This window comes from Brienomyrus brachyistius, chromosome 14, assembly GCF_023856365.1.
Source record: "Brienomyrus brachyistius isolate T26 chromosome 14, BBRACH_0.4, whole genome shotgun sequence".
NCBI lineage: Eukaryota > Metazoa > Chordata > Actinopteri > Osteoglossiformes > Mormyridae > Brienomyrus > Brienomyrus brachyistius.
Genome location: NC_064546.1, coordinates 17,229,036 through 17,301,124, shown reverse-complemented (window position 1 = coordinate 17,301,124; position 72,089 = coordinate 17,229,036).

The following is a 72,089-nucleotide window of genomic DNA, read 5'->3' as shown; positions in this document are numbered from 1 at the left end:
TCCATCTATTATTCATCTTTTTTCCATTAAGAATGCTTTTTCTCTGTGCTTTTTTTTGTTTTGTTTTTTTCCACTTTCTCTAAGGCCTGCCATCCTCCCGTGTGACACGGCCCGGCTGGGCCGGTACGCTCGCGGTGCTCCCGGGCTGTAAAGATGAGTTGTTGCTGTGTGGCAGGGCCTTTGCTTCATGGTACCACATTTCCCCGGAGCTGAGATGGCTGCTGGCCCTGCATGTGGGGGGGCCAGAGCTGCGGCCCAGTGCTCCACAGCAGAACCACGCTAAACACAGGATTTGGGTCGGGGCTCCTACCTTCTGTTTGATCTTTTTTTTTTTGCTGGTATAAGTTGTCCAGGGTGATGGCGGAAGCCTGCCAAAACACCTCGACGGCCATTTTCAGCTCCCATGGGAGCATTTTCAATGTTTATGTACCTCAGTCTGCTGTTTTTTTTACAGCAATCTGCTCTAGTTATATTTGCTAAAAGTAGTTCATCGAGGGGGCGGGACTTCACATAAACACTTGTTATTTGGTTGGGGCATCTGTCAGTTAACTTTATGAGAGCAGCTGATTGGCAACTAAATCCTCCCTGACTGCATCCTTGGCTCCTGTCCCACAATGCACCTGCTGCCCTTATCTCTTCCCAGGAGGGACCCGGCACCCTGTTGCATCCCCATAAGCTGCCAAAAAAGGCTGTAGATTCCCTCCTCATACATGGCTGGCTCACATTCTCACTCAGTGAAGCCTAATTCGTGCTGCTCTGGTGTGGGGCAGTGGGTGTGGCTGAACTGGGAAGGCGTGACAAAAATCAATCAGACGATTCAGCGCCTCAATGACTGATGGATTTGGGATACCATGGTTACACATCATGGCAAAAATACCCGGTGTATTAGGGCACTGTAAACTCAGCGGAAATATAGATGTTTCCTATTTATGTCAGAAAAGGAGGATGAATGGCATTAAATCTTTTTGTGCCGAGCATCTGTAACGAGTTTTTGCTCACAGCATCATTATAATGTGATGTTTATTCCAAACGCAAGCTTTTATTTATTTTAAATTCATGATTAATATCTACTGTGCAGCCGCGAACAGAAATTTCTCAGGATTCACTAAAAGTAGATTTAACAAAAATGTATTAACAAATAGCATGGACTCACGGCCTGTGGTCTCTAATGGGCTTCTCCGGGTGCTGTTCAGTGTGAGTTTGCCGAGGGTTTCTGTAATTCCGAAGTGACAGGGTTGTCCATCGTCTCCGTCTGTGGAGGCCACACTTTGATCTGACACGAAAAGGGGGTCTCTCTGGCTGCTGGACTTTTCATGCTGTTGATGGAGACCCAGTGTTGTCATTTGGCAGCAGAACAATGGAGGGAGACGATGGACCTGGACCAGAATCTGTTAAGCCGTCGTACTCCTGCTTTCAACAGACCCATATCCAGTGGCACAAACGGGCATTGAGACCTCGGATGGACTGCAACAGCACAAAAGGGCATTCAATGGGGCATCGTGAGAAGGCGTGGCATTGCGGTAGGTACTGTCTCGGGCAGATCCTTTCCCACGTTCAGCTATTGGGGCTGAAACCCTAATCCACCTGCTTGCCAAAGCGGACCACCGAGCCAGAGGGAACGCCAGTCCGAGTTTCCCACGCTCTGCGGCCCAGTGCCTGTGTCAGTGCCCACGTTCGCTCTTACCAGGTGCCCGGCTGTGCCCTCATGCCCGGTCAGGTGGCATGCTTTCATTTTTTCACTCCTTTTCTCACTTTTTTTTTCTTTAATTCCTGCCCTCCCACTGAACCCCTTCCTGTTTGCGTTTTGGGGGGGGGGGGGGGGGCTGACTAAGATGTCAATGAGGATGTCTTGGCATATAATGGCAGATCAAAGCCTTGCATTACCATGACAATTAAGGGACAGTCTGAAATACTGCCGTTTTCTGATTGGCTAGTAAACAGGGTCATCTGCACTTAAGAATGGCCTAATGAGGGCAAAGTGGCTGTCAGGGGGCGTCCATGGGATAGTGGGGTGTGGAAGCGAAGCCCTGACAGGTGCGGTGCTGCTGCACGGGGTATCGGCCGGCACATGAAGCCTCAAGGCTTTTACTCGGATCGCTTGCAGAGTTCTTCTTTTTGGTGAAGTTTGGCCAGCGCCCAGGGACGGGTTTGGTGATATACCAGGATTTCCAAGTTCCATAACCACTTCCTCCACACCGTGTCAGTTTCTCCGGCAACGCTGCCAGCGCGTGACCTTTAGCGTGAGAAGCCGGGGGCAGGCGAGCGGATCGAGGCGCCTCAGATCCCACTCAGTACCGCGCCAGGGCCCCAGAACCAGTCACGTCTTCTGGGAAACTGCTCTGCGTGCTGGAAGGTTCATTAAGGACCTAAACAGATTTCATTACTAGAGGATTGCACTTCGTAACAAATGCACTGGCTTGGAAAAAAGGGTATTTAAGTTAATTATTTTTCTATGGGCAGAGTCAATAAGAAAGGCAGCATAGCGGCCTGAAGCACTCCGTCCTGCTATCTCTCTCAGCCGTGGGACTTTAATTACTGCCCAGAGTCCAGCACCAAATCAGCCTCACACTAACGCCCTATTGACTCCTTCTAGCGGGCTTCCAAGTCTGCCGGACGTGCTTCTGGCCTTCGCAAAGTCGGTAAGGCTCCTTTATGTCGGAGAGGGCAGGGCCACAACAGGTTTGATGCAGCAACCCAGCTGAACTGTCGCGTAACTGCTGCTCTACATGTACGTATTGAATTAGAAGGTCATTTGAGGCAAGTGTTACAAGTGGCACGCTGAGAATTGTGGGATATTCTTGGTATGCAGTGTTGTAGTGCTGGGTCAAAATGTAGACTCGCGGTAATGGTCCTCCTGCCCATGTTCACTTTGATCTGGGCCCACCGCGTAGCTGCTGCCTGACACGCCGTAGCTGGTCGCCCTCGTTCATAGTTCTCTACGGAGCCAGCCCCATTAGACTGGAGGCGATTACTAGATGGCCTCAGATCCCACCCAGAAGCAGCAGGGCTCATATCCGAGGCCAATATGAGCATTCAGGACCACACACAGGCATGCACAGACACACACACACACACACGCAACCGGCTTAGATTGTTATTCATTTACGGCGGCAGATCGAGCGGAAAGATTAATTTTTCCAAACACATGGTCTTAGAGAGGGATCTGATTACGTGCTTATTGACAGCTGGCTGGCTTGTCTTGCTGCTGATTTTCTGCATTTTGTTATTAATTTTCTGCTTTTTGACAAATTGCCAAGTGAAACATAAAGACCTTTCTTTGAGTCACCGATAGAGGTGTGTGCGCCATGCACTTCATTGGAGCTCTTTTGGTATTTATCTTGTTTTCCTTTACTGTTCCTTATGTCTTACATATTTAATATGCTGTTACTTTTTTCCTAGTGCTTTTCACTAATTCTTACCATAGTGGAGTTGACCATCTTGCGTTTCACTGCAGGTTATAGTTGGTATGCATACTTTGCGAATGACAAAACCCTTGAATTCTTGAGTCCTTGAACAAAGAAATCCACATTGCGATGTTAAGGCTGGTTCATACTTGGGACGGATGTGTCCGCGCGAACGTTTGTGGTCGCATTTAATGTCATCGGCCGCCTCCACAGACTAACGCCTGCTGCACTCCAAATTTGTGTCTGCGCAGCTGTGTATGCGCAGCTCTGGACGCACTGCGTATAAACGATTCGCTGGCATCCACTTTAAACACCAAGACGGATGCTTTTGAGGAGCGCTGGGGTAGTTTGATTCAGATGATTTACAAGGTAATAAAACTGCTACATGCATGTAAATGCGTTTGTATGTGAGTGCAGACTTGAAATGAACTGAAAACCTCACGCCACCAGCTGACCAGAGTTGGCTCTCTGAAGTTGTAAAACATAGAGAAACGGACCCAGAGCTCACTGCTGAGGTACATGTGCAGAGAATATCAGAATGATCATTTGTATTATTATTATCAATAAAAATATAAACACAACACATTGTGGGTGTATGTGGGAGTATGAAGCCACCCTTTAGACTGATACAAACGGCAGATATAAGGTTGTGTGCTGGGACAGTCGTTTATGAATCGAATGACGTTGTGATATGCGACTACAGTTTCCTCTCACAGTGTACAAACTAAGGGAGACGTTTCCTGTGCTCATTGCTCAAAGCTCACCAGGGTCATTTTGAAAAACCGTTAAGGGGCCATAAACACATTTTCAGAGATTAAAGGGCATCAGCTGAGAGCTGTTTGCCTTGTTCTTACCAATTACATGCCTAATAACTTTCAGCAAACCTCCGCACTTAAGTTATTGATGTGCTGGGTGGAGGCATCCTTATCGAGTCTCTCAAATCTAACGGTCATTGAATACCTCTTTGTAAAGGCTCCGAAGGATGTGCCAAGAGTCGAGGATGAGGTCATTGGCGTATTCGTCGGTAGATGTCGCAGGGATGCTTGCCTGCATGGGCTGGTGCACCCAATATCAATAAATTGACATTCACTTTGATCGATGTCTGTAACATGCTGGCCCGATTGTACTGCTTGCTGCAGCTGAGGCGGAGATTAGCCCGAGCCGTGGGATGAGCAGGTCTGGGCACGGTTGCCATCTCTTGGCGCTGTGCAGCACAGCATGCAGAAGGCCGCGTCTTGACCGTCACAGACGGTCTGCTCTGAGTGACATCGAGTAGACCTCACAGAAGGCCTGCGTTTCGGTTTATGACCTGTCAAATCACAGTACGGGCACCCGCCGTGCCAGCTTCTGTGAGGATTTCATTCCCTCCTGCAGGTTCTTGGTCACGGTCAGTGCGAAGTCAGAATCAGTGTGGCGTCAATTGCTGAGTGAGTTTCTGTGGGGCGTCCCCGGCCTGTGCCTCTAACACCCCCGTAAGTGTGAACCCCCATCACTGTAAGTGAAGCACAAACACAGACGTCTTCTGGCTGCATCTGTGCTGTCTTGGTGTGGATTGGAGTTTAAGCAGGCGTGCTGATCCGGGAAGTGGGCTTGCAGGAACTCGCAGAGCGTTTCATTTCAAGTGTGTGACTTCATAAGCTGTTTTCCAAATGGCCATGTTTTATAAAACATCTTACGAAGCCCTACAGCAAGGTGCAGGAATCTGAAAAGCCGGCATCCGTCACCCCAGTCACCCCAGCACCGGCATTCGTCGGACACATCTAATGCTCTGGTAATTCTGTGTGTCACCCGTTCATTAAGGTATGTTATGAGCAAATGCGTTAGTTAATCCTGTAAATATTGATTCAAGCGTGAGCTTGATTACAGAAGCGAGGTTGATGCTGTCGTGACGTAGACGTGCTTGTTTGGGCACCGTCGAACGGATGCAGCTCATTGACTCCAATTAAATATCCCTTGCAGTGTCTTGTAGAGTCTCCTAAGTCATTTATCTCCAGTTACACTCAAGATGTTGTGTTGTCATTAACTGGCATCCAGGCTGCCTGACCACGGTGCCCAGTTCAGACGTGTTTGGTTTACGCCACAGTCAACACAATGATAATAGATCATTTCCCTACGGGGATCAATAAAGTATCGATATACCCCCCTTACCTTGCTCTTTGTAGAGTAAGCTGTCCGCGAAGGGCGGCCACCCGTAGCGGCACCCCGGGAGCTGGGGGTTTGCTCAAGCACCAACATATGTGCTGAAGCTGGGTTTGAACCAACAACCTTCCGATTACAAGCACACAGGCTTAGCCCACTGAGCCACACGCTACAGGACCGCTGAAATGACAGCAATGCATCCTTACCACGTGAGAAAGGTTCAGTGACACTGCAGAATTTATCGGGCTGTGGTTGCTTAAAGATTTCCAATAGGTCAGTAAATGATGGAGAGAAGTGAGCTTTCTAATAGTCGTTAGGCACGTTGGACCAAATGGACTCTATTGTACCTGGTGATCAGGTCCAGTTGTGAGGCAGGGATATTTGTGTGAAAGCTGTTTAATTCGTTATTTCTAAGCATCCTTTGTATGGACAGCCTATTTTGTTATGTGTCGTTCTCAAATGCCGAAACGATCCATACTCACCGTTTATTTGTCCATTTTCTTTATTTATGTATGTATTAAATCATTTATACGTTAATAGAGTAGGGGCTCCAAAATTTTAACGACTACAGAAAGGAAAATAACGAGAATATCATCAACGTTATAGCTTGTTTGCTTGCTGCTAACTTATTCTTTTGCCAACTTTCCTTTATTATTGGTATTTCCAGATGCAGTTAAACTTGCCGTGCCTGCAGGGGGGGCCTGGAGGTTGGGGGGAGGAGGTGATGCTGGTGTTAGTTTACCGACCACCCGGAAGATCGATCGGCCAAAGCAATTTAATAAGTTTAAACATTTCTCATATTTCTTCTTAAAGATGTAAAAAAAGCGTGCAGTGTCAGGCATCTTCAGAAAGGTGTGGCTTGAAGCATACAGTTTGTTGTTGGAAATTATCCAGCCCCTCCCGCAGACCCCCAGCATTCTGCAGCCCATTGGAATACCAGCTGGTCTACGGTTGTGATTGGGAACCACTGAACTGGTTATATGGCATGCTGCTTGTTTCTCTGGAAAGGTCTCGTACGATCAAGGGGAGTACCCTTAATTCAGGCTGGGTTGCAGTTCCAGCTTGTGGGGGTGTTCGGGTGTTACCTGTCCTTGTATAGCTTGTCGAACCGCCAGACATGTGGGGTGAGATACCGGCATGCTGTCCACAGGCAGGCTGAGAGGCAGGGTTGCATTTTGAGTGCTTTGTATCAGCATCGCTTGGTCACTGTTTGTCAGGCAGTTGCATCTCAGCACCCATGCAATTTTCACCGACGTGGAGGTCGGATGTGCAGCATGTCAGCCGATGGGAGACTCATGCAATGTGAGACACGAAGGTGTCCCTGTGCAGACAGAAGTCTCCTGTGACTGTGTGGGAATAAGTCCTGTCCTCTTTCATACCTTGAAATCTGCAGCAGATTTTATATTGACATTTACTGGAATGACCTGAATAACCCAGAAATACTCTAAACAAGTGGATTGATGCTCTTCTCTTAAAGAGATTGGCCCTGGATTTGAGGAGGTACAACTGATAACCAGAGTAGTTTCTCATCCTGGCCCTTGGCGGACATCGGCCACATCACCCCGGGATCACCAATACCACCTTCCGGTTTGGCACGTGCACTGCAGACCTGTTAAATCAGCCAGGAATTTAACGGAGTGAGCTGAAGTTAAAGGGTTACGGACGAAAAGCAGGGTGCTGGAAGTGTGTATATCGTCACGGGGTCGGGGGGTGGTGACAGGGCTGCACTGCTGATGCACAGGTCACCAGGGAGGCTGGGTGCCAAGGAGGGGTGAAGAAAGGGTGAAAGAAGCAGGACTCAGGTTATTGTCATGCTGTTACCCCCCCCCCCCCCCCCGTCCCGATGAGGTTCACACCCTGTATCCAAAGGGCAAAAGGCGACTTCAGGATCAGCCATGTAGACCTTGTGGAACCACAGCAGTTTGTCAGAATGTGCCTCCTGGGGGGGGTGACAGGGATACACAAAAAAGTGAGTGCCCCCCCCCCCCCTTTTTTTTTTTAGCGTTCCTTTTTACTTATCTGCTTGGCTGGTTGAACCAAAGCGATCTGCCCAGTGGCCTTAACCATGTTTAGTGAGGAAGATGCAACATTGCTACACTGCCTTCTTCTGCAGTAGAACAGCAGGACTCACTGATATTCATGAGCAGCAGATCCGGGGGTCATTTCTGCCCTCTTCGCTTTGCGATGATGTTACATTTTTTACGGCCCTGGAGTGCAGCAGAACAGCTGTGCTCTATAAAGAGAGTGCATGTGGACTCCAGGTAAAAGCTGGCTGGGGCGGGGTGCGGGTGGGGGGGTTGGGACAGCTCAGAGGATGCTCAATGTGTTCTTCCTGCTGGTGGTGAGAAGAGGCCATTGTTTGTCACAGAGTTGACACCAGGACCCCTATCTGGGACCTCATTTGCATGGGATGAATGTCACCCCCCCCACCCCGAAGATGTTCTCTTCCATCCTGACATCTCCGTACCTTGCTCTTTGCTCTTTAATTCAGGACAGCATTCACCAGATGCATCTTGTGAGACTGCATCAACCCCTCCCAGACCGCAGTGTCCCCCGCAGCGTCCCTCGCCCCCCATGGGGGAGGAGCCTGCGACCTTTGCTTTGCTAATGGCTCCTCCATCATCCTCTCCTCTGCGGCCAGCAGCGGCGTGTTTATTGCTCTTTATTTTAAATGAAACCCACGGTGGCAGCCATCTATCATCTCCGCCGGTGACCTTTAACGCTGCAGATAACTCGCCGGTTTAAGGGAGCCATAAAGAGCCAGCCGGGATGCCCCTGACTGGCTTTCGGGGCACGGAAGCCCGCCGTGGAGCACCGTGTGTGAGGCTATCCCGCTTACGGTCCAGCCTCGTCACCTCGAGCAGCGGTATGAGTGAGATCAGGGTCCAGGGTGACGACATTGAACATTGCAATCCAGGCGGGTATTCTCTACGGGTCTGTGCAAGCAGGCACATGGGGGGGTGTGTGGGGGGGTGGCACTCAGCTGTTAAATACCATGGGGCTTGAGCTTGTCAGGTGGGCTCATTGTGTAGCCGAGTTTTTCTTGTCAACCGTGATGTTCTTCTTCATATATACCTTGCTTCCCAGTGGCCCCAGTGAAACTGTTAATCACGCAGTGGTCCGTCTCATTTCCCCGCAAACCTCCACAGTGTTACAGCAAGCGGGTTTGTCCCCTCACTGGCCAGCTTGGAGCTCCCTCTCACAGGATCAGGCATGGCCAGAAGAATTGACCATGGTGTATCCCATCGTCTGCATGCGCGTCACACCGGTGTCACTGCTTGTCATCCTCCTCTCTGCGCTTCTTCATTCACTGGTCTTGCACACCCCTGAGGGATCTAGCAAAATAATTCCTGCCTTTATCCATTTACTTTAAAAATGAGGCAGTCAGTGTTCAAGGGCAATTAGACCCCCCCCCCCCCTCGCTCCGCGCATCTTCCTGGAAACAAAGGCTTGCAGGGGTTTATCCGTGCCGTGAAAAAGGGGTGAGGAATCACTCTGACGTTTCAGCGCCTTGCTGCACCTGCAGGTCAGGCTGTGCATGCTTTTTTATCTGGTTTTGAATAAAAACGTGGGATGGTCACGATGATTTCGAGCAAAGTGCTTTTCAGTGGAGCATTTTATGCAAATTCTCTCCGGAGAGAAACGGTATTTCCTGCTCCAAACGCAGGATAATAGCACGGCGTAATGAGGAATAGTGTAATGGGGGATGGTGCTCTCCCTAATAATTACCAGAGTGATGGTAACAGAGAGCTGCCTGTCAGCCACATTCACCTTGGATAAACACATTGGGACTAAGCCTGGATGGGGTGGGGTCAAGCATGGGTGGGGTGGAGTTAGCCACAGATGGAGGGGACGGAGAAAGTCGCAGGTGGGGCTCGTTTCGTGTTGTCACACACATACACACACACACACGTACAGTCAGCTCAGACACTGGAACAATAAACAACAAATCACCCCCCTCAGCAGGCGAGAGCGGGCGCAGTGTGTAGGTCCCCCACCTCTGTGAGCGCCATCCCTGGGAATTGTGGGTTCAAATCCCATAATAATGTTGTAATGCTTCTATAACTCATTCCTTGTGGAAAAATGGGAATGCGATGTGACGATTTTCCTCGTTAAAATCAGTCGTCAGCGGTCTGATTTGACGGCACACTGGCCTGTTGCCCTGAACATACAGTAGGTGACATTTTCCTTCTGCAGGGTCTCAGCCCAGTACTGCGTGCTTAGCTTCCATCAGGCTGCTGTGGATACTGGCTGATTCATTTTCGTTGTGCCGCTATCCTCTTCCAGCCTCGAATCCAGGCTGTGCGGGTCAGTCACCACTGTCACTCACTAAGAATGAGACGTGTGATTGGTTGGGATGACAAGTGCCATTGATCTGAGATATTTTAGCCCTGCTGCTGTTAGAGCTGTTTGACTGACTCTGGTTCCTTCTCTAAGAGGTGGAGGTAGTGACTGGCTATTCCCCATCCCTGTTAATAGTTTCATGACTGACACCCAGTGCCCCGTTCATGAGTGCCTACCTGTGGCTGTCAGCATTTACTGCTAATTCCTCTGGCAGTAAAAGACGGCTGGTGATCGCGTGCCAAGGTAAGCGAGGTCCGCCGGCCAGGACTTGGGGCCGGAAAGCGTAAACCGGCGCCAGTGCCGATGGCGGCATGCCACGTAGAAAGTTCATTAGCGAATGGCGCCGTTATTGTCCCCAGGTGCAATCTTCCAGTAAATGGGTTAACAGGGTGAGCGTGAAGAGGGAGCCATTTCAGCGTGCCGGCGGTGGGCTTCCTGCGGCGGGGAAGGCACCCCCTCCTCCCGGCCGGTGCCCCCCACGACGCCGGAGGCGGCGGCGGTAAATCTGCACACCCAGGACACCTTCTTTGTGATTTACATTTAACTGGGAGCACCTTAATGGGGGCCTAATTGATTTAGCCGTACGTGCCTCTCCATTCGGCAGGCAGATTTGCCTGATTATGCAAATCCTTCTGCCGTTCCCCGGCAAGCAGAATAATTAAAAGGAAGGCAAGGATTCAAATCACACGTTCATTGAAAGGAATAGGCTACAAAACAATTTCCCGATATGATTTTTATTATGATTTTAAATGATCCGTTCTTGCAGCATTTCCCTAGTTAATTGCGGTGGTTTTGATTGGTGCAATGTGAGCGCGCTCAGTTTCTCTCTCTGTTATCGGGAGCCGTGCTGCAGCCCCACCCACAGCAGTGCTGAAATCTTTTTTGCTCTGCTATCAGTCGCTCTCATCCTCAGATTAAAACACCTGCGGACCGCAAACAGTCCCATGCGAGCTGGACAAAGCCGCATCTTTGTCTCTTGCTGTAGCCTTTCACTGCTCCTGTGGAGGGAACCGGCCATTTGCATCCACATGTGGTCTTTGTTAGCCTGAACCCCCCCCCCCCTCCCCCAGTTAGGTTTATCTCCCTTGACCATCGACATGCCAAGCCTTGTTCACATAATGGACCCTCAGGGGATTTAAACAAGGGGTCATCCGGCCCTCCTGGCCCCCGCTGGGTATTCTGGACGGGTGAACAATCACGGGGAGTCAGTAGATATGTAGATTAAAACGGGCCCAGCTAATGAGTCTGTGAGATGGAGGGGGGTGGGCAGAGCGGGAGGCAGAGGACGCATGCATCCATTATGTGTGGCTGACCCGGGGGGGGGCTGGGGGCTGTTCAGGGTGTGGCCCGTAAGCAGTGGACAAGCCCAAGCTTCCCTATGAATGAAGCAACTGCTATGAGGCAGTGGAATGTAACCTGGGCAGGTGAGTCCAGCACGGTATCCGTAAGGTGCCATTTAAGAAGAGATTGATGTAGACAAACAGTATCTTATTTGCAGCGGATGGTGTCTACAGGGCCAGTAAAAATGAAGTAAATCAAGGGATATTAAACCTGCACAGGGACAAATCCGACCAAACCCACTAAGGGCTTGTGGCTCTTTTCCTGACGGGGTGTCCAGTGCAGCCAGACTTTGGTATTACCTGTGGAGAAGCTGCGGGGGTGGGAGTTTCTCTGGCTGTAATTTACCAGGAGGCCCAGCCTTTGTCAGCAAGGAGACTCGCTTCCATTTTCCAGCTCTGTGCGTTTCTGTGGAGATTAAATTCCCTGGAAAATAAATGTGAGGAGAAGCCCTGTGTACTGCGTTACCGGAGTCTGGCAGCAGCTATGGGAGGGGCAGGTATAATGCCGCGGCCATCATACTCAGTGTGCCGCCGCCCTGATGGGGGTCGGGAACCGGCGCTGGCACTATGTGTGATGCCCGACTGGAAAGGAAGGGTGCATTTGGGTGGGAGGCTGGGAGGGAAGTGGGAGGGGCTTGATTGACACACCCCCTCCTCAGTTCGGCCTTGTAACATTTGCCGCCGTGTCAAAGAACAAATCAACCCTTTGGGGAAAGAAGCTAAAAAAATTCCAAATGTGGATTTGGACGATTTCCGAAGCCTCGCGGGGGTGTCGTTGGAAAGGTCAACAGTGAAAAAAAAATGGTCCTGGAGCTGGGGAGGGGCATGCGGGCCCCTGTGATTGATGGGCCCGGGGTGCTCGACGGAATGCTGATGCTGCCCCCCCCGGCGTTGACTAGTCAGGGGCAGACGAGCGTACCGCTTCATCCGCTGTGATCCTGTCCCAGCAGACAGGAAAGCCCTCGGAGATAATGCAGCAGAAGGGCTTGGGCTGCTACCTGAGTGCTCCCTCATCACTGGATTGGGAGCCAAGTGAGAAATCAACCTGTTCTGTGATTCCTTGATGGCTATGTGTGTATGTAGTGTGTTACCTTCACATGTGAGCTTACCAGGCCTGCTACTGGAAATTTTTTCTCGTCCTGACAACGCTGTCTTGACATCACAAAAGTTGCGGTTTAAGAGTTTTAAAAATATTTCAAATTGGTTATTTCCCTGTTTTCCTGATAGTGCCTAAGAATCCGTGTTGTGCTCCATGATGGATGACAGACACCTGGATATTTCCCTCTCCTGTTGCCATCTGGGAAATGCAGTCTCAAAATGGCTACCTGCCAACGATCCTGGTACACAGTGTGGCAGCCGTAGTAATGAAAAATGTAATAAAATACTAAGAATTTCAGCTGAAATTATTATTTTTTTTTCAGTTATTGTATTTCAGAGATTTACAGTAGATGTTCCAGCTGCAGGTGAGCCAAATCAGACATGAACTTGCGATTAGATGATTGGTAGTTTTGTGGTCTTTATGCACAGAACACTGCGGCAGTCTGTTAGGCTGCCCTTTCAGATATTTGTTTTGTTAAGCAGCTTTCTTCAGAGCAGAATCAGAAGTCTTTGTAATGATCCATTGTCCCAAAATGGCTCTGTATCTAAAATGGGGGAAGGGGTGGCAAATTTGGGGCACGTGAGGGGGGGGGGCTCTGAGTGGAGCTCATTCTGTCCATGCGTGGCTTTTACATTAAAGCCTTTGTACCTGAAGTGGCTGTTGGATCTGTGCTCATTTCTCCTGCGTGTTAAGCATTCAGTTTATGCCACTCTCAGTGAAATTGCCCCATTCTGATTGGCAGGTGAGCGGCAAGCTTAGATCTTTGTCTGATTTTCTCTTGTGGGTTGCGGCAGCTGAATTTCCGTGTTTCTGCCCTAGCGATGGAGCCTCCGTCTGCACGTCTCTCTGCATCCCAGTCCAGCCATGCTTGTCCTATGGCCTGAGCACAGCCCCAGGCTCTCTCATCCTGCTTCTGTAATGCCTCTGCTCATCTGCAGCCGCTCTCAGCTGGCAAGCGGCTGACAACGGGACCACTGAACGCAAAACCGTTTAGTTTCAGAGGCTAATAGGCCCACAGGGCGCCCCCTGTCTTTTCGTACCTCGGGGGCCCCTGAGCCTTTGACTCTCATATGTTCGGGATTCTATGCTGAAGCCAAACTCCGAGGTTCGTTTCTAATGCTTTGTTTACTCAGTCTAACGAGCTTAGATTGCTGTCGATGGCATTACTGAAGTGTTTATTCCAGCTCAGCGTCGCCCCCTAACTCATTTCCATACAAATGGGACAAGGCGCATGGAAACCCTATAAAATAATTGGCTGAAACGATTGCTGAGGTCAGAGCTGTGGGCCACGTGAGTTGGCCTTCCTGTTTTTCGCCTAGTTTGATTCCGGCATTGAAGAAGCTAAGGACAGGCACCAGGGAATGCAGCCTGCAGGTGAATAGACTCTCAGCACGACCTGCCCTACTCTGATCAGCAAGGTCCTCTGCACCGGGAGGAAGACCTCGTCCAGTCGCTTCCCGGCTGTCATGCTTCACATTTTTCGGTGCTGTTGCGCCCCCTACTGACCCCCCCCCCCCCACTGAGGTGTCGCAGGAGGTCACATGTGAGATGGCTAAGCCGCCGCGAATGTCGAGGCCTGCAGTGCTGAGCCAAGCCGGGACCTTTTTAAGATGACAGACGCAGCCCTATTGTTCTGTCAGAGCAGAAAGCATTTACCCTGACGTTATTATCTGTGTCCCACAGCCAGATTGGTTCCCTCACAATAGGATTCACGAGCATGGGGGGGGGGGGGTTGGATATGCATCTGCGGATGGTGCAGGAGACGTGGCCCCTTATCTGATCTGGCTTGGGCCATAGAGAATCTTGGGAATGGCCAGTGGGTGTTAGCACTTCATCCCCTGGCTAGCGGCGTCCCACTCATCACCCTGTCTAGGTGCGAGGACCGATGACACTTTTATGTATCCGCTGCTTATTAGCCCTGATGACTGCAGCGCCGTTAGCTGGGACCCAGATAAGCAAAGCAATTCAAACACGAGCACGGCCTTGCCGCCCGGCGGGCCGACACCTTTACGACGGCTCCGTAAACAAGTTGTCTGCTGGCCCGGCTTCCAGGTCACCTTGTGTGGGGGGGGCTGGAGGATGCCCTCGGATTCCATGGAAACGCCAGGTGTCTCTCCTTCAGTGTCATCTCCTGACTCTGGGTCGAGACTCTTCTGAGGAAGGCGTGAACTGTCCTGCAGAAAGGGCACAGCCATTGTTTTGAGCAGGACAATCCCAATTTGGGCTCATAAATGTTTCTCTAGTGGGACAGGCAAGGTCTGCAATATTATTACTGGCTGCCAGGCACAGTCGCCGGGGGCTCGCAGGAGGCGGGTGGCTGCCCGCATGTGGGCGGGGCATCCCCATGGCGCAGCCAGCCCACGGGAGAGCAGCGGCAGGTCCTGGGGCCGTGAACAGATGTGATGGACTAATTATCAGGGAGAGAGTTTTACAGCGTCCCGGAGGCAGAGAGTTGGGAGGCCGCAGCAGCCGGCCGTCGAGGGGGGTGCCGACTGCTCTTTGAGATGCATGCCACCGGGCCATGGCCAGCTTCAGCCAAAGCACATCTGTCCGCATGATTTCATTAGATCATAAAAATCAAACATAACTCAATAATCAGGCCCATCTGGAGAGCGAGTGGGACCGCTGTCAAGGCCCTGATTTGTGCCAAACCGGACGTTACCCACAATGCCATGATGACACCTGTGGCCTCTCTTTGGTGTGCATCTGTCGGGCTGGCTGCCAGAGGGCGCCATTCATTTGGGTCAGAGGGGGCCGATGCTGGAAGCCTGTGCTGGCCTTTTCCCATCTGCGGTTCACTGGTGCGGTTCGATGGTGCCGTCGCGGGTAGTAATTGGGTTGGGATTTGAGCCTCTCCCTGCTCTAGCTCACCATCGCGTGCCTGGAGGACTTGGGAGTTGTTTTATGTTAATGGGCACAATTAGCCTCTGGATCCTCTGCACAGAGACCTCATTTGCATTTTTGACCCGCCTCCCCACATGACCTGTCTGCTCCACTGCCCCACCCAGCACTCCATTTGCCACTGTAAGGAATAATATTTGGATTTGGCCCTCTTCAGATTAACAAGTGGCCCTTCTGATCCCTGCCACAGATTGGAAGCTGTAACAGCATCCTGCTCCAGCCCTTATACCTGCGATGGTCTCTCTGTTTTCCCGGGGCAGTCGGTGTTCACCGGGGATGCTGGGATGTGAGTCGGGTCGGCCTAGCAGTTAACAAAACCAGTAGGGAAAATTGCTCCCTGAACCAGTTCTGGACCCTCGGGATACAGTTTAGCTCAGTATGATTTGTTGCATTAGATTTGTGCAAATGTTTGGTAATTTGGGCTTATTATTATGGTGCTGATGATAGTGATGATAATGAAGACTGCAGCAGTCATGGCGTCATATACGATTTGCAATCGGTGTCCTCCTCACACTTGGGGGACGTGGGAACACGCAGCTGTGTTTTGGTGTTAGTAGTTCCACTCATCTCTGTCACATTGGCTACCTGTGAGGATGTGTTGCTCTGCTCAGGACTGGCGTGGCGGACCAGCACCAGAAGCCACCGTAGCAGCTGGCTTTGATGGGCTCACGTCCTCCTCGTTCCCCCATGTCTGTCACTGTCTGTCACCTCAGGGAGGCTTCGGGGAGCTGCTAGCGGACGCAGCCTGACCTGCAGCGAGGTGCCCGCTGCTCCTTCACGGTGCTAATTGGGAGGCGTTTATGCACGGCTGACATTTAAGCACACGGACTGACTCCTAAATAAGCCCCGCAGGTCTCTGTCAGGGGCTTTATTCTCGCATATGGTTGCTGCTTTATCTTCTCGTCGTGCAGAGTTACCATGTAAACAGCTGCTGTGTTTAATGGTTTCCCCATGAACTTGATGAATTTGCATCCTGTTCTGCTTTTTAACACGCAGCCTGTTCTATGTTTGCTTCCCCTCTAAACCAGTTTAAAGGAGAAAAGCAGAGTCATGACTGGGCTGGTCTTTGCCACTAGATGAGGGTGTCAGGGGAGTGGAGAACTGCGGAAAGCTGGGAAGGTTGTGGATGATTATTGGGGGGGGCTCGCATCCGCCGACGCTGAAATGGCCAACCACATGGGGTGCTGTGAGCTACAGCTGGATGGCATGTGCTCAAGGTCAGCCGAGGGATGCCCCCACCATTACCATCACTGGATCTCTCCTGATAGCGTGGGAGAGCCCTACAGACCCGGTTCCTCCACCCCCACCTGTCATTACAGGTGAACGTTTCAACTAGTTTCATCTCAGAGCTTTAAAAAAAAAAAACACTCTTGGCTGGTTGAGCACCTTTCTGTAAATATAATGACATTTTGAGGCATTTGGTGGACAGCTCTTTGGGTCCTGAGAACCTCCTGCCCTGGAAATGACCCTCGAGATGGGCGATGTGTACTTTTACAAGGAGTATGACTAATGACCAAAAACAGGGGATGATTTCTTTTTACTGTGGGTGCGCTGGCAGGTACATGGCGTAGGATTCGCTCAGGTTACAGAGGTCACGTTGGTTATAGCTGCAGTAATAGTGAAAGACTGTAATACCTTGTAAGAGACTGTTTTTACGGTATGTCACTGCTGGAGTTCACAGAATTAATAACCCCCTGTGTCCCCTGGGAAGCATTTCCAGAATCTGTCATCGGAATGATGACTGTCCCACAACAAATTCACTTAACAGGTTATCCATTTTTAAGACCATTAAACAGCCCGGCCTTTTCCGAGGGGAATAACAACAGTCGCTTTGCCGTTTCACGTAGGCCGCAGAATTAGAACTGTAATTGATTTTTATAATGGTGATGAAAATCGTTATGGGATGGTCATAATTAAGGATCGGGGCCTCCTGCTTAACGAGACGACCAGGCCGCGGTAATGATCGAGGTGCCCGCCGTCGTTAAAATGACGACCTTCGGTGGCGTTTCGTTAATCTCCCGCTTCAGCTTCCGGTTGGCGTGTCTCCAGCCGGCCGTCCAGACGCCCGTACAGTGTGCTGGGAGTCTGGATGTGCTGGCATTAGAGGTCACCTCCATTTAACACCCGCTGCATCTGTGCATTCTCAATGCACGTCCATTTGTAATTTCCGCCAAGAGGTGGCATCCTGTGTTTCCGGTATCTCTGCAGGAGCCAGATACAGACATTTCCGGGATCCTGACCTGCAAATGGGGGCCTTCATTCATCCGACCAAACCTCACTCACCTCTTCCACCACGATCAAGCAATGAAAATCGAACATGTAAACAACCGTGCTTATGTGCGTGTTGGTGGTGAACGTGCAGTGAAAGGAGTCGAGCCCTCACTGTAATTCAGGATGAAAGGCAAGAAGCACAGCTTGCAGACAGGAAGTCGCTGTAGCCCTGTTGTCGCGTGAGCCAGGACGTGCTTAACGAATGGTGCTAGGATCCCATTCATGATTGTGATGCCCCCACCCTCACTAACAGAGTCATTAGGTATACATAAGTTATTGTGGGGAGGGGGGGTAGGCTGGTCGCCAATGGTTGCTTACATCTACACTCCATGTCACATGACTCTGTCCATTTTCTTGTACCATTTTACCCGTCAGTCATATGTGGCGGTCTGTTGGGTATTGACGCATCTTAATCTTCCGTTACTGACTCTGGATGGCGTTTTAAAAGCAATCCGTTTGAAATCCAATCAAGTGCATGTTCTGCCATTATGGGGATATATACTGACAATACTGTGGTGATGGATTGTTCTGAATAAACGATTTTTTGAATTAAGTAGTTTATAAGTGAGCTGTTGGTTGATCCACACTTCAGTCTGTTAAATGTTTCTTCTGGCTAACTGAGCTCAGATCATCATTTTTCATGTGATCAACATTTTTCATGCGAAATTTTGAACTGGCGTGGTGCACCCCTTTTCAAATAATGTCCTGTCAGGTCGTAGTCGGTGACTAGATGAAAGGGGTGACCTTGGGTTGGGCTTGGGGGAGGTAAGGGTAGGGGGCGTCAGGAATCTTTGGGGGTGATGGGAAATGGAGGGCGGCTGTTTCGGTGTAATTTGAGTCATCCTGTGACAAGCGATTAACAGCTGGAGGGTACCACCTCATTGGCTGGTGAAGATAGGGGAACGGGGAGTCAGACATTTTCATCCCAAAGGACAGCTCGTCTATTCACACTGCCCGATATTTGATTTTAAGTGGGTCACCCTAGGGTGTAACAGCAGGGCGTCACTTGATGTATAGTTGCTGCACTCAGAGTTTAATCTCGTATTTTGTAGTATGACTCTACTTCAGATTTTTTGCTCATTTTTAACGTAACAACACATTTTGTGAAATCTTTTGCTCTCGTATCCTGTAGAGATGCATTTCCGATGTCCGGGAATTTCGGTGTGATCGTGAGTGTTGGCTGGCCCTAATGCATTTTGCCTTTCTGTATTGTCACTCTGCTACACACACACAGGCAAAAATGCTTCTGCAACCTTCCCAATGTCCTGCATAATCCGTCCAGAAAGACGCATGAATCGGTGTGGGATAGATCATTTATATTTCAGACGGAACTGAGTGGCCGCCGTTGCCTGTGTGTGAGAACGTCCCCCCAGGGCGGAGGCTTATTCTCCAGACGCATCATGGCACAAGCAGTGGAGATGAAGCTTCTTTGTGTACAGAGAACCGATTTGGGTGTCTTTCGCTTTGCTGCGTCTTTGGACAGCACAGCATCAGCGATGAATGAAACCTGTCGCGATTCGCTCTGAGGTCTCTGGGCGTCATCATCTGCTAATGTTTACATTGCGGTCAGACTAGACGCTGAACCAACTAGTCAACAAGTCAACTTTACTGCTCTGCGATGACTATTTAACCTTGACATTGACTAGTTGCTGATCATGTGATTATGACGCTAACAACATGCATGTTTAAGAGAATACCAGTTACATTAAAGTGTAGGGAACTGAGATACAAGTATTGGAGAAAAAACTGAGCAGACCTATATTTGTACTTCAGTTATATTTAATGCATCAATGAATGCATTTTTGCTTGCATCTCCATATTTCTGCTTTGGATAATCTGGTCGATAACCAATGAAATATCTATGTAATATATAATATCACCACTGCCGCTGTTGAAACTTGCCAGGTCCATTAGCAGAATAACGTTGCATCATTTCTGTGGAAAATAAAGGATCGATGTGCTGGCCAGATTTAACGATGAGTTATAAACATGTTGCGAGTCATATAAATACAAGCCTCCGTCCCGTACTGATCGCGATCGATCCTCCCAGTAACTAACAAATAATTAACAAAACAACTTGTCTATTTTCCATTATCTTGGGGTGGCGGTGTAGTCTCGTATGAAATTACATGCTTATTTAGCATAAAGGTCACGGTTCCTGTTATGCAGCGGGAAAGTGGCACACAAAAGTAACCAGGAGGTACTAAAGTTCCCGACCATACAACAGCAAAGAGCGAGCTTGTGAGTTTGGCCTTTCTCCCCAAGTGCTATACCAACATTTCCGTCTTTCTTCTTTCACACTGTAATGGAAGTTGCGGCATACAAGTGTTACTGTTACATATAGTAAATTGTTGGTGCTTGAGTTGCAGTCTGTTTGTTGTTTCTGCTTGATTTTGTTCCCCATAAAAGTCATGCATATAAGCCGCCTGTTTTGCCAGTACAGATTGAAACTTGTGGGATTATTAATGACATCATCAGGGATTGTTTGACATCGTGTCATGACAACTGTCGTCTTTAAAGAAATCTGAAGTCGTGCAACCCCTACCGCAGATGCGCGTGTGTGTTGTGGGTGCTGAACACAGCGTACTGCCTTTCTGGCGCCTTCGTAGGATGCATGCCGAAACCTGGAGCAAGGGGTTGCTCCATTCCACTACACATATGACTGCTCAGGCTGCCCCTCCCCTTTGTGCTTCATGGCCCAGGTCAGCCTGTTCATAGCATGCAGCCGCTCAGTGATAGCGCGAGTTAGCTCCACTTAGGCTTCTCACACCAGCCTGCAGAGAGATCCTAGGGCCTCTCGGAGCGGAGAAGGCAGGTTTGTACGTGATGTGCATCTCTTCCACTCTTCTATGGGGTCTGTTAAGCTTCATCTCTGAGATGAGCCTGAAGCTCCCTGTGTGGAGCCTCATAAGTGATCTGCCTCAGCATGCTTGGAGAGGATGACCTGCACAGTGCAGCGCCCCCTAGTGACCCTAAGGGGTGTCACACAGCTTGGCCTTTTTTTTTCCAAGCAGTATTTCCCAATCTGGTCCTTGGGGACCAACAGACAGTCCACGTTTTTGCAGAAATTAAGACTGTCTGACAAGAACCTGAAAGGGAGCAAAAACGTGGAGCGGCTGTGGGTCCCCATGGACCGGATTGGGAAACACTCTTTCAAAGCATTCTTACCTGTTGCCTTTATCCAAAGCCCTAGCTAATCCCACAAAGCTCAAACCTCATTCCAACAGCCTGAGATTATAGAGTGTTTTTTTATTCTTCCCCAGGACATAAGGTTGGTGTTTTTTTTGCCACACTGACCTTGATTCATGCGGCAGAGAAGCCAGTAGGTCCAGTGAGTCTGGGAGATTACCTCAAAGACTTTGTGTAATGCGACCCAGTTTCATATGATTATGTGTTAATGTTCCATAGTTATGTCACCAAAAAGAAATGTTCTTTTCAGTTTAAATAAAACAAACATAAATGGATGTTATCCTGTCTAAAGTCAGCGTAATTTTATTCTTCACAGCCTCCTTGTAGCACACTATAGAGGGCTCAGGAGTGTCCTAGGATTCCACATACCCCCCTAGAACCCCACCCCCACACAAGCCCCCATGCTGATCACCCCTCTCCAGGACAACTGGGCCTTCCTGCGGTTACACCTGCTGCTGTTGGATGGGTGGGTCGTAAACTCGACAGAGGCTCTGTGATTACAGAGCCCGGTGCAGGCCATTCCTGTTCAGGAGGTGGGAATGGCGGGAATGGCAGGCCTGTCATTAGCGAAGGCAGGCCCCAGCAGCGGACTGGAAGGGGCGGCGGCAGGCGATGGGCGTGGTCACCTCTCTGCTCTCGTCCGTGCATTTTCTCACATACCAGGAACTTCAGTCATGCAGCGGCCCGTGGAGAGCAGCAGGTTGTGGACCCTGGAGAACAGGGTGGTGGGGGTGGGGGGAGGAGCTGCAGGGAAATGCCGCTGGCAGACAGACAGACACAAGCAGTCACAGGCACAGGCAGATGCAGACAGACAGAGAAACTCACAGGCAGATGCAGACAGACACAGAAAGTCACAGGCAGATGCAGACAGACACAGAAAGTCACAGGCAGATGCAGACAGACAGAGAAAGTCACAGGCAGATGTAGACAGATTCAGAAAGTCACAGACAGATGTAGACAGACAGAGAAAGTCACAGGCAGATGTAGACAGACACAGAAAGTCACAGGCAGATGCAGACAGACACAGAAACTCACAGGCAGATGCAGACAGACAAAGTCACAGGCAGATGCAGACAGACACAGAAAGCCACAGGCAGATGCAGACAGACACAGAAAGTCACAGGCAGATGCAGACAGACACAGAAAGTCACAGGCAGATGCAGACAGACACAGAAACTCACAGGCAGATGCAGACAGACACAGAAACTCACAGGCAGATGCAGACAGACACAGAAAATCACAGGCAGATGCACAGACACAGAAAGTCACAGGCAGATGCAGACAGACACAGAAACTCACAGGCAGATGCAGACAGACACAGAAAGTCACAGGCAGATGCAGACAGACACAGAAAGTCACAGGCAGATGCAGACAGACACAGAAACTCACAGGCAGATGCAGACAGACACAGAAACTCACAGGCAGATGCAGACAGACACAGAAAGTCACAGGCAGATGCAGACAGACACAGAAAGTCACAGACAGATGTAGACAGATACAGAAAGTCACAGGCAGATGCAGACAGACACAGAAAGTCACAGGCAGATGCAGACAGACACAGAAAGTCACAGGCAGATGCAGACAGACACAGAAAGTCACAGGCAGATGCAGACAGACACAGAAACTCACAGGCAGATGCAGACAGACACAGAAACTCACAGGCAGATGCAGACAGACACAGAAAATCACAGGCAGATGCACAGACACAGAAAGTCACAGGCAGATGCAGACAGACACAGAAAGTCACAGGCAGATGCAGACAGACACAGAAAGTCACAGGCAGATGCAGACAGACACAGAAAGTCACAGGCAGATGCAGACAGACACAGAAAGTCACAGGCAGATGCAGACAGACACAGAAACTCACAGGCAGATGCAGACAGACACAGAAAATCACAGGCAGATGCACAGACACAGAAAGTCACAGGCAGATGCAGACAGACACAGAAACTCACAGGCAGATGCAGACAGACACAGAAAGTCACAGGCAGATGCAGACAGACACAGAAACTCACAGGCAGATGCAGACAGACACAGAAAGTCACAGCCAGATGCAGACAGACACAGAAACTCACAGGCAGATGCAGACAGACACAGAAAATCACAGGCAGATGCAAACAGACACAAAAAATCACAGGCAGATGCAGACAGACACAGAAAATGACAGGCAGATGTAGACAGACACAGAAAGTCACAGGCAGATGCAAACAGACACAAAAAATCACAGGCAGATGCAGACAGACACAGAAAGTCACAGGCAGATGCAAATAGACACAAAAAAAATCACAGGCAGATGCAGACAGACACAGAAAGCCACAGGCAGATGCAGACAGACACAGAAAGTCACAGGCAGATGCAGACAGACACAGAAAGCCACAGGCAGATGCAGGCAGACACAAGCAGTCTCAATAAGACGCAAATATACACAGAAAGTCTCAGGCAGGCGCAGAAAGTCACAGACAGGCACTCATTGACACAGATACACACAGACAAAATGTCCAAATTTAGGGACTGCATCCTTTGAAGGTTGTAGACTTCGTGCCATGAAGCTTGGGATATGTTGGACTGCAAAGGATCTGCCGGGTGCCTTCTTCACAGTACAGTAAAAGGACACATTTCCTGGCTGCATTTGAAGGAGGCTTCGAAATGGGACGGCCTTGTCGCAGCCTTCGAAGAACACAGCCCCTGAATTGGGACACAGCCATAGATACAGGCATCCACGTTGCCATGGGTGCTCTACGTCTGCGGTAACAAGGTGCTTTAATGTGAATCCAGCAGCATCCTTGCCTCCCTCTTTCCTGTATGCTTAATCCGCATGGAGCAGTGTCGCATTTATTTAGCGGGCCTTTGAAATGACGCCGCTGCGTCACTGGTGGGGGCCCACTCAGCCTCAGCCGCCTGACAGGTGCCACCGGGTCGCCTCTGTAATCATCCCAGACACGACCGTCGCTCTGCCATCGTCGGCCAGTAGGAGGCGAATGAAATGCTTCCTCCAAGAACATAATAACCTGTCAGTGGGGTTGGTTTGCTGTGACTGCTTGGGCAGCCAGGGGTGGACTGCCTTAGCTGCCGCGCTGGCGTTCTGACCGCCGGCCCTCACATGTAATGATGTTTTTCTGTTTCGCTGGCAAAAGCAGGTAATGGTGTCATGAGGGCTGTTTTACCGGGGGCTCTGGCAGACAAGTAGCGGCTGTGAAAAGGGCACTGGGACCCCGTGGGGTGGGAGAGTGGGGGCTATTTACGTCCCTGTGCATTGAGGCCAGGCTGCCCAGTGCGCTCTGCCTCCAGGGCTGTTTCCCATCGGGGTGAATTATAAACCCCAGAGTGACGCGTGACCCCCGGCGACGGCTCTGAATCACGGGGAGGGATTTGGGAAAGGTCACCGGGGGGCATAGTGAAGACGACAGGGAAGCACTGCGACATGCCATCCCAGGCTGCTGAACTATACAGCCATTCGGGCAGGGATGGAATCGTAAAAATCCAATTTCCCGATGAGGCCCATTAGGGTCGCTGAGCGACGTGGGCTGCGTCTGCCGTCATGGCGCTGATGGAGAGCTCTGGTGTTCACCTTATATAATGCTGGATTTTTTACAGCACTGTTTTTTGGGCGGGGGGGGGGGATCGGTTTATGTCCCTACTACCTCTCCCCACCCCCCGTTGCCACATACCCTAGTCTGCATGCTGAGGTGGGGCCTCGCCTTGGAGCCGGGCAGTGGGGAAGATGCCTCAGTTATTTATGTTAGGTGGCTGCCTGTTGTCAGCGTGTCCAATTTTTTATGCATTTAAACTGAAACAACAGTAATAATTCAGCTGGTGGTGTGGAGCGCAGAGAGCGAGATGCGGGTCTCTATCGATTTGTTTTGAGCTGAGGCTGCTGTGTTTATGAGAATGTGATTTAGCGGAAGCTTTGTGTTTAGAACCAGAGGCCAGGGGCGGCACAGAGGGTGTCGGTTCTGGCTGTGCGGAGGGAGACTGGGCTATTCCCCCCCCCCCATACACTGTTCCCTGTGAGCTGCACTCTGGGCCACACCCCCCACACCCATTGGAGGCTCCAGTCTTCCATAAGCATGCAGGTGGCCAGCAGTAGTCAGGTCTGGCTGACTCTCATTTTTGCCCCAGGTGCTGTTGCTTCTGAACCAAAAACAGGACATTATACAGTCACTCGACCGCCCCCCGCCCCCCTCCAGTCACAGAGCTGTAGGGGGGGGCGGTCAGGCATTGCAGACAGGCTGTGGACTCCAGGGCAGGATGGACTCTGACATTGCAGAGGTATGATGGTACCATCTGAGCAAGATTGCGTAAGACTGCATCCCCCCGCTGGCAGATCTGGGCTGTCAGACACCCCCCCATCTGACTCTCGCCATTTCATATTCTGACAGTTTAATCATGGGCTGTGGGGCATTTTATAGGGACGCCTTAATGACGACCAGCAGTACCTGACGCCACCCCCAGCCACCTCCTGATTTATTCTGAAGTGTTCAAGACAACAGGCACAAGGATGAACACCCCCCCCAGATGCTTTTCTGAGGTGTCTCACCTTCAAACCCCTTCCCCCACCAGCTCACCGGACAACCAGAATTGCTTTTCTAATCTTTGGGGATGAATTTCGCACAGGGGCTGTCAGTTCTGATCACATGTCAGGAGTCAGACCACTGGGGGTCCATCCATTTGGGACAGGCACTATATTCTGTGGTACACTAAGGTCTTTCTCATTGGCTGTGCTGGACTCCTCATTGGCTAAGAGTTGGCAGTGCATCAACAAGTGGCAAATTGATGTGGCCAAAGACAACCCCTTCCATTCAGCGTGCAGGACCCAGTCATAGGCCCTGGGGGAGTCAGAGTGTGTGCCTGTGTCTGACAGACCCAGAGTTAGGAGACTTGCGTAGCCTGACCCCCCCCCCCAACAAATCCAATCCCCCTCTCAGAAGGAGCATTCTTTGAAAAAGAAAAGAAAACAAGAAAGCGATCGATTATGCAAACGAATTGGGGCTAGTCAAAGTGTGGCCTGGGGTGACGTCTGCCAGTGCGGGGGGAGCTCCAAGCCCTCGCTCCACAGGTCAATATGATTTCCGCACCTCCTCCTTGACACGGGAATGGACTGTGGCGGAGAGGCCTTGGACACCAAAGGTCGGTTGCTAAGGAGCCGTTGGCCCAGGGCCCTGATGGATAGCGGTATGGACACGTACCCTGCGGGGCTTTGTATGCAGAAATGGCAGTGCTGGATGGCCCCTGATGGGATGAGGAGTCGTCAGCTGTCGCTAAGGCCGTCGGGAACACTCTTACTGTGGCCCTCGGGAGCACCCATACCGCGGACCTCGGGAGCACCCATACCGCGGCTGTCGGGAGCGCCCTTACTGCAGCTGTCGGGAGCGCTCTTACCGTGGTCCTCGGGAGCGCCCATACCGCGGCTGTCGGGAGCGCTCTTACCGCGGCCCTCGGGAGCACCCATACCGCGGCTGTCGGGAGCGCTCTTACCGCGGCCCTCGGGAGCACCCATACCGCGGCTGTCGGGAGCGCCCTTACTGCAGCTGTCGGGAGCGCTCTTACCGCGGCCCTCGGGAGCGCCCATACCGCGGCTGTCGGGAGCGCTCTTACCGCGGCCCTCGGGAGCGCCCATACCGCGGCCTTTGGGAGCGCCCATACCGCGGCCCTCAGGAGCGCCCATACCGCAGCCTTTGGGAGCGCCCATACCACGGCCCTCAGGAGCGCCCATACCGCGGCCTTTGGGAGCGCCCATACCGCAGCCTTTGGGAGCGCCCATACCGCAGCCTTTGGGAGCGCCCATACCGCGGCCCTCAGGAGCGCCCATACCGCGGCCTTTGGGAGCGCCCATACCGCGGCCCTCAGGAGCGCCCATACCGCGGCCCTCAGGAGCGCCCATACCGCGGCCTTTGGGAGCGCCCATACCACGGCCTTTGGGAGCGCCCATACCGCGGCCTTTGGGAGCGCTCTTACCATCCCTGAGTCGAGCCCTGAGGTCGGCAGTGGCGTGTGAAGCCTGCTTTTGTGACCCCTCCCCCAGTCTGATTTCCAAAGATAATAACTATATAATACCGTGTTTTCTGAGTGTCGACCCCCCCCCCCCTTAATGCAGTAGAGAGAGAGGAGGAGGGCTACACTCGGCGACTGCTTCAATTAAGAGGAAAAGCGGAATGTAAAGGACTTTCAGTGCACTGACAGCACCGTGGTCCTGCTCAGCTATAAATCATTCGCAGAGTTTATTATCTCATCCCCGCCGCCGCTTTGACATGAAGAACAAACCGGGGCCGGGCAGGCGGGGGAACAACGCAGGTTCATTGCGCTGACACAGGCAAAGTGCCCTGCACCAATTCCCCTGAATGGAGTGAAAAGTCTTTAGTTAGTCTGATCACAGACGATCCGCAGTGAGCAGATCGGCGCCGTCAAGATTCATGTGCAGTGTTTATTATAGAGGGTTCTGTTCACAACCTCTCCCATGAATGTACTGTTATGCTGATGAACCACCCAGCACCCCGTGTGAGGGCCCAAGACCACAATGGCCGTGAGAGCCTGGGGCCCATGGGCACTTAAGAGAGAACTGGAGCCACTCCATAAGCTGGGTATGAGAACCGCTAGACCCCGCTGGCAGAGCTGTTGGGGGGGACAGGTCGTCCGTCCCGACTCTTTCTAAACAAGTCAGAACAATGAAGAGGACCATCGATCACTCATGGTAGCTGCGGAATGCGGAGCAATCATGGCTGAGAGGTGGGATCGGAAGGATGGGGTGTTGGAGGGGGGGGGATGCCAGGGAAAGTCGAATGGCTGTTGGTGAGAGTTTCGGCGTTAAGGTGGGAGAGCCGATGGCGGGTGGTGAAGTGGCGTCCGGAGAGGGGAGACAAAGGCACCCCACCTGGAATGCGGTGGTTTCCCAGAAGCACCTTCTCAGATTGGAGCGGGAGTAGGAGGAGAAGATCTCATCCAGAAAAACAGACTGCCATGATGGATGCTCCGCTCCCCCTGTCAAAGTGGCAGATTGATAAGTAGCAGCTGAGCAAACAGAGTGTCCGGTTTATGTGATGTACCCCCCCACACCAGCCGGGCTCCTGTGATCCTTCGTCTGGTAGACATTTTTAATTGGAATAAAAGTACAAGTTTCTGTTTTTTTGGAGATGTGATGCACTGACCGGCTCCCGGTGGCTGGTCCACTAGGAGCGCCGAAAACCCAGAAAAGGGAGGTGCTGCTGGGGGAGGCACACGGCAGGGGGGGGGCGGAGCTCCTCAGCAGTCCGGCGTCCATCTCTGCTCGAAACAGCCAGGTTATAAAGACACCATTAGGCAGCTAATTAGTTTGCAGCCCTTTCGGCGCAGCGCGAATCGTTTCATCATCCCGTCGGCTGCCACCGGTAATGGCTCATCAGCGTGCCGATATTTCATAACCAATTTGCTGCACGGTTGCCTCATTCCACAAATTCTGGTCATAAATCTTCCCCTAATATCCATATATATTGGCGAGAACGACGCAATGATGAAGCTGCTGTTGGGTGTGAGTTCACCATTCCCGCGTCTGAGACCACTGTCACGGCGTGGCGGATGGTTGTTGTTTGGGCATCAGTGTACCATTGGCACAGTGCTCCTGTGACAGGGTGCCGTAAAGGGCACGAGGCATGTGAGGTAGTCCTGGAAGCGAATCCTCATTGTCCCCATGAATACGGTGGTCAGACATGCTTCATTCATTTATGCTACAGAGGCTTACAGTAATGAGGGAAGGTTTTCAGCTGGATGGATTGACTGTAATGTGCTGCTTTGTGGGGGAAGATTAAGGGGCTTCTTCATAGGGGAACCTACATGTGGAGTCATGTTGTGTGTTCTTATGCAAGCTGGAGAAGCCGCTCCTGTGTCTCGCACCACGGTCATTTATGCACAGCAGTCTGATCACATAGAGCTGGATTTCAGGTCCTCCATGGCGCTCCTGCAGAGAATCTACTCCCTTTTCCCCGTTTCACCTCTTGCTTTAAGTGGAAGGTCCTTGAAACTTTATCGAAAGGTAACAGGTGTATAAATACTAGACTTTCTTTGTCTGCTCCGCCAGCTTGCAGCCCTTGTCCAGCTCTCGCAGCGCGCCCTCCAGATCACGAGCGGGGTGCCTTGCCAGGAGCGGTCCCTGCATATTCATCTGACACATAAGGTCACCTCGAAAAGCTCCTTCCCCACCGCCCGACTCCTGCGGTCCTCTGCCCCCCGTCAGTTCTTCGGCGAGCAGACGAGGGTGAGGGCTGAACGAGGAATCCGAAGGGTTCTTTCATCCCTAGATGAAAACCGCAAGGCAGCCTCTCAGAGGCTTGGTCGAGATGAAGGACGCCTTTCATATGATCGGCTCGGCAAAGAAGATGACGATGGAGGAGCCTCCATCCGTATTTGCAGTGGCGTGGTTCTCTTTGGTCACAAGGACCCCGTGATGACATGGTCCTCTGTCCCTCAGACTCTCCGGGGTCACTAGGTGGTCCTATTAACTTCCCAAATGGTCCTATTAACATGTCCTGTCCTGCTGATGGGATCCAGTCCACAAGCTATGGAAATGACTGAGAGGGTTGGCCTCTGTCACCCCTCCCCTGAGCAAAGGGCCCAAAATGGCTTGCATGTTTAAACTTATAAATATTTGAAAGTCACTCTACAGAGCAGCCAATTAGTGTGCATGCTCTCTCACTCTCCCAGGCCAACTTGATGTGACTCTTCTAATAAACATCTTTGTTGTGTGAGAAATCCCTGCCATGAATAGTTAATTCAGCCTTACGGAGTCCGTGATAGTGCGAGACCTTTCCTGTCAGCTGGGCCAGTACAGTCACCCCTTCTGGGACTGTAGTGTTCACTGTACAATACCTGGGCAGACTTTGCCTTTCAGATGTCATCCTTTATACTGAAGTTGTGTGTGTGTGTGTGTGTGTGTGTGTGTGTGTGTCTGCATTTGTGTGGGAGTGCCTTCGTGGGCATGTCGGCACACGACTGTGTTTAATACGACCGGCCTCGACACTCAGCCAGTCGATCCCAAGCTGTAAATTACCCCCCCCCCTCCCAGTCCCATTCCAGCTTTTTTAGTCCTGAACCCCTACAAGTGATGTCAGGCGCAGAAAATGTGTTACGCCCACTGCCGGCGATCAGAGCCGCAGTCCGTAAATGGAAACACTCCTTAAAAAGCTGTAAAACAAAAGCAGTAATCATGCATTCCCCTGTGCCCGGAGGGGCCGTCGCTCCGCGGGCCAAACAGCACGTTCGGGGGCACCCGTGCTGAGCGGCAGAGAGACGAGGTCACGGGCACGTAAGCTCGCGTCACGTCTCGGCTTAGTAAGCAGAAAAGCCGGGCGTGATTGAATCACAGCCGGCTGTGCTGTGCAATATCTGACTCTAGCCATCAATTATGCTGCTTCGCCAAGGCCTTCACGTGCATGTCCTTAGTTTATGGAAATAATTAATCAGTTATTTGTGCCAATTCAATTTCAGTGAGTTCCGTGCAAGTGTCTACATAATTGCTGAACAATAACAGGATTAACACTGCAGAATGGAGGGCTAGGGTACACACTGCATATGAGCTTATGTGATGTGGTGATTCCTTCAGATGCGGACTGGGCTGCCATGGTACTCCCACCCTTACCCTTAACTACGCAAGATTTGGAAGCAGCTCCTTCAAAAGATCGATCGGCCACTGTTGCAGTTTTTGGGTCCAAGAGGAATGACTTTGATCCTAGATAGTCCAAGAAACCTGTCCTGAGAAACGGGCCCGCGTGGTAACTGACCGCTAGGGCTCTGCAGTGCGTGTGCGGAGCGGAGTGTGAGCTCAGTCACTGTCCGCTGTTTCCCTTCTCTTAATCAGATTTATTGCCTGAATGATTTAGCTCAAACACAATGGTGCTTTTATGTCTCCAGATGGAGACTCTCTTCAACAAACGCACAGCCATAAATCAAAATCAAGAGTAATGCTCAGGGATCTTTGCTCTTTCATAATTACATTTGTGAACTTTAAACAGGAATTAATAAATGTCACTTTTTACGTCTGCTTGGGGGGAGAGGTGTGGGGGAGGTGAGGCAGGAGGGACACGCGGCATCATGATACTTGTCTAGAGATCGCGGCATTTGTCGTCTTCAGCATTTTTGGGAAACCCCATGACCTTCACAGAAGCTACACGCCGAGTGACACAGCCGTGATTCTACATGCTTTGCCCTAGCTGAGACTGCAGCCTCGTCAGAGCCATGTCTCCTCCATTACGCCCTCGCCTAACCGCCTCCTCACCCTGATTGGCTCTCAGATTAAGCACTTTATCCTTCCCCTAACGCACGGAATCCTGCCGAATTAAAAGCCGCAAACTTAAAGTTTCGGCGCTTTTTCCCACGGCCGCTCTGCTTGTTGATTCATTGCCTTTTGTGTTCTGCTCCTGCGATATCGACGTTTCATTACCAAAATGTCACTTGTGCCTCCGCAGATGTACCTACCTCAGAAACACAAATGGCAAATCAATACCACCACACCTGAGACTATTCAGGCACCTCTCAGATCCCCCTGTAAACACGTCCGGACTGTGATTCTTCCCCGGCTCTGTTCAGAGAATGTGGTACCGAGCGGCTAGGTGCAGAATGTCAGTGGCTGCGGCCGTGTGACGGCCCGCGGTGGTGGGAGCCTTTACCACACGCGCCTCGTTAATTGGACATGGCGTGGGCATCAGCCCCCTGGAAGCATCAATACCCAGCAGGAATCAGGGGGTCTTTCACGATCCTGCCCGATGCCGTGATACAGGCGAGCCAATTAGGGACGGCGTGATAAGGAGCCTCCTCGCAGGTTCAGCTGCGAAGGACAGCTTCCCGAAAAGCATCAGGTGTACGAGCGGGGTGGGGGAGTTGTGTCTGAGCGGCATTGGCCAATCATGTGTCAGCTTGCAAATTACCTAAAAAATTACCTTTTTTTTTCGAAGCACCACCTGAGAGCTCTCAGAAAAGGTGATTTAGCCAGAACAGTGATTCGCCTCGCCTACCCTTTAGCTCACGTGAACGGAATTGGAAATCGAGGCGCTCCCTTTGTCTTTGTCTGGGCTGATTAAGCAGATGCTCAGGACCGTCTCATCAGAGCTCTCTAATGCCCTCGAACGAGGCTGCCATCAATCCATGCTGACTTCCATGCACACCCCTCGGGTGGGGGGTTCACACACAGAGCAGGCCTCCCCCTAAAAACGTGCGTCCTCTTTGTTCACATGAAAGCCCTGCCTTTCCTTGGCCGTAATAATCGGCTGCTGGGCGTATTGAAAAGCCTCAAGTGCTCTCTCTGCTTGCTGTGCTGTGGACGTTTGAGGATGCCTGTCTCGCTCTGTGTGAGTGTGTGTGTGTGTGTGTGTGTGTGGAGGGCACTCTGCTCCTGCATGGGTAACATATGAATCGCCCACCTCAGGCCGTGCGTTCAGCGGCTCGGGGTAATGAAAACGCAGATGGGAATTGGGCTATAATGAACCAACAAGTCTGCCCGCCCTGCCGGCGCCATAAACGGAAGCGGTAATTTATGAAGGCTGCATAACGGGCGTGAGGAGAGGTACGGTTCGCCGTGGTGGGGGGGGTGGGTGTGCAGCAGCACATTCATCGCACAAACGACCCCCTCTGAGCCTGAGGCTCCGGGGACAGATTGCGCACGATGCACGGATGGACGCCTGTGATGTGGCCGTTTCTGTGGGGAAGCCGCGGGTGCGAGTGTAATCAAAGGCTGCAGCGGGGTACAAGAAGATGGCCAGGTGGGCTGGGTAATGGCACACCGTCTCGGGGAGCCCAGAGACTCACAATCGCTAGTGGAGCAGGCTGTGATGAAGTGGCTCCAATACTCTGAGGATTATCGTTGGGGTTCGACTGAACGCTAAGGGACAGCGATCCCAAATAATTCACGGGTATGTAATTACAGCTCCTGGCTGAGGCGGAAAGACCCATCTGAGAGCTCTGACCTACCTGGGTTCCTTTTACTGGTGTTTCCATTGGGTTTCTTCAGCATGAGACCCAGCAACTATGGGCCCTCCATCCACAGAAGAACATTAAACATCCCCTGAGACACACCCAGGCGCAGTAGCAGGAACACAAGGTTGAGATGAGTTATACTGCAGCAGATGAAAGGGTTCTGCTGGGTCTCCTCTGCCTCCATAGCCCCCAGTGAGAAGGAGCTTCAGTTTGACTTGTCCGTAGACTTTAACGGGTTCTGTAAAGGGTTCTGCTGGGTCTCCTCTGCCTCCATAGCCCCCAGTGAGAAGGAGCTTCAGGTTGACTTGTCCGTAGACTTTAACAGGTTCTTTAAAGGGTTCTGCAGGTTCTCCCGTGTTTCCAGAACCCCTAGTAAGTAGGAGCCTCAGTTTGGCTTGTCCGCAGATTCTAATGGACTCCTTTTTTTGTCATTGATCTCTCCTTACGGAGGCAGCTGGAGAATTCAAGTTATTGAACTTTTCTCTGTGGTATTTCTCGCTCCTGCTTTCTCAAGCTGCAAGACTGGGATATATCATTGACTGCCTCCATTCCAAATAACAGCGTAGACTTGGAAGGGCTGTATAGCACTGTCTGTGTGTGTTTTAGTTGAGCACTGGTTAGCAGATTGCCTCGCAAGAGGTTCTTGTCTATTTTGAAATAAGCCATGACGTGGCAATCTGCCGCGGGAGATGCAAAACGGCTGGTGTGTTTGATGACAGCCTCGGCGAACTCTGTAATAAACAATTTGAGGCGAAGAAGCTGCGATCAAAGAGCAGCTTCAGGATGGAGATGTTCTTCAGATCTTGCATACCGCTTCTTTTTCTGAGAGCAATTTCTATAGGGCTGTTTTCCAGCATGGCTCCGCTCTACCCCTCTATCACGTCATGATGTATCCTTGTTTTCTCCAAAGCAGCATCCAGGCTGTGACGTTTACCCACAATGCATAGAGCTGGATGTCTCCTGAAGCTGTCTGTTACAGGCATAAGGTTAGAGGTGTCGGGGGTTTTGTAGGGTGTGGTCCCAGAATCTTTTTGGTTCCTAATCATCAATTCAATCATGTTCATATCCTCATGGAAATGTTCTAATTAGCCCTTTTGAAAAATGAAACGTTCGATTTCATGCTTGATGCCACTCCTGACAGACATTTCTCCACAACTGGTTTTCTGCATTTGATTTCTGCATATCTTGTAGTGGAGCATCCCAGAACCTTCTCAGAACCAGTCCCACCCATTAACTGCCCTCTCTGCGGTTCTGGGCTTGGTTGATCACCCTTCCCATGCAGTGGTGACTCAAGCGATCACACGCCGCGGGTCCCACGCATCTGCTTAAGTCGCTGACTTGCAGAGATGACGAATTCTCGCCTTGGTAATCTCCGCCGGCGACGTGGAGTGGAAACCGATCTGGATCCTTGGGAGGATAGAAGGGTGAATCGATGCCTTTGATGTGGTCTCTTTTCAGAAGGCCCCCCCGCTTGCAGTGATAATGAGCGCTGTGTGGATAACGGGGGGGGGGGGGGGGACCTTTAAGCAGAACTAAGCAGACTCTCTGTGATCTGGACAGACGGCCACGTGGCCCCCTTCCCGGGTCCTCAGGACCCATGGGCTGAAGTACTGGGTTCATTTGTATTCCTGGGGAAGCTTCTGGAAAGGTAGCACCGGGCTGGGCGGTTAAAGTCTCTGGTGCTTGGTGGATTTTTGTTGCATTGTGATTGTGAAGTGAGAAGCCCCTGTCGCACACAGACACACAGACACACGGCTCTGTGGCCAAGGTGCCTTTCACTCCCACCACACACGGTGTGTGTGTCCTGAAGGAAAGCCACTGACTTTGTAAATAAGGTTAAGTTACATGTTCTCAGATCTCATGTTTATCCTCCTGCCGACCTTTCCTCCCAGCAGCGGTTCTCCCTCCCTGCATGCCCATGACAACCTTGTGATGGGGGCTAGTATGTCACAGTAACCCGATTCTCCCCCCCCCCGGTTTCATTGTTCTCATATCGCAGGGCCCCTTCGTCTTCTTGACGTCACTCTGTGAGGTGCGAAGTGCAGTTCTGATGAAATGCATGTCCCTCCAAAGCTGTTTGGGTCCTCGTTCAGCCATGTTATATATCATGTTATATGTTATATACTCAATCAAAAGGCACTAAATGTGTGAATATCCATTGTCGTGTTTGTCTGTGGGGGTGGTGGCGTAGTATTTTACATTATTTCTATCCCACTGTCTGCTTCTGCCTGAAAATGAGGCACTCCCTCTACCCCTAGAGACCCAGAATGTAGCCACGGCAACCTCGTAAACCTGCCCCATGCCCCACACTCCCCACCCCCTGGAAGGCCAGAGCCTCATTCACTATTTATATCGAATTAGACCATGAACAGCTCAACGCGCTGCACACCTTATTTTAGTTTATTTGTTTCCGCTCCTGCCTTCCACTTGGGCGGGTGCTGTCCTTCCTCAGTATCTTTGTGGCTTCGCAAGGATGTCACTCTTGATACTTTGGAACGCCAGCATCAGCCTCCTTCACCAATCTGCGGCAGAGGTAATGTTTTGCTTTGGGGGCAGAACACGTGTGATTTGACACGCTTGGATGTAAAATGAGCCGCCGTGGTGTTCCCACGTTTGGCCCGCGTGCTCCCGTGTTAATCCGTGCACGAGCCGGTCACAGCTCCTGCAAAGGCCGTGTGTCTTTGTCTGACAGCACGGCTGCAGGTGGCCGCCTGACTGTGTTTTGTTAATCGGTGTTTGGCTGCTGAACGGTTTTCAGCAGAGAATGAACCAGGAATCGAGTGCTGTCCTCAGCTCAGTGTTCACCTGCCAAAACGTGCACCGCTGGAGCTCATTCCCCAACATTCCCAGTCTGCCAGATCCGGTCATGAAGCATGAAGGAAACATGAAATGGCTGATTGGCCTCGGCACGGCTTCTGCACGGCAGGTCAAGGTGTATGACTCACTGTCACCTTCCCATTTAGCCACTACTGGCTCTTTGGGGGGTGGGGGGCACTGTACCAGTGAACAAAGAGGAATGTGTGAGTATGATCTACAGCAGGGGTGTCAAACTCCAGTCCTAGGGGGGCGGAGCCCTGTGTAGCTTAGTTCTGTCACTGTTAACCCACAAATGATTCAGCTCAAGAGCTGTGTGGTAATTAGCACAAGGAGTTGAATCAGGTGTGTTAAATGAGGATAAAACCAAAAACTGTGCAGGGCTCCGGCCCCCCAGGACTGGAATCTGACATCCCTGATCTACAAAGATAGGCGGGGGTCTGAGATGGGTGGGGGCAGTGAGATTTCCCCCTCACTGACAGTGAGAGTTTGATATTACGGTTCAGCCAGTTGAGTCGGATTCTGTTAGGCTTGGGCTGTTTGGCAGGCAGGTAGACAGGGCGTACGGGCCCAGCAAAGGGCGTTTAGAGCCTGCAAAGGGCATACGCACCCAGCAAAGGGCGTACGGGCCCAGCAAAGGGCGTACGGGCCCAGCAAAGGGCGTACGGGCCCAGCAAAGGGCGTTCAGTGCCTGCAAAGGGCGTACAGGCCCAGCAAAGGGTGTTTAGAGCCTGCAAAGGGCATATAGGCCCAGCAAAGGGTGTGTGGACTCAGCAGAGGGGGTATTGACCCAGCAAAGGGTGTACAGAGCCTGCAAAGGTCATACAGAGCCTGCAAAAGGCGTGCGTGGGGGCAACCTCACTATGCACAGTAATAGGAGAGTGTGACCTGCATAGGGAGGCAGTGATTTGGGCTGTTTCTCCATGGGCTGCTCGGCCCATGCTAATGTCCATCTTATTCCACAGCCTGATTGTGTGTCTGATGGTGACCACATGATCCATTACGCTTAGGTGTGTCGCAGCAAGGGGGTGGGGGGAGTGGTGTGTCCTGCTGTACACGACCTGAGATCAGAAGACTTCCAGGCAGAATAGGGTGGGGCAGGGGGTTGGGAGGAGCTTTCGCTGTGCCATTAGTTGTGCTGCCTGTGGTGTATCTCAGGGTGCCAGGGACCAGCCTGCTTTTACTCCCCCCCCCCCCATCTACTTTTAGTTCGGCTGGAGCAAAACGAGGGGCAGGAGGAAGCGTATACCCTCCCCCTCCCTGGCCCAGCTTGCATAATTTATCAGACTTGATTAGGTCCTCATTTGCAGATTTAGTTATTCCAATTAACAAAGCCCTAAAAGAGCAGCACTGTGGGAGCCCCGGCCCGAGTTAAGGCAGCTGTCAGTGAGCGGGCCGGCAGAACGTTCCGGGGAAAAGTCCACTCAGCAGTAACCTGTTACGAGCTGCTGCTATTCACAGCTCTCAGGGGTCAGAGAAGGGAGCACAAGCTTTATTTATTTATGGATTTCTGTGTTTGTATCCCGCGTTAACGTTTACTGCGTGCTGCCTGTTTACTGTCTCTCTGTACCCTCTTCTTCTTCAGAGCCCGGCTTACTGTCCGTGTAGCCGGCCCTCACAACTGGGCTGGGTATAACTCAGAGGGCCTCCCCCTGGGGGGGCAGTGGAGCTGGGAGGAGAAGGGAGTGGATCGGAGGATGGCGACAGCTGCGACGCCGTTCACCTGCGGGGGGGTTCAGAAAGGAGGGGTGACTGGGGAGGTCTATGTGTGCGTGTGTGGGGGTTTGTTTATATTTAACATGTCATGGGGACGAAGTATCCCCACAATGTGGTAAAGCCTGCTTCTTTTTAGCTTGTGGAGACAATTCTCAGGTCCTCGCAATATAAACCTCAATAAAAATCTCTGACTCCAATCAAAAAACTAAAAATGTCTTGCATTTTCTTTGGTTAGTTATGTTATTATCCCAGTTAGGATTTGGGTGAAGCCCATAGAAATTAATGGAGTATGCGTGGTGTCTGTGTGTGTGTGTGTGTATGTGCTCAGCTGCATCTGGTGTGTTTAATTCCGGTTGATTTGCAGCTCTGTGTAATGGGTTGTAGGGGTAGAGCGACCCCCCCCCCCCCCCAGTTCAGAGTGTCTGCCCCATTACAGAAAATCCCGAAAAAGGTTGGATTTAGGGGTAGGGATGTGGATGGTAAGTAGTGTGCTGGGGGGGCGTCTTTGTGTGGCTTGGCGGGGGGTGGCAGGTGCAGGCTTATCGATGCCGTGCATGATGCTCGGCGGGGATGGGGGGGGGGGGGGTGCTCCTCTGAATGCACAACTTCTGACCTCCAGTCACATCCACTGAAGCAGCTTCTGGGCCAAGCTGGAGGCCAGAGGTGGCAGCAGGTCGGTACAAAATCCTGTGATTACAGTGCGGGGGTCGGGCTATCACCTGCAGTTGAATATCTATATAAACGGCTGGTAAAAAACGACCCCCCCCCCCATGCACACACACACACACACACACACACAAACACACCCACACTCATATATTTGCTGTGTGCCATAACCACTCTGCGTCCACTCTGATGGAAACTGCAGCTTTCTTCTGTTATTTCTGCTGAACGAATGAGGCTGTGTGAGGCATACATGCACAAACATGCACACAGGTGAGACTTGCTGTTGTTGCAGAAAGGGATGGGGTGGGTAACGTTTGACGCTACTCCCCACTTCTGACGCTCCTCACTCCTCATTGGCTCTGCAGCCTCAGTACACCAATGGGGCGCGTACCTTTCCCTAAACATGTAGCCGCCAATTGTTTGTTTCCTCTCTGGCTTCTGGTAGCCGTCGATGTCACCTCAAGACCCTCCCCACGCCAGCATGCCACCCCCCCCACCCCCCACCCCCCCATGACGAGATCCACGCCAGGATTCCTTTGCTCCAGTTCCAAGAAGATCAAAAGAGGGTCAAGGGCGAGGGTCTTCCCTTATTGAGGCTGGCAGTCTGCTGGAAAGCAAACAGGAAGAGGCTGCCCGGGAAGCCGTGCCGAGGCCCCGTGGAAGGGCGCAGCCCCGGTGCTGATGAAGGAGGAGGGCGGAGCCTCACACTGAGCGTCACTCCAGCGGCAGCAGCAGACGTCAAAGTCATTTCCCAGACTCCTCGGCGGTACCTCTGCATCTCCAGTGGGGGGAAAGGGGACAGAAAGAGCCAGGGATGATGATCCTGGCCTAGACCAAACACAATTCCCCAGCCCCCCCACGCCCGCCCCATGTGCACACACAAAGAAGAAGCAGAAAGGGAATTCTGAGTCTCACTGTCAGCTCCTCCAGCCCACAGTGCAGGGGAAGAGAGCAGTCGAATGCTGGTCCGCGCGTCCCGCCCACCCCTATATTACCCGCATGGTCCGACTCCGTTTGTTTGAGTCCCGCTTGCTGCAAAGTTAAGCGGATTAGGCTCCGTCGCAGGAGCGCTGCGTGCCTGGGCCACGCAGATAAAGGCGGCAGCCCCGCGCAGGTGCCGTGGCTCGTGGGGAACGGGCGCTCCGCTCACGAGGAGACCCTCGGAACGCGGCGCTGCGCGGCCTTTGAAGTGCGGCTAGAAATTAATTAGCCCACAGTGGGGGGGCTGGGGGAAGGGGCATCAATAATTCAACAGGCCGTTTTTCGGTGGTATTTACTCACCTTTAGAACACGAGCTCCAGATGTCTGTCCCCGTTTTGAAATGGAAATGAAATATGAATCAGATCCAGAACAATTAACAATTTTTCTTTTCACTGAAGCTTTGTTGTGAAAGTCTGACGTCTGCCGCCCTGCTCGTTTAAATCAGCTTCCCCAGGTCTTTCCTCTTACTCTCTGCTCCTATGTGGTTCGAGGAGTCGGGGGCTGCAGCTCTCTGCCTGTATGAATAGATTAGACTCCTTAACTGTTGTTGGTCCTATAAAAAGAATGCTTCCCTCCTCCTTGTCAGTTTCCATGCTGTGTGTGACCAGACCGAGCACAGGGCTTGTTAGATGCCCAGAGAAGGGCCTGCTAAACGCTGGAAATGAATTGACCATTAGAAAGGAGACAGGAGATCCCGGCACTTGAGTGGGAATGCCTCAGTGCTAACCTATAATGAGTACTGCCTATTGTTGAAATATCTATGTCCCGGGGGGTGCTGCTAACGCAGGAAAACCTAATAAGCGGCCTACAGGGGGCGCTGTGAGGTGTCAGAAGTCTGTTCGGATGCTGGAGGCTCAGTCATCACAGCCTTCTTAGGGTGGGGGATCAGTGGTCTGTTCTCCTTCTGCTTGTGGCTCACAATGCTGTTGCTGTCTGGTCCTGAGGAGACCCGGTACCTCCTCCTGAAGTCGGGTGACCTCTTTTCCGGACAGCGTTCCAGCTTTCTGTCCGCCCTGCTGTTGGGTGTCCTCCTTTTAGCCCCATTGTCCTCCTTTTCCCCTCTCCCCTGCGATCATCCCCCCAGTGCTTTGTTTGGGATCACTGCGCCTGGACCAAGGTGGAGAGACTCAGCCGAGACTCCGGGCTCTAAGCGGTATCAGAGAGATTGCCTTCCCCCGTCACTGTGTAGCACCTATTGTGTCGTACTCCATAATCCCAGATTAGTGCCTGTATCTGTGTCACTTTGTCCCCCAAAGGATGGGGAAGCTTAGCGTCTGATGGATTGCAACAGCTCTTTGTCTGCTTTATAAACCGGCCAGCCGGGCGTCTCCACTCTCCCGCTACACGTCTGCGATCAGCCTGATGATGGGTGGGTGGGTGTGTGTGTGTGAGGGGGCGGGGGTCATCTGTGCTGAAGGAGACCTCGGGAGCAGCCCAGGCCTCTGCATCCACCATCCCGTGGTTTGGATCACCCATGACGCAGTGCTTACCCACTCTTGCTTGCCTAAACGCACGAGACGTGCTCCTTGTGTGCCCTAAGGCCAACGGCAAGGTGCCCCAGCCTCTCCTCCATGCGAGGACCATCTGAGCTTCAGCCTAGGAGTCTGCACCAGTGGGGTGCCATCTTTGTTCTCCCGAGATCCATTGCTACAGAGCAGCGTGCTGTGACGAACCGCATTCGGTGAGGTGCCCGACACATGCCACCCCGCTGGTCCTTTCTGCAGTTTTGCCGGGCAGCTTAGTGACATTCTGGAGTTGCGTGGCTGTGACTCGCTCCAGCTGTGCCGCCTCGCTCGCCTTGCTGCTTTGTTATTGTTTTATACTCATGTCAGTTCACGTGCAGACTCCGTTGCATTAAATTACGCATGTGGGAGAAACACTCTCTCACCTTGCATTTCTGGTGCTGACTTTCTGTACATATTGTTATGTCCTTGTCTTTTTCTGTCCCGCTTCTAATGCAAGATTGTTTACATCCTCTAACAATGCGTTCTGCGCTAAGGCCCCTGGATGGCTTTAGGAGCAAGGAAAATGCATTATGGGAAAAGAGGAAGAGGGGCATTGGAGGCAGAGCTGTGCCGATGTCACCGGGTGGCGTAGCAGTCGGCCACATCTGTATGACGTTGACCCTGACTGCGAGGTTTCAGCCTACTGGTAAGGGGCGACCGTCTGTCCCTCTGTCCACAGACAGCTCAGAGTAGGGGACACGGTGGTCACCTGCAGGGGGCGCTCAGCCTGGCCCCTGACACTCAGAGGGTGAGCCAAGGAGGCAGCCAGTGTGACGCTGAAAGGGCCAGTACCCGGGAAGTCTGATCCCTGGGGCAGGCCTACGGTTTTACCCTTGAGCGACGCCCTTGAACAAAATCACTCCAGTAGGGAATCCGCTTGTATAAATGGGTGGATTAGAAAGACGTTTTGGATAAAAGCACCAGGTAATAAAATATGAATATCAGTGATTATAATAAGAGAGGATCCTGAGCCTGTGAAGGTACGTGGTTCAGCCTCTCCAGCAGAATCCAGATACAGGGCACTAGGGGGCGCTCTTTTCTCCTCCTGCCTTTAATTAATCCCCCATGTGTGCAGCCTCACACTTTATCCTGCAGAGCCATGGAAAGTTTGGAAAGACTCCCTGCGTTGGCCGCTTATCGCCAAAAGATGCCATTTAGAAGGAGAGGACGACACCTCCATTAATCATAGATAAAGGAAGCGGGGGGGCGGGGGGGTAAGGAGGGGGGGCTCCCTTTTGATTGAAGAACCCCTCGCTCTTTGTCAGAAAAGATTCTTCTCATTACAGGCAACAGGAAAGTCTTTATGGTGCAAATGGAGGCTGCTCAGTGATGAGGTGCGCCTGACTTCATCCATCCATCCATCCGGCCCCCCCACCCCACCGTCCTCTTTAACGCTCAGCTCCTCCAGCGCCAGGGACCTCTCTCTCTCTCTCTCTCTCCCTCCTTTGTTCCCCGAGGGGCTGAGAGTCCTGAGATTATTTTGAATGAGATAAGTTTAAATAATGTCATTTATAACTTGGCGGCTGACACCGTTTGCCGTGTTGACCTTTTTACTTAACCTCCAACTGCAGGAACCCCAAATGCCTGATTAAATCATGTGAAACATTAACCAGTTAAACGGTAATATCAAATAATGGTCATTTGTATGTTTTGAATGTCTTACTAACAGAGACAGGGCTACTTGAATTTATCGGCTAAATCAGAGTCATTATTTATTTAAAAAAATTTCATTTTTAATTGGGGGGGGTGTTGCAACTTAATGGTTTTGGAATGTAGATATGGCACAGATGCAGCGAAGGCCACTGCTGTTATACCTTCATTAATGACTAAAGGGTAAAATGGGATGGTGATTATTAGGCTGAGTAACAGTATAATCATCATTATTTATGAGGTGATTGTGATAAAGGGATGTTGAAATGAGGTGGCTCAGGTATTGGGGGGCGAGGTCTTGCTGGGAGCCTGTCTGGGGGGGGGGGGGGCATGTCAGGTGTCAAGGCGGAGCCGCAAGACGAGGGTGGGCAGCAACGTGCCAGTATAGAAAGGTGTTTAGCGGGGGGATTTAGGGGAGGATGCATGAGCACCTTGTGGTGCCAGATTCCATGGCGTGGTGGAGCAGATGCCAGGGGCCCGGTCTGGGATGGCCATCCTTGAATCCCCGCATGGTTCTGAGGAAGCTCCCGGTCACTCCGCATCCGCGGGCATCTCAGGCAGCACCGTGCCAGCCAACCCTGCGCTAATGGGGGAGCCGCTAATTAGCCGCTATCGCGTGATTGGTGTATGATTTATGAGGAGCCTACAGAAGCTAATTGGCTCTCGCCCGGCTCCCGTTTCCACCGCTAATGTTAACAAACAAATGAGGGCTAAAGACAAACTCGCGGTGAGTAGCGTTATTGAATTTACAGATGTCTGGGGGGGGTATCGCCTCGCCTTAATCTGACTGCTGTCACTACCGTCAGTTATTTACTTAAAGAAGAAGATCATGTCCATTAACCAGATTCTCTTCCATTTATAAATGAGTTTACCGCTGCTGATTGTTGTTTAAATGTGTTTAGTGCCACATGGTGATAACTGATAAATCAGACGTGGAATACACACTGGATTTGCTAATAGTGAGCTTGCTATGTGCAGTTTGTGCTTAGACATTCACTAGTGTTTCCCTCTGCTGCCCGACGTGATGGAGAATGTGAACTTGTTACCTGTCTCATCACGGTAATGCTCAGGACCCCAGAGATTGCCACGGCAACCAAATGAGCACAACTGCGGCAGGATCAATCGAGCGGCAGAATGCGCCAAGAGGAATAAAGAGCGGTTAGTCCCAGCGAGGGGGTTAAATCCCCGTCTTGTTGAGCAGCGTTCAGTACCAGAGCCCGATGGAGTCAATGGCTAGTGATGCTATCAGTCTGTCTCCAAACAGAAGCAGGTTTCCGGTGAAACAATGGAATCAGGTTTTCAGTGTGCCGACAGGGAGGGGTGTGGCCAGTGGGAACGAATCCCCAATAATGGGACTGGCTGGCATCGGTAACACCTGGAATCACTGGATCTTCACTCTGTTTATTCCGAAGTATTTTAACCCTTTATGCCACTATAATGCACTGATTCCTTGGATTAACTCCGCTTAGTGTAAAATCTTTTGTGACGTTGTAGGTCTGCCTTTCGGCCTTCTTATCGAACTGGCCTCCCCGTAGAAAAGGAAGTGTGTAACATAGGTCTGAAATCGCTACATACGCATGATCTTCTGATCTTTGGGTGATTTTTCTCATTGGTCATAGACGTATAGCGGCATCGTCTGTCGCCCTGCGGGTAGCTGCAAATGAATGATGTCATTTGTAGTGACTGAGCATTGAATTATGGGTAGGGAGGAACACAGGTTGTGGATGAGGGGCGGGTCAGCAAAGGCAGGATGTAGATTAGAGTAGTGACCTCTGACCCCCGAGTCCCCTCCAGACACTTGTCTCCTGTTCAGTTCCCCAAAATCTTTCGCACTGAGACTGAGCATTGGGATGTGTGAGATTCATCAGGATTGCAGCTACTCCCCATCGTGGGGCGACGTCGCTCGCGGCTGCTCTGCTCATTAACACTCTGCTCCCCTTGTCCTGCCCCTTTGTGTCTCTTGCTCTGCATTCCTGTTCGCCTCCAACGCCAGCGGAGATGAGAAATTGACTGCAAGGAGAAAGGCAACTTGAATGCAGAGCTGGCTGGGTGCATGGTGGGGGGGGGGGGTGTGGGGGGTAGCTTTATGCCTTAACTTCATATCTGCTGTTTGCTGGGGCGGTAATCTCCCTTCTTTACATCCCGCAGACCTGTTCCTTTGAAATTGTTTTCAATATCTCTGAAATTGAATCTCCGGGACCCCCCTCAGCCATCGCAAAAACCCATCAATGACACATTGTGGTTTGAAAGTCTGTCTAAACCATGAGATGTGCTTTTAAGCTTCCTTGGAGCCCAAGTAATGAAGCTGTACAAATCTAGCATGCAGTTTGCTGAATTTCTCTGTGCGTGTGACCTGACCATTCTGTGCTGGGACACTCGTGTTGATGGTGTGTGTGTCCACTCTTTGCCTGCATATTATAAAAAACATACTTACCTGTCACTGTCCATCTATAGGGGGTGAAAATCCTTAGTCCATCAGTGCTCACTGTCTTTGCATGTTTATTGTTAAGACATTAAAGGGATCTCAACAGATACTGTGCAGTTCCTACAAGAATAAAATTCAAAAACCTCTGGTTTCAAACAAGACACAGGGATAAGATGTTCCTCTTGTATAGGCTCTTGTTGATTCGGTCTATCTGGAAGTTAGGAATGTTGTCTCCCTCTAGTGGAATATTTTATTATTGTCCTTGCTCCTTCTTTAAGTCTGCACCCCCTTTATCTTGCTTTGTGAATGGAGCGTTTGCAAGTGAGTAAGTCACAGGTCCGCCTGTTCCGTGTTCCTGGTTTTGTGCCGTGTCTTTTGGGGTTGAGGCCGCGTTGTCTAAGACAGCCTGTCGCATTGTCTGTCTTCTTTCAGGTCTGACTTTGGGAGGCGATTCTTTACTCGGGGCTGCTGTGATTCGGTAGCATCATTGTGACGGGCGGGGCTGTCTCTTCAGTGCAACCAGCAGGCCAGGAGTCATCATGCATAATCAGTGGGTGCTGCCTGGCGCCTTGTCACTAAGTGTGCCTCGGTGCTTGTGATGGGGGACATGGTGGTGCCTGCATGTGCTTTAATACAGACTGGTCAGCATCTCACCGGCAGCATTCAGCCAGATGACATCACCCTCTCAGGGGCATGTCCTGGCACAGCACTGGCAGGGGCCAGCTGGGCACCCAGGCCCATGATGATGATGATGATGATGATGATGATGATCATGATGAAGGCGACTCAGCCATTGTGTGTGATTGAGGCCAAGAGTCTTGATTGCCTGCCATTGTGCTTTCTTCAGCTTGAGTTGGGGGGGCCCCCCTCGCAAAGACTGATGGACAGGCTGAACCTGCTGGGCTTGGAAAAGGGGGCGGATTAAGGGAATGCTGTAGCTCAATGCAAGAGTAAAGGGTGGACAAATGTGTCACCTTCTGAAGAAGCAGCTCACTCAGGGCCAGACAGCACTCTTCTCTGTGAGGAGGAGGGGCCCAGTGGCAGGGCTGCTCACGGCACAGAGTGCCCCCTCCTGCTGCTGGGGTGGGGGGCTGGAAAGGGGGACGTGCCTGGCGCAGAAATAACCTTTTGGTTTATATAGGTGCCATTCCAGAGGTCAAAGGTCACACAAATTTTGTGTGTGTGTGCATGTACCCTGGGCTTGTGTCTAGAAGCTTCTGCCGTAAGTCCCTTTCTTCTCTGCTTTTTTGTGCGAAAGATTCCTGTGATGGGTGGAATGTTAATTTGCCTGAGTACGGACAGAGAGGCCTCCATTTTCAGGCCTGCTTAACACAATGCGCCGACTGGCCGTGAAAAATATAAATAAAGGCATTAGAATGGAACCTCAATTAGGCCGTAAAACAAGGCTGACATCCTCTTTATGATGTGGCAGCTAATTGAAAGCACCATCCTCATTGTTAGAACTGCTAGCTAATGATTTTTTACAGGCTATATAATTACCTCATATTGGACTTCCTGTGTTCACCAGGGGACCTTTGTTATCCAAGTTAAGTTTTTCCATGATGGGACAATATAAATCTTTAATGCTCTTTAAAAATTAATTATGGTTTTCTAATGGGGGTTATAATCATAAGGGGCGATTTTGTATCCGAGGTTTTAGCCAGACCACTAGGAGGTGAGATGCTTTTTCTCCGAGTGACGTCCGTTGTGGAATACAGGTGATTGTGGCTTGGCTTTCATGCCTACAGCTCATGCACGCCTGCGTGTGTTTGCACAGAAATACCAGGCAGAGCCTAGCTGATGTCTGATTTGACGGGTGGGCTGATTCAATCGCGGCGCGCCCCTCTGCCCCGGCCTCCGCTAGCGGAGCACCAGAGGATTCATGAAACATACATTTTTAATCGCCGCATCGTTTTCTTTTTTCCCTTTTTTTCAGTCTTGACCCACAGCCCGTGAAAATTCGCTTCAATAATTCATCGTGGTCATCAGGGAGCCTGCAGGATTCAATCCAGCAGCCTGTTATCGGATTGGGGGGAGGTTGCAGGGGTGGCTACACCCCTGCGTTTGGGTGGTGACGATCCGGTGGACACCCCGCGCTCTGCGCCGGGACAGCGCCTCCTTGCTGCGGTCCTCCACTGCCTTCGCGCACGGTCCCTGCTTACCGGCACGTCCAGTCCTTACGAGTCCTTCACTCTACGGAGCTCTCGGGCCAGACACTAATCAGCTGGTGCGAGTGAGTGCTGATTGAGCAGGATTCGCGGTGTCCAGGGAGCTCTCCTCCCAATCTTCCACGACCCCCACAGCCTGGCCCAGCTCTGAGCCCCCCCCCTCCCACTGGAGCCCCTTCCCTCTCCACCTTAACATCATACATCATTGTGTGTGTGTGGATCCATTGGCAGCTCACAGAACCCTTTAGATGTGCATATAATTAACGGATAGGCATGACCGTGTGTGTCTGCACGCTGTCGATCGCTTCCACGCTCTTTGTTCTTCCCCAGACCCATCGATGTACTCGTAAAAGCTGCTCCACGGGGCTATGAACTGTAAAAATTCGTTGTGTGTGTTTGTTCATGCATTATACATGCGCTGTAGCCCATCTGAAATGCCACATCGCGGCGGCTGCCTGTCTCACACTCAATTTCACACCTCGCTGGCCCGGCCAGGTCCCTGCGACTGCCGGCGAAGGCTCCGCCTCTTCTTTAATCTGAGGGATTAGTGGGGATTAGGCGCAGTCCTCCGTGCCCCATTCCCCTTCCAGCTTCGCCCCTACATAGCTGTGAGGACACCATCCAATATTTGCATCAGAGGGCGGGGTCTTGTTCTAAAGCCACACCCACCACTTAAAACCCTGCTGCTATTTAATTCACCAATGGAGAAGCAGATGCCTCCAACCAGTTCTGTGTGCTGTGTACTGCAGCAGGGGAATCTTGCTGTCATTTTACTGAAAGGTCATGTGATTTTACCAAATACAGTAAGAACATCATGAACTAAGAAGTATATTGCAAGGCCCCAGCCCCTGGGTTGATGATAAGCCTTGTCCCACCCCCACCCCCAACCCCCCCTCCCCCACCTAGAGTATACAGGTGCTTCCTGTAGCTGTTATGGTTGGCACACCTACATTCTGCACCCTGCGACGTGTAGAGGATGCGTCTTTGAGCAGCAACGTTTTTTTTTCCGGTTATCATCTTTGCTTTTTATCAGCCAGGCCTGTTCGGGGGGGTGGGTGGCCCCCACACCTCTAGCCAGATGACTGGGAAATATTTAGGGCCTTTTAGGGAAAACAAACAGCAGAAGTCCCCCGCCCCCCACGCACGGATCGAGATGCGGCATCCTGTCTGTTTAGGTAATGAAATAAGACGAATCAAAGACACGATTCTGAAGCCAGTGGCTGTTTCGTTGAGGCTCGGCCCCCCCAGCGAGCAGATCGTGTGACGGGGAGCGGATAGAGACCCCAGCGCGGAAAAAAACCATCGGGCCCAGAGGAAATCGCTACTGCTCATAGCCACCTTTCTATTCCTCTGGAGAAACAGCTGAAATGCTCATTTCTCGCTCAAGCCATCTTGCTTGGTACGGTTATTTGCCCTAAACTTTCAGAGGAGCATTAAAGGCAGAGATTTAGAAAGGAGCAGCTGCCAAGATATGATGATCTGATTTTAAAATGTATGTTTTCAGTGACTTTTTACATGATGCATTGAGAGGGAAACAGTGAGCCAGCTTTGCTCCTGGGCCCCCCAGGAGTGGCCCCAGGACCGTCCACACCATGCACGGCTCGAACATGACGCAGAAGCGGGCACAAGATTTTGTTGGTTGAACATAGCCACACAGGTACATTTAAGAAGTGTGTCAAGGTCTTTGTGAGCTCTGGCATTAGCCCTTAGCCGACAGGTCTGTCAGTCTGGCTGTCAGCGGCTGAAATGTTTACTCTGGCTGGCGAGGACTCCCTACAGACCCGGAAAAGGTCTCCACCCCCATTTATTTTGAAGCCGACCACGTTCCTACTTGCTGGGAAATCGACTCACACGTTTGCTTTTAGGAATGTCAGGGTCCTTGTTGATACATCGGCGTGTCTGTGAAGGTGCCTGAATACCATCCAGCTGACCCTGCGGTTTGCCATTCATTTTTTTCTCATTTCATTCTGGTCGGTCATGGTAGCACCTCTTTCTGTCCCCAAGCATTGTACACCCATCTCCAGTAGGACCAAGCGAGGAGAATACCAATGGTTCCCCTGTAACCTGCAATCTACAACTCTGAGGATGGGTCCCTGTCACCTGTGACCCTGAGGATGGGTCCCTGCAACCCACACCGTTGCACATCCTGGAGATACTGAGAACAGTATGGCCTCTACCAATTCCTGGAGAGGGGGTGTCTAGGGGGCCTTAACAAGACCCCTGATTGCATAAGCGAAATAGCAGTGGACATGGAGAAATTGCTTGGGCATCGACAGCTCTAGGTGGCCAGGGGGGTTATTGGGGGTCCACAATAGGATTTTCACACTCCAAGATCAGCACTTCTTGTTTCTGCAGCTCCAGGGCAGGATCGATAGCGGAGGAGCCTCTAATTAGCACCCCTTCAATTATTCAGCAGCCCCCCCCGATGGGGGCATCACTCCTTGGTGCTTCCGCGTCAAAAGCCCAACCTGTCGGTGCAGGGCTGCGGTGACCTTAGCAACCGTCGCTGTGAGGGGGGGGGGGGCTTGCCGGTGGCTTTGAAGGAGGGCCAGACAGCACATGGCTGTACCTCACTTTTCACGGGGGCTTTTACTGGCGTAAGTGAGGGTCTGTATTCAGCAGAATGGTGGAAACTCAGGTCCGGTCTTAATTCCGACCGGGGGCCGTCCGGATGGGCTTTGCCCTCGCTCACGCTCTGCTTGTTTAACCACACTTTAGCTTAACCCTGGTGCATCCACATCGCTTCCGTTTGCGTTCTGGGCACACCGTCGCCTGGAGACACGCTGCGGGAGGCAGAGGGAGGGTAATGAATGATGTGCTGTGATGATCTGTCTTTATTAGGGTAAGGCAGCCACGTCAGCTTCTTCCCGGCCCCGTGTATGTGCTCATCTATACTGGCCAGCAGGTGGCGTGATGGTTATGGAATGGCGCCTCTGATTAAAATATGCCAGACTTTCAGAAGAAAATGCCTTCAAAAGAAGCGCATCTGTTTAATTAGGAAACATCGTAAGGAAATGCAATACCGAGATATAGTTAATCAGAATAATATTGGTGATAATGAAAGGAGGTAATCCAGCTAGAATAGAGGCAGCTGGATCATTTGCTCATGTTTGGAGGTAGAAGGGAGAACCCAGTGAACCTAGAACCATGCTGAATTCAGTGAACACCCCCCCAAAAAATAGTTTAATCGTATAATTAATGGATAATTTCCGCAAGACTCACAAAGACTTTTCTCCGCATAGTGTGTCTTTGGGACAAGACCGGCTTTAATAGCCTAGCATTAATAATGCAGCCTGCTCTGTACGGTCACCAAGCACCTTAAACAGCCTGTTTGATTATCCTGCTGCCCTGAATCTGGACCTTAATGAAAAACAGAGAGCTTCCTGTGGGATACGTGGCCGGGATAACGAGCCGGGAAGCCGTCTGTGAGCTTTGCGGCCCGGTCAATTTAATAACACTGTTGTGCTCAACGCTGCCCCACGCCGGCTGATAAGATATAAGCACTTAAACGGCACGGGTTGCCTAAGAGTTTGGCTGTAAACCTTTGTCTTTTTGTTCACTATTGTTGTATTACAAGTATACAGATATTCTTCCGTCTTAATGAGTTTTCCCTCAGGTTATCATCATTTGTTTTTTAAATAAATGCCAGCTCGTTATCACGGTAGATGGTTTGTCTTTAAATACAGAAATATCCGTTAACGTTGTTCTTCAAAGGTAAGGAGACTAACGTCAGTCTCCCTGAGCCAGTTTTCTCACCCACATGCCACCCTGCAGCATGAACACGTTCGCATGTTAAACAAGCAGCCCACGCCTCTCCTAATTAACTTAACGAGACAGCACGAGTGCGATCGCAAATGTCATTTCGCGCTAGTGTTTATGTCGTCCCACCAGAAAAGGTGCCTTTTTTTATTTATTTATTTTTAAGACTGTATGGTCCCTCTCCCCTTTGCCCCCCCCCCCCCCCCCATTAGCATCCCCCCAGATAGGCTGCTGCTGAATATGTGTAATAAAGTTTGCATCTGTCACCTCTGACTCACCGGGCGGGATGTAATCGTGCCCAAGGGAAGCACCAGTCCCTTGGCGCCATGGCGACGACCTCGGTTACTATGGTCCAGATTTGGTGCCGGCTGAGGAATCAGTAATAAGAGATACGCAGCAGATGCAGGCCTGCAGACGGAGGCTTAACGCCTCATAAACACTCACCCAGAAGACAGAAGACTGGGCAGAGTGCGGCCTGCATCACACTGGAAGCTGTGTACACAGGCCTTACTTACCGTTTTCTTATATTCTCCTATGTTTCACTCTCTGCTCCCCTCCCCGACACATTTCCACCCACAAGGCGGTAATGAAATGTTAATTTTCACCTCTGTGCATTATACCTGGGAAAATCGAGCAGAAGATATGGGGGGGGGGCAGGCCCGTGGGGGCATCCGGCAGGGGCCTTTGACCTTTCACGGTCAGTCAGCGGGGCGGGGGGGGACAGTGCCCGCTGCCTAAAAGTTGCTGATTCCCACCGCCTCCCCCTCTCTTTATGTAAAGGTAGATTTGGCTTCGGTGTAGATGCGACCGCTATCGACCCGGCTGCATGGAGCCTTGGCCTTTGATGGTGTCCGCCCGCCTGAGCTGCTGGCTCTGACACGCGTTTAATGATGTCTGCGTGCATGTGGAGGCTCTGTGCCGCCGCCGCGTTGCGCTGCACTGCACGCACAGCTTGCTGAATAATTCATCATCGCATTTCTGTGCAAGGCGCTGCCTGCATTTGCGCTGGTAACCCGTCACGCACACAGCGATTAGCACTCTTTCTGTAGCTCTCCTCTGTAAGCGCACCAAATAACCTCACCCCCCCACACACACACACACACACCGTTTAAAGGTTAATGTATGGGGTGCACACCTGTTTCTGGGGGGGTACTGTTTAGATAGCATCTCGGTTTAGCTGAGCGTGACGCACTGCTCAGGAATCAGAGAGAGCGTAATGTGCCGTAAAACGCACTGCCTACGCACTACATGATAGACCTTTGCCCTCTTACGATTGCTGGAATTTAATTATGCATTTAGTCGAGCCAAGGTGGAATTTCATTTTGGTTTTGCTGATGTTGTCTTGATCAAACTGCTTTCTCACTAAATAACTTGCAGTTCACGGTCAGTCTGGCCACCAGCAAACTCTCTTTATTGATTGGTTGAAATCCCAGTGTGTGTTTCTTCTCTTCCAGTTTAAAGCTTTAACAAGTACCACTGGACACTTTCTGAGAGCTGTTGGAGGTGAGGGAGGCCTGATTTTATTCTCTCCGTGGCCTGTGTAAGTCTGGCCCAAAAGGTCCGGGTGCTGCACTGCATTCCAGAATCTTCCAGCCTTTCGGCTGGGCCCCTCAGCCAGAATGACCCTCCCTCTCCCGCTGATTACCCTTTGGAGACGGATTCTCATTCTTCTCTCTTGTACTCTCAGTCTAATAGCCAGACGAACTGTAGGCCTGGTCTGAAGGCACCAAAGGGTCTCGCGCTCTGTTCTCCGTGGCAGATTTCTTAAATGACGTTCCCGGCGGGGGTCCACTGTCTCTCTCTTGGTTTACGGCAGCTGAATCTTGCTCCATTTTCATTAAAACTCCGTTCATCGGACCCCCAGGAAAATGCTGCTACTCTGTGCTGTGGGATGGAGGAGCTGCATTGAATCACGTTAGAGCTGATTTCCAGGGATGAATCCTGAGGAATTCAGTGCTCAGTTTAACGTTTAGGGGCTGACACTCACCGGCTGAGAGCGATGAAAACCCCAGTTATTCCAGTGGGGGGACTTGGATCGATCATTTAGGGCTGATAAATGCTGATTATCTTCCCTCTCCCAGCCTCTGGGCATTCTCCTACCCCTGGTTTGTTCTTCTGGATCAAAGTGGGAACAAAACGAAGCATGATGAGGAGGCTGCTTGCAATTACCCCGAGCGTGTTGCAGATGGTCATGCTGAACGTCTCCCCACAGCTTCAGGCCAGCTCCTCTCTCCATGCTTATCGTCTTTGAGCTCTGATACGCGGGGCACGCCACCGTGGTCACCTCCAACCCAGAACCTGATCCTTCGACAGCCCCCATCTGAGAGTTTGCAGCAGTACCCATATCCCAGCATGCATCGGGGCACACACCCTCCCGGCGAGTTAGTGTCAATGCGGTGACCGGTCGCGGGTACACGCCTCGCGCTCCTTAGGCGAAACGGCGCCTGCGTAGGGGGCCGTGTGCAGACACACACACACACACACACACACACAGCAACTCCAACAGGTGGAGGCTGCCAGGTCCGTTAAGATTAGATTTGAATTTATGAAGATTGCTTCAGCTGGCCCTGCTGCGAGAGCCACACGCTTGTAGTAATTCACACTGGCCCCTCATTTCCAAAGCAGTCAGGCCTCGTCGTATTTCACCATGACAATGTAATCATAGCCCCGCATTAAAAAGTCATTATTGTTTAGAATGGAGGCCGGCCGGTGGAAACGCAGCCTATAAACCTGCAGAGCCTTTGTGTTTACGTGCCGCTTTATCTAAGAGTACAAGGTGCCCAGATTTAGGCCCCCAGCCTTTACGGCCTTATTGATTTCTAGGGGAAGCCCCTTTTTCTGGGCTTAAGCCGCCGCGCTCACGCGGAGCGATTGCTGGCCGCGGTGGTAATGAACTCCTCCGCGAGCGTGTAAATATAACAGCAGCACGATTTAGAACCTGGAGCGCGAAGTGGCGGCCCGGACGCCTTGGGCCCTGGGGGGAGTCGGGGGCAGCCTGCTTAGTCCGTATCACTTCAGGCTTTTATTTCGGTAAATATCCTGTGTTCTGACAGGAGCTGGGGCCATCTTTCCCGGCAGTGTTCCTCGTTTTATGGGGTAATTAGACCTCCTGCTTCCCACCTGTCTGGAGTCCTTTCCTGTTTTGTTTTTAACGGGCCGGTGCTGCTCAGATTGTTAGACATCTGGGCTTGGCCAACAGGCCCGGTCTCCAGGGTGATGATCGCAGCACCGCGAAGGTGTTAGGGTTCACCGCTCTGGACTGGAACTGTGATGCAAGGAATTCTCAAATTGAGACCATGGCTGTTAAAACATGTGAATTTAACGAATCATTCAAGGCTCGTTCGGATTCATTCTGGGCTTCAGCCGGGCAGGTCAAAGGTCGTGACCTCTGGGGTCATCACGCCTGACTCTTAGGGGCTGCCTGAGTTTAGCGAGCAGATCGCTCTGAGGCAGAATGAGGAGTTATTTATCCTGTCTCTGTTGCTCCTGCTGACAGAGTAGGAGGAGGAGAAGGAGGAAAAGTCCAGGACAGATGATTGTGGTGGATGTTTTTATGGGGTGGGAGGGGGCAGGTTGAAATCATAGTGTTGATGAAGTGGGGGTGGGGGGTCAGCCTGGGGTTCTCTGAATCCCTGCCAGCCCTCCCTTGCTGCCTGTATCCCTCACACACCGACTCTGCCCCACCTGTGGTCGATATCGAATCGGATTGTCCTGGTTCCTTGATTAATCGGGAATTCTCAGCGGCGATTGATACCACCACCACCCCCTCCCCGTGCTGCGGTTCTGCTGTGTTTCCCCCGGCCGATGTGAGCCTAAGGCTCTGCCCTTGCAGATGCAAACGCATCGCAGGGCATCTGCGAGCAGCACCAGGCCCGACCCAGCCGGCCCCACGCAGCGACACGCTTTTGCGTCTCCGCTGATTTATGGCGCCCGTGACAGCAGACAATCCCAGGCGGCTTGATTGGTGCTTACTGGCTGATTTATAAGCAGGCTTTTAATTATCCCCGACATTTTCTTTACCACCTGCTGTGGTGCTCAGCAGGTTGGTTTAGTGTGGGATGAGGGAGTGGCTGGCTCCGCCCCCCCAGCGTTCCGGGAAGCCTCCGGGAACCTTCATACCTGTCGCATGGCCGGCACGGCGAGAGTTCTAGGCAGGTACGTGGGCCCGGGTTCAAGCGGCTCCCTCTAACCGGGCGATGAAGGCCCTGCTCCAGCCTTTATTAACTTCGCATCCGTCCCTGATTTACTTCCGCTGTCACATTTACATTTAAGGCTTTAGTTTATTGTCGGCGCGAATTCTCAAGCCTTTTAAATCTCGTTAATGAGATTTATATTGTGGAAGAAGGTGGGTGCAGCTGCGTCGCTCCCCTCCCTGCCCGCCGGCGAAGGACAGTTCTTCCTAGAAAAGGGAAGGTTTTTCCCAAAAGACAAAAGATCACATGCACAGGTGTCTGAGTGCCGCTCGACCACGAGACATTCATGTGTCGTGCCATGATAAGCGATGTTATCCTTGATTCATGGGTGCTTTGGGCCCATCCCCTGAACTGCCATAGGGTTAGCGATCAGTCCTGGACCGCTGCCATTTACACACTCTGCATACGAGTATCATGGTGAGGTCGCTCTCCGGGCAAATGCGCAAGTCAGGAAACTCTGCACACCCACATCAAAACGGAAGGTTTTTAATTCGTAAGACATGATAAATCATGTCGGATCTTTTTCCACATTTGCTCTGATATTGCAACTAACAATATCAGAGCAACTTGTTTGTGTAATTGTACACACCCTTTTATAATGGGGTTTGTGGCTGTTTTCAGAATCAAACCCAAGTTCAAAAGTAATTACTATATAAACAATTACTGGGTCCAATACGGCTTATGTTGTTCGTATCAGTGCCCCCCCCCCCCCCCCACGTTGATGTAGCACAGACAAGGCCTTCATCAGTGTGTTTCTGACAGTGTGAACGATTGTTTATTAAGACACACCAATATCAGTCAGCATCAGAATAATTTATACTATATTATCCCAGACAAAATTGTTTGTGATTACAGACTGCAGAGTGCACGACTACACAAAAAGGCAAAAAATACACAATACGCGGTACTGCATACATCGATTTCTATGTAAAGGTATATAACAATATAATCAGGCAATACTAGCTGATTGTCAAGGTAACAGTGATTAATTTGCAATTGATAAATTCACAGTCACACCCCTACAAGAGCTTCCTGTGTGAGGACAGTATTCAGTGTATGAGACACAACAGAACCCAAAAGGATAATGTTCCACCTCAAAACAACAACCATAATACAAAATGCAACCATAATCTGACGCTGCCAAATTAACACCCGGAGACCATTGCTGTTAATCAACTGGGGCGTTTCTACATTATTAATATGGGTTAAAAGAACAATTTGAGTAAAACAACAGTCCAATTCATATAAATACTGAAAGGTCAAAGACCTCACTGAGATTCAATGGTGTTTCAGATCCTAATTTGTAAATCTACATTTCGTGTCTTTTTAGTAATTCCTTTATTAATATTCTCACCTTGTCTTTACAAACACACCTCTTGCCAACACATTCCAGGTGATTGACGTCGTTACTGACTTTTCTGAAATGTCTCGCAACCGGTGTGGTTATGTCATGATGTCTAATCGCGGATTTATGTTCATTAATACGGTATTTCAACTGTCTTTATGACTTTCTGACACATTTTTTTGGCAAGGACATTGTGATACATAAATCACATTTTTTGTGTTCAGGTTATACATGATCTGATTATGTTGTCTTTCTGTCTGAGGACATAAGAAAGCTCCACGTCGTACATCATGTTTCTACAAGCTGCAGAGCTTCCGCATGGCAAATAGCCTCCTGTGTAAGCCTGTTGTTTGAACACTGGCTGCTCCCCAGAGCCGCCCTCTGCTGGCCACCTAAGGGTAGTGTTGGACCGGCTCTTTATCTCTGTTCTCCCTCCTCCCTTTTGTTGTTTGTATTACTTCATTCATCTTTCCTTCCTCTTCAGTCTCTCACTCCCTCTCTGTCTTTTGTCTTCCCCTGATATTCATGCTCATTTTTTTTTCAAATTTTTGTTTCCTCATCTGATACTTTGTTCTTTAATTATTAGATTTTTTTCGTCCCCTATGTCCAAAAGAAAAGAAAAAAGCACTCCATGTGCAATGCATTCTGGGTATTTCAGAGGCTCCAAGCTGGCCCTGCTGTATCCAGACTTGCTCCACCCAGACAAAGGAGCAGCAGCGAAAGGGGAAGTCGACTCAAATTATGCTCTGCGCTCTGGAGTAACCGAGACTGGGGGGGGGAGACGGACCACTGCGCTCCCTGGGACATCATTGTGGGCCACGGAGCGAGGTCCGTTCACATTATTGTATTAGAAATACAAATAATTGTAATTAGCAGGTTTAGCTAATTAATTTTGTCAAGGGTCCTCATCCAGCTTGAAACTCTACTTCACGGGGGAGTTTCAAGTCTGAGCCGAACTGAACTTCCATGTTTTTTGTCTGGGATAATGAGAGCGTTGTGAGGAACGATCGTCCACGGCTCTGCACTGAATTATTCTCTATTATGACGTTAATTCTCCTTTCTGTGTGCAGGGACACGCACATGCGTGGCCTCTGCTTGAACCGTCTGATTAAAGCGGGAGCCGGGCTGCCGTAATCAGCTCCGACGGGATTAAATTAGGCGCGTGCAGGTGTCGCGTGGACCGGGCGAGACCGCCATCTCTGCCGTCGTCGTCGCGCTCGCCAGCATCTCTGTGGAGAAGGCGGGGTCCAGCGGTTCTGGTGCTAATGAGGTCATGGGAGCCAGGCTGCCTCATTCAGGACTGAGTGCCGAGTCGTGCCGCCTCGTAGGTTTATCCCCCATGCCGTGGTAAATCCGTTAGCACTCTCCTGGCACGGGCCATAAGAAGGGGACCGGCTGTGTCTGGCCAGTTCCTGCCGGTTTCCTCTACAGTGCTGCGCTGCTGGGATATCCGATCCAACTCCCATCAGCCTGCTCGTTTACAGAGGGTTCTTATCGCACTGCCGTTCTAATCCCCCTTGATAGCCAGCCAATGGAAGAGGAGTATGAGCTCCTGGTATCTGCAGTCAGCTCACGTAGCCATCGGCATCCCGGTGAGCGGTGGGGTGTGGCCCGGCCCGGATCAGCATTCCGAAAGGGAAATCCATTCCGATGTCGATTACGCCGTCCTCCTGGGGAGGAGGCAGAGGTTGGCCAGCCTAATCGGGTTTGGGTTGTGAAGTGCCGTCTATGCACGCTTTCAGCTAATAAACCCGGGGGGGGGGGAAGGTTTAGGGCCCCTTCTTCTGTTAGTATCTCCACTGTCGTCCCTTTTAAGTTTGTTTTCCTAACTGCGGAGATGCATGCCTGCACTTATCGTTCCCAAACACCTTGCTCCCGCCGTCTTTGCCCACGAAACCTGCCGGCATCATAATTATTCCGCTGGATTGGAAATTTCGTTAATTGTAATTGTCAGTGGAAATAACTCACCACTTCTTTCGGATTTTAAGCGCGTTCCTGGCGGCGGGACATAATTCGCCAATAATGCGAGACAAAAGGGAATGAGATAAACCGTGTCATTTATTCTGTTGCGGAGTTTGCATTTTATCGGTGAGCAAGATGGCTCCTGTTTCTAATTGACGAAGTCAGAGAGTTTGCGAGCAGAATCAGGCGTGTCTATTAAGTGGGCTGCTCCGGTAGTGTTCGCCCTGCTCCCGTGCTGTCACCGTCTGTACCTGTGAAGATAACGAACTACGGCATGGGCTCATACACACCTCTCCCTTCACGCTGTTCCCAAACGGGTGTATGGTAATGGCGGGGGGGGGGGGGGGGGGGTAACCATTGGGGTCACTGGGGCTCGGGAAACAGCAGCTTCTCTGCCACCCTCTGTAAAGCTTTTAAGAATTCGCACTGGACTCCCTTCCAGGTGGACGGTCCTGTTCAGGACACCCCTGGAATCAGAGAGCACCAGTGTTGGCTTTTCAGCCCAGTCCCCGGGGACCCCCCCAGACAGTCCACACTGTTACTCCCTCCCATTTCTCATCGCACCAGTAGCAGGTATTTGATGTTCTTCATTGGTTGATTGTTTGGTTCTGGGTCCCTGAGGATTGGGGTGAAAAACGCTATTTTAAGGTATTGTTCTAGGACAGTAATGTCAGAGAGAGTCTTTGTTTGTGAGTCATTGCAGATGCAGACCTTCCTCACCTGGGGGCTGCTGCTTAGCAGACTAACTATTTTTGCCATTCCTAATTATTTAAATTTTACTCATTAGCCCCTCCCCCATTTGTGAGAGGTTCGTCACCCCTATCTCCTCAGACATGGTATCATTATGCAATTACACCCCCGCCCCCCTCAAATTTGTCTCATCTTCCTCCTGTTTCTGTTGTGGATTACAGAGTCCGGCACAGATTGAGGGCGGAAATGTATCCTGAGCTAGACATCTGGGAATTTCTCTGAGTTGCCCGAAAGCGATTGCAGTCTTCTCTGAATTGCCCCTCCCTTCCCGTGGGTTTATAATCAATGGTGGGGGCGGGGGGGGGGGGATGGTGGGTGTGGTTGATGTGTGGGGTATTGGGGTCAGATCTGTGCTTCTTTATTTTTGGTGTTTGTAATAGTGTGTGTGACCATGTGTGTGTGCTTGTGCGTCTGCCAGTGTGTGTGCATGAGTGTGTCTGTATGTGTGTCTTCATTTACACAGAACAAATATTACGACAAATATGAATTCACAATCTGTTCTGTCAAGGGAACAAGCGGGGAAAAAAGCAATTTCCCACTTCTTGTCCTTTGATGAATATTGATATCAGCACCCTTGACGGTCTGAACTGGCTCGGAAAAGCAGCCTTGTCTGTAATATCCTCAGAGGGACAGGGGAGCTGCCCAGATAATCCCAGGGACTGGGCTTCTGTAGTCTGAATCAGCATCAGTCACTCTATTGCCATGACCCTCCAGAGGCCCCCGGACCCTGGGTGGTGGCCTGCGCCTGCCTGCTGGCCCCCCGCTTTCCCCGAGGCCGATATTCCTGTCACGGAGCCGCTCTCGGGACCACTGATCTGTCACAGTGACACCCTTGGCCCCCGACTCCAGCCGCTGCACCCAACGGATGGCTTATTGAGCTCTTTCTGAATGATGGTGACAGGACTCATGCTGTGGGGGGGGGGGGGCATCCTTTCCGTGGAATGCAAGCTGTTTCGGTTTTCACTTTGGCAGTCGGATTAATCTTCATTTCCACCTGTATGTACGTGTGAAGCACTTTAACTAGAATCGAACGGCCGTTAATCAGCTGGTTACTAAAAGGTAACTAGAACGCAGCAGAAACACTAACGCTTTGACTGGTTTAAAGGAAGATCGCAGTGAAATGGGGGGTGTCTGTCACTCTCGTGGGTGACCCCCCTGCCCCCACCACTACAGCTTACACTGACCAGTGTCTCCCTGGTGCTGGGTTACCAGCCTGTCCGCCATAATTGCTGCTGTCATCTGCATCTGAACCCCAAACTCTCTGCCCTGTAGACCTGCAGCTGTCTGAATGGTTCAGGTAGACATCACCATTCTCAGCCTGACCTGAATAAAGTGGGTTGTGTTTTTCTGTGACTCAAATCTGTCTAAACACATCACTCTTCAGTGAGCGATCACCCCTTTGTCTTGAGGGTGATTGGACGCTGTTACCCAGAATCCTCTTTTTTTAGAACCTGTTAACAGAGGCAGTGTGGCGGACGGATCATCCGGTCGTTCTATTTTCCGCTCTTTTTACTGCTCCATCCGCAAGCTGGTCACGAAGAGGGGCTCAGGGCGAGGTCATACGGCACGTTCGCTCAAACCTGGGAGCCCCCCCCCCCCCATCCCCCACGGGCACTCGTCCAGGGCCGGGCCACATTTGCCGAGGGAAGCCGCTGTGTTGCCATGGTCACAGCGCATCCCGCCTGCCTCTGTCTTTGAATGACGGTATGGCGACCTTGGTGGAGATCACCGCAGGTCACGGAGAGCCCCCGCTAGTTTGAATTTAAAATGCATTCGCTTTTTCGCCTTGCAGCCGACGCAGTGGGAGGTGTGCTACAGTAAATTACCCGGCTTGTTTGCTCACTCAGCCCCTTTTCAGCATGCGAGTGTGTGCATGTCTGCGTCTGCGTGCGTGTGTGTAAAACAGATAAAGACAGCAAGGTAGATTTTATCATATTTATGCCTTATGAAGCCGTTCTCATTGGATTCGTCTCCCTGACCCAGCACTATTAATCCTACAAAATTATTAATCTCACGGTGACAAGAAAGATGGGATGGCGTTACAGAGAGCCATTTGTGATAAAATCACCGGGGAAGAATGATCTTATCTTCTTGCGAACAAAGAAATTGGTCCGGAAGATGAATGTGAAATGAGAGATTAAATGGGTGTTGTAATACGCCAGATGTTTTTATTACCTCTGTGTAAAAACAATGGAGATCTGCATGCCGCGTCGCTTCAGCGAGCAGCGGACGGGAAGGGAATTAACGCGTAAGAGCGCTGCTGGGGCGCGAGCCATGGCGTTGGGGGGGGGGGGGGGGGGGGGCGTATATTCAAGTGGGTTAAAAAACTGAACCCAGAAGCAGCGGGTTGGAGGTGCACTTGCCGTGAAGGGTGTTGTCATAGCTGATGTATTTAATGCTCATTGATTGCAGGATCTTTTTTTTGGGGAGAGCTGGGGGTTGAAAAGGACTCTGCGTAAGAGCTGGTGATAATTTAAGTGAATCCTGTGATTTTCTCAAAGATAATTTCTCAGTTAAATTGCAGGTGAATGCTAACATGCGAGCAAGGAAAACCGTACACTGAGAGAAAACGTGCATGAGCTTCCCAGCACGGGTAACACCTGTAATGTGTTATCGGCCCTAAAGAGGGCGCTCCTCCCCCTGCAGTATCAGTGATGTTCTGGACCGGAGGATCGGTGGTATCGTCTAGTATGAGATAGAGGGTATTCTGTGACAGCCCACAACCACATGATCCCTATTTAAAATCCCAATCAGAGCTGCATTCGAGGTTGTATGCGGTCTAGTTTCTGAAATGTGCTCGTTGGTGCTCAGGGTGAGGGGGGGGGGGGGTGTGAGGGAGGTCTGTCTGATTGGACGTTTTTTTTTCTATTTCATATTCGGCAGCTGCATTTTCTGACTCCCAATCCAGTGTTTGCGAAAACAATAAGCTTGTGAAATTTCTGTCCCAAAGCATACGTATCCTTTTAAGGGATACAGCAATCCTGAGCTTTCTTAGTGGGTATACAGTCGTATTCCTGCATATCCGCTATGGAGGACCCCAGAGATAAATGTGTGTGTCAGAGTATGATTTCAATATATGAGATAATTACTTTAGCTGAGTCGTGCAGCGCAGCGTTCTGAGTCACCCTGGATACAGAGAAGCATCCAGGTGAACGTGATGTCATTATGTTTCCCACCCAGTCCGTAAGAGAATCCTGAATCGCTCTCACGGAATGAGGCTGAGGGGCTCGATAATCAGAATTGATTTCCTGTTATTAAAATGTATGTCCGTCTCATTCCGACGAGGTGGAGCAGCGTGACCTAACTGCGGAGACCGTTGCAATCGCATTACGGGTCCCTCACGTGCCTGTGATGCACCCCTGATGCATTTATCTCAGGGCTGCGTGACCCAGCGTGACCCGGCAAAATGAGGGGGACTCGGCAGCCCCCAACTGCGAGGCGACTGCCTGTCGGGTGCGTGTCGTGTAGCTAGTGGACAGCAGCATCCCACTCTCCCCCATCCTCTCGCCCCGCAATCATGTCTGAAAGAAAACGTCTTTAAAGCACTCGACTCCAGGATGATTAAATTGTGAGGGGCCGTTTTTTTCGGGTCTAATGCATCATCGTCTTTCAGGATATGCGCCTGGGATTGCAGCAGGCCCCAGACATGGGTGTCAAGACTCCCCTGCACATTTCACTCACTTTGGCTGGGGAACAACAGATCAGCTGGGTTCTGATAGGAGAGCTATTCATTTGACTGCTTAGACAACAGGCTGCTTCTCCACCACCAGGGTTGAATCTTCCAGCCTTCCTCTACACTACAGTGTCACAGATAAAGGACTTTTGTGGTTCGGTCCAGTACGTCGTTTAGGCGTCGTTTAGACGACTGTGCCTCTCCCACTGGCACATCGGTAGTCCGAGATGTATGAAGATCCCGGCTGATGGCCTGTGTTTCAGAACCGTGTCGCTTTGGACAGCTCCCGTGGCGTATCGATTCTGTGCAGTCAGAGCTCTGCGGGATTCAGACCAGGCAAAGGGGGCTCTCAGATGATACCGCTGTAATGCTCTGGATAGAATTTGGCAGGACAATGACAGCCCTCTGTTTTATACCGTCTTAAGCATCCTTTACTGGCTTTGGTGTATCTTCCCCTCACAGCGACAAAGGGTTCGCATGAACCATAAAGACGGACAGCGATAAATTCACAAGGAAGCAGAAATGCATTTGCAAAGGAAGCCAAAGTAATGAGGGTAATATCACAGAATAATTACAAGGATGCTGAGCAGACGTCCCTAGAGGATACCGTCAGCGTTCTGTGCATGAATTTTGCTTTTCTTTATGAGCACACAGTAAAATTGACTCTTACAAACGGGGAATTAAAACAGTAGCCCGGCTTTATTGTCGGAAGAATTGCAAGTATTAAAACGCATGAGTAGCATCAGGCGAGGCTGTAGAGCAGCATGGGGTGCTTAACATGAACCAGACAAAGGAGATAAAGAGATAAAGGCTTCAGCTAACATCACCTGGCCACCCGTAGTTTGACTTCAATAACGGCAAATTACACTGAGGCGTGGACTGGGTGGCTCAGTGGCAAATTGCACTCGGGCGAAGATTAGACGACTCTGTCTCCCGGTTCCCCTGAAAATGTCTTTGCCTGTCACACAGAAGAGATTTTTGTTTTCTCCTGACAGTGTGCAATGGGCACGTGCAATATCTCTATGTACTGTGGGATCCTGAAGCCAGGGAGTGGGCTGAGGATCCAGGCTCCCCATTATAGGCTCCCAGCGTAGTTTAATGACCATTTAAAAAGTACATTGTAAAGAAATTTTTGCCTCAGTAAATTTCTCCCAGTAGATGCGTTCTCTGCCAGACATACAATGGCATCACTTAATCCGCCGTTAACCCTTCCATGCGTGAATTATGAAAACTTGAGTCAGGGTTATTTTTTTCTAGTTTTCTTTAGGAATGAAAAAAATATTTTATGCATGATTTTCTTTTTTAAAATTGAGTAGTTCCTGTGTCCACTCTGGTGGACGGCATCTGTTTCACTGATCACTCTGCTGTGCTCCTCTTATCTCTGCGTGTGTCTATGCCATTGATACCCTGTGTGAAGGAGTACATTGGTACCGAAGACCTTCACCTGTTAACCAGTACATTCTCGACCTCGGTTATCTGCGATAGAACCTGGCCATATTTTTTCCTTGTTCTTTATTTGTCAAGGCCAGACTTCTTCGTTTCTTCTCCGCTTTGGAGTGCATGCAGATTTGTATTGTACACAGATTTGTATTGTACACAGATTTGTATTGTACACAGATTTGTATTGTACACTGTGCAATTTGTCAGATCATCAGGGAAGAGCTGCAAGAAAAAATCGGTCGGTTTTGTTCCTGAAAGACATTTCTTCCCCAAACTGCTTATCTTTTGTTCCTTGTGTACGGTCAGGTAACGTATCCCCCACCTCCCCAGCTTCTCTGCTGTCACTGCTGCTGTCACTGCTGCTGTCACTGCTGCGTTCTCACTGTCACTGCACTCTGTCTTCCATTCATCCGCAATGTCACTGTCCTCATTTGACTAGAATCTCCCCCATGATCCTGTACGGTTCTATATCACATGCTGCCCTCAACCTCTACAAACTCATTTACAAATGGACTGCCATAAAGCCTAGTATACTGGAAATTCGACTTATATACTTAATACAACTATAAAGTTGTAGTATAATATGAGTTGTATACGGAATGTAACTAACTGTATCAGCGTAGTGGACAGCTGGTTTATTGTAATCCACTTCGCATATAAAACCAATATGTGAAATATTAGTCTTTGTTATCAAATTGCTTGTTTGTTTCTTTTTGCCTGCAAGGATATTTTCTGTAGTAGGACTGGAGATATTCCTCATGTACTTGATTATCTGATTTTATTTTAGTTGTTCCTATGTTTGTTTGCACTTGTGATGGATGCCACTGCCTGATTTATGGTGTCTTGACGCAGTGTCTACTTAAGAGACTGTTGTACAGCTATAACACTGAGACCTTTGCATGCAGAAAAATGACATTTAAGTAGCTGCCTGTGGTACTGACCGCTGTGCACGAAAGGGTTGATGTTTTCACACTTTCACATTAAGTGCTGTTTCATTTTAGATACCCGTATCAGTCCTCCTGAAGACGACAGTGACCAGGAGATTCTGGAAAATGCCATATGTACAGTATGGCCGCCAAGAGCCAGCCACTTCATAGCCTCCATGACCTGTAATGACGATAAACGTCCGTCTGGGGTCTTTTTGTCCTTTGACGGTGACGCTGCCATTGTTCTTCCATCCATCCATCCATCTTCCAACTATGTATCCTGCGTAGATTTGTGTGATGGGGGACCCTGTCCCAGACAGATACACTTTGAACGGGATGCCAGTCTATCGCACATGTGCACACACTGCTGTTTCCTGTGCATTATTTGTCATTTAATTATTTAATTCTCGTTAGTTGTATTTAGCTAGTAGTGAAAGAAATTTGTAATCGGTGGTAAGGCAAGCATCCTTCAAATGGATTTGAAATGCCGGCTGCTGTGCTGACAGCCTGCTGTTTAACCTTCCCGGCCTGTGTCACGGCGAGCTGGGAAATCGAGAGGGATTCCGTTTAGGGTCTCATTAAAAACAGAGCCGGCAGCGAAACTCCATGATGATATGAAACATTAATCTGTCGCCTTGCACTGAAACATGATGCGGAATTCAGCGCTTCAAAGACAGAGAAAAAAGCAAAGTCAATATTAGTTGGAAGAGTACTCGAAATGCCACACTCAGAAGTAATACGGCAGAGCGGCCCTGGGTGCAAAGGGCGGTATGAACAGCATTCCATCTACATTACAAATATCCTGCGGGGTGGGGGCTAATGACTGCACCCTCTCAGACCTGCCAGTTTTAGGCCATGTGGACCCAGCCCACTGAAATTTCATCTACCCGGTAATTAATTACCTTGACCGGCTCGGTTTACAAAGGGCTTGGTGGACAATAAAATCAAAAACGGCCTCTTTATGAGCTGTGAGGCCTGCACCGAGAGCTGGAAAAACAGCTGGGGGGGCGGGGGGAGCTGCTCTGATGGGTCCCAAGGCCGTACTGGGGAGGGCAGCCTGAGGCATAGTAAAGCTTGGGGAAATCCTAAAGCCCCCCACCTGACTCAGATGGAGGCATCAGGGAGAGATATAAAGCTGGATCTTTTATGTCTGATTTTGTGTGGCCATATTAACGTTGAGGAGCAATGGAGGCTCCCCTGGGGGAGGTAGGGGTGCTGCAAAGAGGCAGCATGGGGGTATAATTAAAATCTCTTCGTTTCCCAAACAGATGAAGGGCTTAACGGCTTTTCTGTGGGACGGAGACGTGCCAGGGGGCAGCTTTCCTGTGAGCACCAAACCCGCGGCATCCGGCTGGCGGGGGGAGAGCAGCTCTACTGGACACCAGAACAATCCAGCATGTGCGGCATGTTCCTGGAAATGCCCTTCAGGAACATCACCTGCTCATTTGTTTGGTAAGTAATGTACCAAGCAGCCATGGAAAGTTCCTCCTCCCTGGGTTCTCATCACACAGTTCCTTGCAGTGAACGACACTGTCAATCTGTACAGCCCCTCCACCCTCGTCGTGAGATGACTCAATTTTAAAGCAGATGCGAAGGTAGCAACCGAACATTGAGGGAGGAAATGTCACATGAGTATGACCTTGCAAGTGGGGATCACTTTGTCCTCTGTGGACATTAGTCTTCAGAATTGAGGTCATCAGATTCTGAATGAGACGGAGCCCAGTAGACCAATAGAATAATCCAGACGCTAGCTGGTTCCCTAAGCTGGATCCATCCACAGGAAACCGGGTTCTGCTGTGAATGGCCTCGTCTATTGAGCCGGAGCTGCAGGACAGCGACATCAGCCGCTCCCCCATGGCAGATCGGTGACAGGCATCTTCATCTTCTTTCATGTTCTGAGAAAGTTCCTGCTTAAGATTTTGTCATCATTCCAGTGATTTCCAGCTCACTAAAAAATGAACAGGAAGATGACAATGGTTCGCGTTTGACCTGTTGTGTATAATCGTGGCATTATGGATGCATGTGTAGTTATGTTTCGTGTTTTATGGCCATGATGGCATGTGGGTGAGCCGTGTGAATTTCACCTCTGAAGACAGCGGGGCTCATTATCGAGCTCTGCGATAAACGCGCACACGCTGACGTCATCGTAAATAACGCTTTGCTGTGGCCAGGAAGCCTTCATCAGGGCAGTGGGCCGTGTAAGGGTCCACTGCATGACCGAGAAGTCTCCGGAAGTCCTCTACGCTGACAGCAGCTTCACCAGGCTGTCCTACAACGTCATTACGATCTTCAAACAATGCCACGGATACAAAAGAAATCACTTTGTAATTAAATCTTTCTTAATGGTTTTCTTTGTCAGGTGACAGAGGAATAAAACAAGGAGCAGTGATTTTTTTTCACACTGCCTGGTCCATGAAGCAACAATGGCGAGATGCTCACCCACAGGACTGACGCTATAAATTCCAGAAAGCTCTTTAACATGAGATAGAGGACCAGGAATCAAGACGTCGGAAGAATAAGAAGTGAAGCTGGGGTGTATTTTTTTAAGTGGTGCTATTCCTGTAATCTAACTGCAGCACAGAGCAGAGGCAGGCCGCCTTCCTGCTGTTTTGCAGAGGGCAAATTTGCACATGGAGCTGTTGAAAAAGTCAATGGCCTTGTCGCTGGATGGATTTTCTCTCCAGCTGCACTTGACATTTCCGGCATTGGCCAACACAGCTGGGCTTTGTTTGTCCTGTACATGAATGCATTGGCCTCTTGCTGTTGAGTATTGACTGAATTCAGTAGATTGTGTGAAAGGTCAGTTTGTCTTCTCCTGTTTTTTCCTTTCCACAAGGTCAGGGCAGTACTGTTATGGGGCAGGGATAGACCCCTATCCACCTCTTCCTTCTCCTATATCATGCATCTGTTCTCTGAGTTTCTCAGCAGCTCCTATAACAGTTTGACCCCAGTGCTCTCCTGTTCTCCATAGGCTTGAATATGCATAGTGGGTCACGGGAGTTAACTATCTTGGGGTGGGGGGGCATTTTAAACCGATTACAGGCAATTAGCTAAAAACAAAAGACCCATATTTGCCATTAACGACTAGAGTCGTGCGACTGGTTGCTGGCAGAGAAGCCTAATTGGGTTTTATGCAGGAAGATGATTTGCTCACCTATTGGTCTGGGGATTCATTCCGCTTCTTAATCGTGTAATAAAAGCCAGAGATGAACTCTTGGCAGCCTGTGCGGGAGCTGGAGGGACAGCCATCCACAGACTGTCTGCTCTCCTGTAGCGAAGATGAGGTCATCCATAATGGGACAGAGCCAGGACAGATATTAGCCCTTAAATTATTATAATGTGCGATATATTTTCTAGATCAAACATGGCTGGGGGAGGATGTCAAGGAGACAGGAAACTGTGGATGATGGGATAGCGAAATTGTGAGTGATGTGAAGGCCAGGGCCTCCTTAGAGAGGGTACCCATGTGGAGAGCCAGAAGGATGCTCTGCCGCCTATGGTCTGCGATCTCGCACGGACGGTCATAGAACTGGTGGTGAGAATGGGCTGGTCTGTAATCCAGATCCAGAACCAAACTGCGGTTCCAGCAGCACGTCAGATCAAAAACGGAACGGAATGAAAAAGCTGCACCGTGCTCAATTAAACAGGATAAGTGCTGTAATGTGTGGGATATGCCCTTTACATACAGGATGGAAACTGCAATAACACAGTCGAGTGAAAGTGAATCATAACTGGGTATCTGTGCATGGCCCAAGGGGAGTGAGGCCTCTTAGCCTCTAAAGGAGCTGAGAAACGGCACTTCGCCCACATTGAACCTGCCAGGGGGCGGGGCTAGCTGTAAATGGGGTCACGTTCTCCATCTCCTGCCCTTGAGCTGCCACCTGAGAATATGGTGAGGGGGGCAGGGCACCGCTAAGACTCTAGCGGGGCCTTGCTGCGGCAGCCAGCCAGAAAAATACGGAGGACAAGTAGAGCGGAGTGCAGTCCATCTTAGATGAAGTCACTCTCGACTGTTTCCAGGAGCAGCTTTTTAACCGTTGGGTAATGAGGTCATTACCTGGGCAGCTCCTGGACTCATTACAGTACTAGCAGATAAGAAGTATATAACCATGGTTCTCACAGCGCCGTCCGATGGCGTCTCTTCAGCAAGACGCTCTGTTTTTATGGACTGCCAGGCCGAGAGGAGCAGAGCGATCGCTGGCATGTAAAATGGCCACTTTGGTGAGGACTGTTAAAAGGGGCCGTTTGAAAAACAGACTAGATTTTCTGGCTGATAAAATTTTACATGCCCTCCTTGCGGAACTGGAGGAGGAAGATAAAAGGTAGGGGGAGGACATTTGAGAGACTCCAGGATTCACAGTGCGGAGACCACATAACCTTTTACTGCCAGGTGGTGCGGCCTGCTCCCTGCACATCCCCCCAAGCCCTGAAGCCATTCGCCTCGACTCTATGAAGCGATAATGTTCTTCAGCAGCCCGTCGAGTGCTGATGTCCCTCTTCCTCAGGTGTGGTCCCCATCCCCTGAAATATACGCATCCCTATGTTTCAGCGCCACCCTTTCTGTTAATTCCAGCCTTCGCTTCGGACCGGGGTCCGTTTGTGTCTGTCGCACACCCACGTGGGTCTTCTGGCTCCTCCCCCAGGGCACCTGATGGAGATTCGCGTGGCTGCAGAGAGCTTATATTGCTGCTTCTTTGTTAGCAAGGTGCTGAAATGCAGTGTGACTGTGACCAGGGGGTGACGAAGAACAGACGGCCACGGCGAATGCAGAGAGCATGCGTCACCTGCAGGGGCCCACGTGATGCGTTAAGTCAAGTGCATTTATGAAGCGCATTTAAACACAACCAAAGGTGAACCAAAGTGCTGCACAAAACAAGTGATAAAAGATAAGAACATGCTAAACATAAAAACAATTAAAAGAATTAAAATATCGACCGATCAGTCCGAATGCTTCGAAGCAAGCCTTCCATAGGTAGGTAAACCTCTGCGTGGCCAGTCACCCACGTCAGAGTGCGATCTGCCGTAACGGGAATGAGCGAGAGCCCCACAGACTGCTTTTGGAGTGGGGGGCTCAGCCTGCCCAGTTACAGCCAGAGATGCTGCTGGCGGTAGCATAAACAAATCTGGAAGGTGACGGATGTCACTTGACCTTGTTTGCCTACGCTGAGCCCCGACACGGCAGCAGGCGTTCGCCCTCTCGTCCCGTTGCCTTCGTCCTTCTCGGGTGGAGAGGCTGCTCATGAAGGCGGGGGTGTGAGCCAGCGGGGGGGACTGGGCGGAGCAAATGGGAGAGCTGATCTAAATGGAAAATAATCACACGTGACATTCAGAATGAATAACACACTGTTATTATCCGCTAAGTACATTCAGATTGACTCTGTTTGCTGGAAGAAAAATTAGTTGAGTGAGAAAGGTAGTAATAACCGATGGTAAATATCTTATTTACACAATAAAAGCCGATTAGGTAAATTACCTTCAATCAAGCAAAAAATTATTCCCAAGTCACGTGCGCAGCCTTAAGTAGGTTACATGTTTTCAAGGGATGACCTCATCTTCTGCACTAGAGAGCACACATTTCTGTGGTGCAGTTTTCCACGCCAGGATTCCAGAGGATCTCTCCGCAGTTATGGGGAGACCTGACTGTGCAGATGTCCACCAGTATATACAGGAAGTCAGTGGCTCTGTGGTTAAATTTCCTTCCCCATAGACACCCCACAGAAAGCCTATTAGCAGGCCTCTCGATTTTGGGTACGGCATCAAATGAGAGGGGGCCTGAAGGGCATCAGGGGGCTGTAAGGTTCCCGTTGTCAAATGGTTTTATGTTCGGTGAGATGGGACATTTTAATGTCCTGTTGACACAGGCTAACATGAGTTCTGGAGCTTTTGTTAAACTATTGTTGAGTTCTAAGTTGTTGTGAGGTGCAGGCTTGATTCTTCAAGGCCGTTGTGTCTTTGTGGGTAAAATGAGCCTTGAACACGCTGTGAGACACGCAGAGCCTGTTATCTGCGGCTGGCAGTGGTCCCCCTCGGTCACGTGACGCTCAGGTGTACGAGCATCATGCTGTAATGCCGCCAAGTGCTTATTCTTTAGTTACTGTGTTTGATTGACGTTTGACTGTTTTTCCCACAGTGTCCTGCTGCGTGGTTTATGAAATCCTGCTTTACTGAAGCAAACGCACAGTCCTGGCCTGTGCTGTCTCCTGGGAGACAGATGCCCGTCTGCGTACCATGTTTCCTCCTAGGTCCTCTTTATCTCAGATTTGCAGCATCTAGCTCGGCCTCTGCTCTCTGCACTGATGACCTTGCCAACGCCCTCCCCACTGGCGGACCGGCTCCAAAACAGCGTGGCGCTCGCCAGCCGGCGCACACATGTCCTCTGGTTCACCGACATCCTTGCTTTCCGTTGTGCCTCGGTAATGAGGAGCATGCTCAGTACGTGCGTGCCGAATCATCCGCAGAGCTTGCAGAATTTGTCTCTTCGCAGTCGCTTCATAAACTAGCTCCCTAATTTGACTGGCTAATCAGAACTCACTGGTGTCTGTCCCTGATAAAGCAGAGGGCAAAACCAGAAACTGGGCCGATTCCAGCCGACGGCTGCAGCTCTGGGGGGGGGGGGGGGGGGATGGGGGAGGTGGGCATGCAAAATGTGAGCCCTGCTATAAATCCCTGCTGGGAGGGAGAAGCCACATTGTTAGTGGCTCTCCCAGCAGTCCGGTGAGGGTGTTTATAGAGTTGCTCACTCAGGCTGATCAATACAGAGGTGAGCTGTTAATGGTAGCTTAGGCCGGTCACAGTGTCAACCAATCAGCTCGTGGCAATGAGAAATGAGAAGGGGCTTGATGAACTTTGGGGGTTTGGGGGAGCTCTTTCTAAGTGAGGGTGGCTGGTGCGACAGAAAGTGTGTTTTAAGAAGGGGACCTTCGTCCAGGTAATTCATTCATTTCCCCAAGTATGTGGCTGGTCCCAGATCAGTGAGGAGAGGCTGGGCAGCCCCGGAGTGCAGTACGCTGACCCCATCTTCAGCTCAGTGAACAACATTCACTCCACCTCTACATGCTGATGCTGCTTTTCAAACGTGTTGCTCATTAAAACGTTGGTTGAACAGAGGCGTGGGTTGTGCAAACGTTGCATAAATGCATCATATCTTTGGGCTGTAAAAGCCAATGGAAGCTATTACTGACCTAAACAAGTTTAGTGTCAGCAGTGTGATAGTGTCACCAACATGTAAGCCAGGTGGAAAATGAAGCCTTTAATTATGAGAGTGGCCTAATCATCTGTAATTAACAGACAACTCTGCTGTGTCAGAGAAAAATACCGCTGGCATGAGTTGCACTTTGCATGCTGTTCTGTGGCTGCGTGATGACGGAGGGTTTAGCTGAGACACAGATTGCTTTTTGAACACATAACTGCTGGTGTGCGTCACAAAACTGCTACATATTACGTACTATACGAAACTGATGATGTATGTCTTGGAGCAGCGAAGGCCCTTTGCAGA